General features: G+C 47.7%; 12 protein-coding genes across 12 annotated transcripts; 7 read left to right on the top strand and 5 right to left on the bottom strand.

Annotated features, from left to right (window-relative positions):
• Nucleotides 1–1229: 1229 nt before the first annotated feature.
• C8R40DRAFT_1164149 (fungal-specific transcription factor domain-containing protein) lies at nt 1230–4750 on the bottom strand (the record flags this gene model as incomplete). The annotated part of the gene is made up of 13 exons (XM_046230452.1): nt 1230–1317; nt 1375–2127; nt 2272–2408; nt 2484–2716; nt 2770–2887; nt 2940–3099; nt 3148–3216; nt 3277–3431; nt 3479–3832; nt 3893–4331; nt 4380–4399; nt 4449–4531; nt 4642–4750. The coding sequence occupies 13 exons, from the start codon at nt 4748–4750 to the stop codon at nt 1230–1232; spliced, it is 2718 nt and encodes a 905-aa protein (XP_046079075.1).
• A 681-nt stretch (nt 4751–5431) lies between these two features.
• C8R40DRAFT_1157072 (uncharacterized protein) lies at nt 5432–9837 on the bottom strand. Its single transcript, XM_046229619.1, has 4 exons — nt 9650–9837; nt 9448–9600; nt 8044–9390; nt 5432–7981 (listed from the first exon to the last, which is right to left on the bottom strand). The coding sequence occupies exons 1-4, from the start codon at nt 9741–9743 to the stop codon at nt 5877–5879; spliced, it is 3699 nt and encodes a 1232-aa protein (XP_046079074.1). The 5' UTR covers nt 9744–9837; the 3' UTR covers nt 5432–5876.
• Nucleotides 9838–12749: 2912 nt separating this feature from the next.
• Nucleotides 12750–14439, bottom strand: C8R40DRAFT_1178357 (uncharacterized protein; the record flags this gene model as incomplete). Its single annotated transcript, XM_046232859.1, has 5 exons — nt 12750–13364; nt 13424–13441; nt 13499–14179; nt 14246–14357; nt 14420–14439. The coding sequence occupies 5 exons, from the start codon at nt 14437–14439 to the stop codon at nt 12750–12752; spliced, it is 1446 nt and encodes a 481-aa protein (XP_046079073.1).
• A 686-nt stretch (nt 14440–15125) lies between these two features.
• Nucleotides 15126–16244, top strand: C8R40DRAFT_1275373 (thioredoxin-like protein). The gene is made up of 4 exons (XM_046234115.1): nt 15126–15437; nt 15490–15564; nt 15629–15965; nt 16019–16244. Exons 1-4 carry the CDS (start codon nt 15264–15266, stop codon nt 16144–16146), a joined length of 714 nt encoding a protein of 237 aa, XP_046079072.1. The 5' UTR covers nt 15126–15263; the 3' UTR covers nt 16147–16244.
• A 481-nt stretch (nt 16245–16725) lies between these two features.
• Nucleotides 16726–17489, bottom strand: C8R40DRAFT_995875 (uncharacterized protein; the record flags this gene model as incomplete). Its single annotated transcript, XM_046236777.1, has 2 exons — nt 16726–17138; nt 17192–17489. Coding segments are annotated over 2 exons (711 nt in total), but the record flags the coding sequence as incomplete, so codon positions are not given.
• Nucleotides 17490–19619: 2130 nt separating this feature from the next.
• Nucleotides 19620–22772, top strand: C8R40DRAFT_886231 (uncharacterized protein). The gene is made up of 2 exons (XM_046236569.1): nt 19620–19821; nt 19884–22772. Exons 1-2 carry the CDS (start codon nt 19718–19720, stop codon nt 22654–22656), a joined length of 2877 nt encoding a protein of 958 aa, XP_046079070.1. The 5' UTR covers nt 19620–19717; the 3' UTR covers nt 22657–22772.
• Nucleotides 22773–25938: 3166 nt separating this feature from the next.
• Nucleotides 25939–28188, top strand: C8R40DRAFT_1075169 (FAD/NAD-binding domain-containing protein; the record flags this gene model as incomplete). Its single annotated transcript, XM_046226819.1, has 10 exons — nt 25939–25962; nt 26027–26057; nt 26119–26203; nt 26266–26362; nt 26417–26459; nt 26517–26563; nt 26623–26962; nt 27012–27513; nt 27577–27704; nt 27758–28188. The coding sequence occupies 10 exons, from the start codon at nt 25939–25941 to the stop codon at nt 28186–28188; spliced, it is 1728 nt and encodes a 575-aa protein (XP_046079069.1).
• A 2461-nt stretch (nt 28189–30649) lies between these two features.
• C8R40DRAFT_1075168 (uncharacterized protein) lies at nt 30650–31475 on the top strand (the record flags this gene model as incomplete). The annotated part of the gene is made up of 2 exons (XM_046226818.1): nt 30650–31402; nt 31467–31475. 2 exons carry the CDS (start codon nt 30650–30652, stop codon nt 31473–31475), a joined length of 762 nt encoding a protein of 253 aa, XP_046079068.1.
• Nucleotides 31476–31610: 135 nt separating this feature from the next.
• On the top strand, nt 31611–32331 carry C8R40DRAFT_885807 (uncharacterized protein). The gene has a single exon (XM_046236568.1). It carries the CDS (start codon nt 31795–31797, stop codon nt 32161–32163), a length of 369 nt encoding a protein of 122 aa, XP_046079067.1. The 5' UTR covers nt 31611–31794; the 3' UTR covers nt 32164–32331.
• C8R40DRAFT_885799 (uncharacterized protein) lies at nt 32332–32944 on the top strand. Its single transcript, XM_046236567.1, has one exon. It carries the CDS (start codon nt 32500–32502, stop codon nt 32812–32814), a length of 315 nt encoding a protein of 104 aa, XP_046079066.1. The 5' UTR covers nt 32332–32499; the 3' UTR covers nt 32815–32944.
• Nucleotides 32916–34339, top strand: C8R40DRAFT_885782 (uncharacterized protein). The gene is made up of 6 exons (XM_046236566.1): nt 32916–32965; nt 33031–33244; nt 33354–33416; nt 33477–33899; nt 33958–34213; nt 34330–34339. Exons 2-5 carry the CDS (start codon nt 33140–33142, stop codon nt 34114–34116), a joined length of 750 nt encoding a protein of 249 aa, XP_046079065.1. The 5' UTR covers nt 32916–32965; nt 33031–33139; the 3' UTR covers nt 34117–34213; nt 34330–34339.
• Nucleotides 34340–36797: 2458 nt separating this feature from the next.
• Nucleotides 36798–38404, bottom strand: C8R40DRAFT_1075166 (uncharacterized protein; the record flags this gene model as incomplete). The annotated part of the gene is made up of 7 exons (XM_046226817.1): nt 36798–36958; nt 37014–37133; nt 37188–37301; nt 37351–37596; nt 37718–38156; nt 38206–38277; nt 38348–38404. 7 exons carry the CDS (start codon nt 38402–38404, stop codon nt 36798–36800), a joined length of 1209 nt encoding a protein of 402 aa, XP_046079064.1.
• Nucleotides 38405–56514: the final 18110 nt, after the last annotated feature.

The following is a 56514-nucleotide window of genomic DNA, read 5'->3' as shown; positions in this document are numbered from 1 at the left end:
CTCCAACTCTGTTATCTCAACACACACATTCAGTCAGTGAGTATTCATATTGTGCCCCACCATATCAAAATGCATGGAAAAGTCATCATCCCCTTATCGTGGAGTAGCAGTCGTCGTCTCCGATCGTGTGGATCATCAAGCTTGACTCAAGCCGCACAAGTTTGAGAATGATTGATGAGTGTTGAAGATGTCGGAGGGTGTAAAGGGTGTAACGTCCTTCTTTAATCCCCTTGAACCACAAGATAGTAAGTGTTTCAGTATTGTCCATCATGATTGTCTAGTATGAAGACTGGTAGTAATTGATACAAGCGTACAAGCTAGAATCGATCAAGATAATCCAGAGAGAATCAAATCGCCTCATAGAAGGACAGGTCGCAGTAAGTAACGAGGCTGTCCAGGCGAAGATGTCACAAGATTTTTTCTCGGTATTGACTCGTGCCAAGATTCCATAAACAGAACAAAGGGAGAGTCGAATGAGGAATTTGAGGGGCAGAACGGCGCCAAGTGGTGCTGTACTCAACGACACATGCATCAATAAGGTTCTGTAATATTTCAGAGCCGCTTTCTGGTCGAATTGCTCAAGATTTGTAGGTATTACCCATCAAATTTTTCGACCTGTCCTGCCGGCCAAAGCGGTATATATCAGGCTCGACGGGGAGGACAGACAGCTGCGTCTTATTCGTCCACCTGATGTCTCAATACAGCGCTGTGCATGATTATTTAACCTTTTGAATTTCTTGCTGTCTATTTATGTTTATGGTTTGTCCAATAGATTTTGCACCGAAAAAAGGATTTTGGCAAGAGCCCGCTCAGTCCGACCATCCCCAGCTGTCCCCAAAGAGAGCCTGGGCCCAAAAATGTATTGGTCAAACAAGACATACCCTGCGTATATTTGAATAACCCTCAAAGCGACGTACATAAGGACGAGTCTTTCCACAACAGTATCTTTTAGCTATGCATGCAAGCTTGTGGGTCCTTCTGTTGCTGCCGCAAGAATTATACCTGGTCGAAACGGCCAAACTTGGAGACTACCTGGAAATTTTCTTGCTGTTTGGTGGGGCACTACAAGCAACAATTGAAAGCGAGATATGAGATATTGAATACATCGAGGTGGCGCTACATCGTTTATTCTACTTAAATCTAAACTACCTATAACCGAGAACATACCCGCGAAAGGCTCGAAAGCCAGAATTAACGAGGGTAAAGGATTTTTTGTTCAATACACATTCTTAACCTTGTTGGAAGGAATCTTGACCACGATTCATGGTTTGTGTTAGTTCGCTCACGTTGGTCAAATATGTCCCCCAATCATCGAGTCTACAATGCAAAAGGTTACTTGCTGAAATCGGACAGCTGAAAATTGAGGGGACTCACTCGAACCCAGAAGGTGCGTTTGACCACATGGCGAACGTATCACTATCTAAGGACATAGGCATATTTACACCGTTCCTGCTTGAGAGCAAACCGTCCGAAGGATGTAGTGGTGAGTCTCCAGAATATGCAGCCACAGAGGAAAGACCAGGACCCGCGGTATCATTCAGCGGACCATTGTGGTATAACATTGAATCATGCACAGCGGAATTCGTCGGTGGAGCAACTCCGCTTTCGTTATGACCATAGTTATAGTATTCAGGCGGGATGTATTGTGAATGTGTGACGATTTCGGGCACATTTGAACTGGAAGATCCCGCACGATGAGGAGGACACCAGTCTAGAGGCTGCGAGTTGGGATGAGGTCTTGCCGAAAAGTTAACCTGTCCATATAGGGGTAATCGACCGAGCTCATTGCTGTAAACGGGAAGAGAGAAGAGTTGCATCCCAGGGGATGAGTCAGTTGAAAGTGCGCTTTCGCCTACAGCGGTATGATGAAGCGATGATGTCGCGGTTGCCGTGGGCTTAAGAAAGTCAAAATTGCCTGACGTAGCAGCAGAAACACGTCGAGAACCGGCTATGGAGCGCGAGTCCGGAGAAACAGGGGCGTCTGAAAGCGAAAGGCAAGGACTGCCCTCTGAAGTTTCTGCGGATGACATTGGGCTTTCGGCTCCTCGTTCCCGCTTGTTCGTTGCCGTTGGGCTAGCATTAGGTAGAGGAAGCTCGCCAACAGAAGCAAGTTCGTACAGAATATCCCTAATTAACATCATCATTCCGTCCGTTTGGATCTAACGAAGTGGTAGATAAATACCATAATCGACCACAAGAATGCCATCTAGTCACAGCCGATTGAATACGCGAAAGTCAGCTCGATTCCATTGAAAATTAGGAAATGCTCACTTGTCTTCGCAGCATTTAAGCGATTGCATGCATTTGTACACATCAGTCATCTCCTTATTTGGGTCAGTAGACAAACCAGAGCGTTTGCCACCCCAAATGTTCAATAGAAGGACGATGCCAGCCGTGAATGTAGTAATCTGAGAACATCGTACGAAGTTGATGAAAAGGCATATATCAAACGCCCTACAACGGGCGGAAAAAGGAGGACCTACCTGTGAGAACGGAAGCACAGAAGTTTGTCTTTTCCTTTGCACGTCAATGATGTGACTTGCCGATCTCGCTGCGTTCGTACAAATAGCTAAGGAAGGAAACGATAGCGGCGAGGGCTTCTTCGGGGAAGGAATGAACGGCCTATGGACAAGGATTTGGACGAGATAATAATGTGAATAAAGCATAACCGATTGACTGAAGAAAGTTTCATCTTCGCGATTAGGATCCCAACGGACTAGAGGGTGTCATTAGTATACGAGGAGTTTAGACGAGAACGGGTAGGCTTACGATGATCGGGAACTGAATCTACCCATCGGTTCAACGCAGAATCTAGTTCTGCGACGATATGTTGCTCCCATTGGACTTCTCCAAAGCCCATCAGGATCTTCGACTTGTTAATGGCATACTAGGAATTTGAGAATTAACACGAGGTTTTGCAAAGCGATTCTCGAACTTACAATGGTCCTCAGCGCTATCGATAGAAGTACATTAAGCCTGATGAAAGTATTAAACGCAGACACGGTAGAAGGTTTTCCGGGAGGTTGTCTGAAGGCCATAGCTGGATCTGGGTGCTCCCAATACTCGTCGTCACATTCGACAGGCATGTCCAAGTCATAACTACAGAAACGGTCCAGAAAGTCAAGTTAATTGAAAGGATCAACTCACTCTTCGTCCTGTATAGCACAAGGTCTACCCAACCCCGTACTGAACATACGATCCATACAAACCAAAACCCTTGTTCGTATAAATCGTCAAAACCAATTATGCATTCATAAATCGTCTGGGAAGTTTTACCAAAAGGCTCTTTTCCATAACTCATTTTCTACTGTCAGGGGTTTTGTTGGTTTACGCCGGTGGGCACCCACATCTTGCGCGAGCCGAATGCCTATGCCAACCATTGTCCAGCATGAATGAGGCGCAGATGAACCTTGTAAAAATTGTACCGAAAGCTGCGCAACATGTGAGGAATGAGAGAAGGAGTGGATTGAACACATACACAATAAAACTGAAGGTCATACAAGGTGGGTGGTGCCAACAATGACTTGCGTACTAGTTGAACTTGATTGAAATACCTCCATCCGCACGAATGCCAAGAGCGAACTCCGTCAAGTAAGACTCTTCGATCATCGATATACCTCGATCCAACCGCACAGACCAGCAGGACAATTGCAGCGAACATATCGTCGTGGTAGTGCAGCTTTTCTAACACGGACCGTTCGAATGTCGGACGATGGAGGAGAGGAAGGATAATGTTTACGTTGTCAAAGTAGGCGTTAATGAGACTTGCCAGAAGATCTGCTTCCGGAAAAGTATAATTAAGACTAGAATTATCAGATGCATTATCCTCCCACTTATGCAATGGATAAAGTAATCAGCATATGCTAGATCAGGAAGCAAGTGTAGGACGCACAGGCAGAGGTTGCCAAAATTCTGGTCTGCGTTCTCCCAGTACGACAGGTTTCATATCGGTTTTCCTTCCTGTGAATTCCTGCTTTAGGTCAATTGCTGTTTTGATGAGCATAGCACCGCTTGATTTCCCGAAGAATCGATACTCGCGGGAATCGACTTGCAGGCTCTTGATGTTATCAGCAAGTTCTATGTGTTCTCCGTCCTCCGCGTTTTGTTGTGAGGATGATTCTGGAGATATGTCCCACCGACGAATGGCACTAATGGCGGCTTCAGTAGTGCTATTTCTGCTCGGAGGAGAGTGTGCGTTTGGACGCTGCCAGGAGTTGTTCCTCTTGCCTGACAAATTTGATTCCAGCTCCTTCGCGAGGTCCAAGTCGGGCATTAAATTGTGGAAGAGGGTTGTTATCTTCTCAATTCGAGTTTCCAAGCTTTCAACGTATCTAGAGCATGAATTAGCGAGTTGGAATGTGATTCAAAGAAAGACTAACGCCTTTGGGGGTCCACGTTTCTAGTAAAGAGCTGAGGTAGCTTCATCAGGATAAATCGACGTGACGCACCTTGGCTGCTTCTACATAAGTGCAATCAAAATTGGAGGCGATACAGTTCGAGCATTGACTCCCACGCATCTGGATTCCGTCGCCTTTCGTTGTCCATGTTAATCTGAGTTGTTAAAGTTGAAATAAGACAGAGCATACATCGTACTAGGGAAGAGTCAGTTATATTCAGAGCAAAACAGGGGAGAAAAATCACTTTTGCGTTTACGACAAGAATCACAGGCTCTAGCAACTCGTCTTTTCTTGGATTGAGACGGCTCATGGGAGCTTTCGCGATCGTTGAGGTCGTCTTCGTTAGACGACATGAAAGTTCTCCAGATTTAGCCCAAAGATTTAGCCGAGAATATCTTAAAGAGCCTTCGGTTTGGTAATCATCATTAATAATTATGCAACAGTGCCTGACATCATGCCGATACACTTTTAAGTGTTATTGCACCGCAGGATTAAAACACCACGTCCTAGAGCTAAGCCTAAGCAAATAAAATGAGGCAAGACAACCTGCAGTAGCTAGTCCATTCTCATCCAAAATTTACGCCCTTTCTACTCCTGCTAATTCCGCAGCACGCTATTATAGCAAATTTATGGCAAAATCACCTCGCTATTTTTCTTCACGGCAAAGTGGATATATATCCTATCCTATTGCGCAAGAAGGATTACGTGCCCCACTGCCGCAGTACTACGCAAGCCAATGGGCATGCTTTGCCATCGTACCACAAATAATCTCAGCCTGATGATTAATTCTCTGAATGGTAAAGAATCGCCGACTGTGTCGGGTATCCCTTGCTCGGGGTGCCCCGTCCGGACGCCCCATTACACTAGTACTTCTGACTGAGAGGTCCAACTACTGTTCAGTGTTCGTTCAGTGTTCTATATGAGACTGCGCGGGGCCATGCCCCGTGCAAAGTGAGATTTTGAGAATACCTAAAGATCAATGAATAATATTTGTCTTCTTCTGACAATTCAAGAGGTCAGCGAAAGGTTTAAATAACCATCACGGAAATGCATTGTGTATTATTACACTGAAAGTACAGTTGAAATGAGGGATGATAGATGTGCACAAAAGCCCTATAACAAAGGAAAAGCGGTGAAGGTAACGAATCCAGAAATGTCAAGTGAGTAAGTACTAGAGTACAATTTTAAGAGTAAACGAGGAAAGCGATGCATAGGGGGTGTGGTGTGCAAGTAGTAAGGGATGTATAGCGTATGTATAACGACGATGAGTCGGTGATCAGTTAATGCAATTTGGAAAAGTAAAGGAGAATAAGAAACATTTACGAGCGAAGTAAGAAGAGACACAATACAAAATGCAACAACCCATGGAAGAAGACAAATAAGTGCAAGTCTTTGCACTCAGAAGACATCAAGTAACCCTTTGGTCCATTGTTCATTGTTGCGAGAAAAATCCGGTTGTATACAAAATAGCAAAGGTTATTATCGCCCGCCGCCCGCCCAGCTTCGATTTCGTTGCATCACCACTGGCCTTATTGGCTCCATAATATCCTCATCGGAACGAGCGTCCTCCACTTCTTGGGGGATCGATTCCCCAGGTTCAGGTCTCCTTTTCTTCGTCACATGCACCACAGTGGGAATGGCTGTTAACGGTTGTAGTGTCGGACTCAATGCACTACTGCTGTTTCTCCGCGGGCCATTTAATTCCTGATTACTGATCTTTCTGGACCAAAGGAGGTTCTGACGCAGACTTTCTGGCATTTCCTTTCGAAGCATCAATTGTCGGGTAGTATGAGGCGAGGAGGGGGGTGCTGCCGGAGGTAAGTTATATGGGAATCCGAGAGGCAGCGGAACCTGAACCGGAGGTGTAGAAATCCTTTCGTGAGTATTTGCGATATATTGCGATTTGGAACGATGTGGCTGGGGTGCTGGATAAGGATGAGGGTGTAGAGGGAGTGCCGCAGGGGGTCCCGCTTGAGCTGAACTGGACCCTTTCTTCGCAGTCCGTCTATCTGCGATGGCAGCTAGCTTCTGTTCGGCAACGCTCTTGGAAATATGATAGGCTTGGTCTCGATCATCTTCACTTTCTTCTTCCATTTCCATTTCCTCGTCCTGGGGGCGTCCTTTAGGTCGATACGCGCCTGCATTGCTATCAGGCTCTATCTGTCTCTGCTTTCCTTTCGGAAAACCGGCAATTGTCTGGAGATCCCCTTTGTAACTTGACGCCGTCACAGAATTAGCAATGGGGAGAGCTACAGCGCTTTTGGTAGGTCCCAAGGGCGCAACTTTAGAAACGGACGAAGCTGCAACACTGGTACTAGATTCGGCAGCAGATGTTGAACCTCTCTGGGTAGCAGAAGGCCCCGGCGCACCGGTCGTCAAGTTGCTTTTATGATTCCTTACTCCCGCATTAGCAGTAAGGTTGGTCATGGGTTGCATACCTAATCGAGCCAGCCCATTACCAGTACGACCTCCAACCGCAACGTCAGAATACCCTCTTCTATAAGGATGATCTCCGGGGAAAATGTTAGGGTCAGGATTCATAAGTTGACTCAAAAGACCTGATTGTGATCGCGTTGATAGATTCGAATAGCTCCGCTTCGGCACCTTAGCGAACATTTCACGCTGCCGCTGAGCTTCCAGTGCAGCATCCCTAAGCTTTGCATCGTTGAGAGCGTGTGCCTGGTCACGCTCGCTACGATGTGAAGTTCGAGATTGGACGACGGGATGTTGGGATCGCTGGTGAAGTCGAGGTTGATCAAGTCGTTGACCTTGCTCTAGATCTTTCTGCCTCGATACCATTGCCGTATTAGGTATATCAGGTTGTGACTGATGTCTCGAAACACCAGTGGGACGTTTTATATTATTTTGGGTTGGAGCTTGGGGAGGAGCAGGGTGGGGATTCTGTTTAGCAGGTAAATTTGCCTGACTAGATTCCGGTTCGTCCTCTTCGCTAACCCAATCACCATCATCATTATGATCACCGCCTCCTATAATTCCGGGCTCGACTAATGTCCCGCCTTTCTCGGCATCGATATCACTCTTCCTGTCATCCTCAAAATCACTGTCTAAATCCGTTTCTGTTTCATCCCAGTCGTCGTCGTCGTCGTCAGCAAGCACAACCCTTTTCGTACGCGGGGCTTGAATTACAGCTTCGGCAGCAGATAAGTTAGATGCCGCATGGGGAAGCCCGCGCGGCTGACGAGAACTGACGACGAAAGGTACATTGGGAGGAGGCGAACGCAATAATGGACCAGCACGAGCTTCAGTCACAGGCAAATGACCCTGTAAGCGCATCCTATCAGGAGATACTAACGGAGGACAGCTGATACTTGGGCCGGCGTTCGAAGGCGGAGGAGATCTCGTATGTGCTTGGGAAGATGTTGATAGATCCGTATTCGACGGAGAGCCACTGGGAGATTGCGAACCAATGTTGAACGTTGTCCGCCTTGCCGGAGTTGTTGAGTGCATTGGCGGTGGGACTTGAACGGGGTGACCGGGAGATGGCGTTACTAAATGGGTCCGCTGTACCTGAGTTGGTTTTTCTTCAGTTCGGTTGTGTTCATGCGCCGATGAAAAAGTTGTCCCTGAAGGCAGTAGCATTGGATTATTCCAAAAATTCGATTAAGATAATTTCAACCACACGTACCAAGTTGTAACGAGTCACCACTAGCGACTGGTCCCTGACCACGCGTATGACCATGCGTTTGAGGGGGGACTACATTTGCACCCGAACGAGGACCTCTGCGTCCCGTCGCGACGGATGCCTGTGCCTTTTTACGCATCATAAGGCCATCGTGAGCTTGTCCATGGCTGCGACTCCTGCTTCTGCCGTCACTGGAGCCGGATGCGCGCCCGCTTGAGCCCTTACTACTCTTAGCCAAAGGGGGACCGCGGCGACGCCTACCACTAACGTCACTCTCTCCCCAACTTCCGCTAGCGGACGTGGAGCTCTGGCCGACACTGGATTGAAAAGCAAGACCAGGTGGTTGGTTGGAATGACCTTCATCTCCATTACTGTTTTGCATCCCAGTCGAGTAACTTCCAAGCGCAAAAGCAGCTACCGGAGAACCGTGAGCTCGACTCGATGCTGCATCCACTTTACTGGTGGTGAACGTCGCAATATCAGGCCTGATAGGAGAGGGTTCGTCAGAACTACCTGAACTGTGTTCGTCGAGTTTAAGGAAGAATTTTCTCGCATCATGTGGCTTAAGCGTCGCATTAGGAGATCGGGTGTCATTCGAGTGAATGGAAGTCGATGAACTGGCAGTCAAATGGCTGGAGTTAGAGTTGGCAGAAGAGGTGCTGGTGATTGAACTAGATGTATTGGCAGACGGTGAAGGGGGCAATAGATTGTTAGAAACTGGTGAGCAAGATCCGAAGATCGAAGGTTGAGCAGATGATCGAGTTTGAAATGCGGGCATTAAATCAAGGGTTGTAGCTAACGTTAAGTTGAGCTGTCGTCTGTCTCGAGACAACGTAGGCGAGTCGGGGGACATTCGTGGTGGAAGTGGTACGTGCGTGTGTCTAACGGCATCAGAAGCCAGGACGACCGGAAGGACAGGTGTAGCCGGTGGCGTTGGATGAGGCGTCGGGTTGGGAGTGGGATTGACTACGACCACTAGTGGAAAAGGTGAGGCAAGTGCACCCGGAAGAGCATGCGATCCACTTGTGGGAGATATCGACTTGGAAGAACTGTTACCAGAAGCCGGGGAAGTTGAAGCAGACGCAACGATCGATGGAATATTTCTGGCAGCGGCTTCGTCGTTAGAATGAGTAGGGGGTATGATGGATATCGAAAGCAATTCGGCAGCAGGAGTAGGAAGAACAGACGCAAGTCTAACTTCGTGCTCAGCCTTTGTCAGCCTGGAGGGCAGACGAAGCTTGGGATACAAAGGTTGTATCGTTTGTTGCAAATTTGGTATGAAGTCACAAAGAATTTTCCCTATCGGCTGTCGTCGAGGAGAAAATGTGGAAAGCAACGGCGTGATAGTACCTATACCAAAGGTCAAATTTACGTAGACTGAAAGAAAAGGTCCGGAAAGAAGAGTACCTGAGCCATGAGTCAAGACACCTTCTGAGGGAGAATCCGGCGTCAAAGGTCGATACTTAAGGGACTTGCCAGCTATCTGTTGAGACCACAGGCGCCATGAAATATTTTCAAGGCGTCTTCCTTCGTTCAAAGAGAACTGGCACTTGGAGAACACTGGTTCTGAAATTAGTCCACAGCCCTAAAAACAATTCGAAGGACGCACGAAACCAAAGGCCGGCCAAAGCCTCAGAACCGTCGAGATCCTGGAGAGCATCAACGGAAACATTGAGAACAGGTCTCGGAGGATTGTTGAGCATTGGCAGTCGTTGGTAGCGCTCAACCCAACTATTGTGGCACAACGACGAGGGTAACGGAGGGAATATTTACTCGATGGTGATGGTCGAACTAAGCATTGCGAATTCCGCTCAAAATCATCGGGCCGAAAATCCTAAAGTCACGTGTGCATAAATTACATAACAATATTCGAATTTCGGACGTCGTGGTCTGTCAATGATCCCGCCTGACCAGGTCAGATGGACCCGGAAGGCGGCGACTGGCGGCGATCTATACAAGTATTCCTCTGCGTTTTAACCTGAAAACAAGAGTCCTTGTCGAGCTATGTTGTTCCGAACTTATCTTGATCCAGAGCATCGGGTAATTCTATCATTATCATTGCTATCTTTCAGCTTTTGTGCCATGATTTTGCGCACCTTTCTGTCCAACTCCGTCCCAACCTGGTCCCAACTCTTTCGGACGATCAACGGAACCTAACGGGACCATCGCGGATCTTTTCGTCGATGGTTGATAACACTTCTGCCTACAAGTCAACTGACCATCTAACATGCCAGTGTACAGACTCAACAAGTTTCCCTCAACACGTTTTGATGAGACGTTCACGGTAGGTTGCCTGGTTCATACAAATTTGACTACATCATGCAAACAAGGGAGAGTCCAAAGTCAAATGTACTTCTGTCAGCACCTTCTCAAAATGCTGCTACACCTTGGCTACACTATCCCTTAATTTCGGATATCTATAATCCCTTACTTCTCTCTTGAGTCATATTGCTCTGCACATCCGACGAATCAATATGCCAATGCGGCTCGGTGCCTTTCCTTGTCTTCCCCGCTGAATGGATCGATGGATGTATCTTTCCGAGCCATATAGAACTTCACAAAAAGCGAAATCCAAGCCTATCGCTGACCGCACGAACATTGTTCTTAAGAAAAATGTGACTTTTATAATATGATGATAGAGGAATGCACAATGGTAAATTTCAAATGACCCTCTCGACTCTAATCAGCGAAGTCCTGTCGTGTGGGACCAGTGTCACGGTGGGACTGAGATGCATGTTACACACAAGATCATTTATCTACCTTCAACAACCCTTATGGACTTGACAAGGTCAGCAATCAGCAGCTATTTCATATCTCAGTCAAAATGCGTACATAGATCTATTGGACTATACTTCGCTCAACCAAGTTCACAAACTGCACAAACTGCCTCTGTTCTTCTCAGTACGCTAGGACAACTCTTAGTGTGCTAAGGAACAAACATCAACTTCTGGTGAAACTTGAATTAGTAAACTGGCATCGTCATTTGCACTCATGCTGTCGAACATCCCCTCCAATCGAAACTGTATGGAACAGGGTCCATGATTCCAGTGCCTGCTGAAGAGCGATACAATTTCCACTTTGCACAGGAGGTAATGCCAGGGTAATGCACAGGAGTCTTTCAAATTCCAGGGTCAGGCGCGACAGTAAAACGTCTTTAGGCTTTCATCCTTTCGGCCTTTATTGGGTCCAGGATCATTCAAGTTGTATCCTGTAATTCGTTGCACGGCGATCATCGGTTACGGCCTTTTTTACTGCTATATCTCAGGTTTCTCCTCCCAGTGCTCACTTCACCTTCTAGTTGCTGCTGGTGCGCGGTTCTCGAAAATAGACCCAAGGCTGAAAGTTAAGTTAACTGACCACTATGTGTAATATTGTCACAATATGCTCCACATAAGCCACGGATGTTCTCAAATACCCGGAAAATACTATCTAATCATCGCTTGCCATATACCACACTTGTAATATGGGTGAAAGATCTACATTCGGCATTGCAATTCCAATGTGAGTCTTGATCCCCACGGAGTAACAAGTTTCTAATGTTGTAAGAAGCCACAGAACCGTGTCACACAGTGCATGCCAGGTGCATGCGCAGTCTATGTATAGGCTACGAACCTCTATATATCACCGTCATTCATCTCATTGCATAAAGCCCAGTACATACGCCAATTTGACTTCAAGCTTGCACGCTTGCAGAGACTCGTGCTCAACAAACTATACCAATCTAACTGGTAACAAGCTACAATAAGTCCGACCATCGACTGGCATCCTGAACTTTGTTCATGGTCATATTATGTGCACGCTATAACATCGCCGTAACAGTGAGCATGTGTGACGTGGCATGGTCAGGATACTGTGGCTTATCCGTCCAAAATTTTGATAAATGGATAGATAGATACACGGCTCTCCGTCAATGACGGGGTCCCACAAAGGAACAGTTTGCTCCAGCCGTCTCAGTAGCAAATGCTCATCTAAATCCCGAGATTGTAGCCTGCAATGAGCACAGATAGTAATCTATAGGACAGAGATTTGTATCCAAAAAACTTTGCCATCGAACCAATACGCCGCTAAGTTAATATATGCAGACATGCAAGCAAGGTACATCTGCGCAACAGAGTGGAAGCTCGGTGATCCTACTGCATAATGTCTTACTGAGCTCCAACGATCCAACTTCGCAGTTGTAGAAACGAAACGCGCGAAGGGCCTGCACAGTTTATAAACTGAGATTCTCGAAAAAATCCTAATCGGGCGGGGTCAAAGCGAGTTATATCGGCAGGGTGATTAATAAGCTTACAACTGTTGCAATTGGCTGCACGGTTTTCTTTTCTTTTCCAGACAGCTGGGTCCGTGACACCAGGAAAATAGCTAAAACAGCCGCGACAGTACAAACATATTACTAATTAGCCATTATGGTTCACGAAAAAATTCGATAAGAAGCGAACATTTTTTTACGGTAAAATAGGTTGAAGTAAACGCTATAACTTTGAAATTTTGGAGTACTTTTGTCACTAAATTCAAGACGGAGATTTCAGCGTAGTACAAGAGTTACAAGGTCATGAAGACAGCGAAAGTAAAAGCGAAACCGTGACGGATGACATTGCAACGGTGATTGGTCTTGATATAAAGGAATAATTCCGGAGGAAGGTGGAGGGAAACCGTAGAAGATATCGAGTAGCGAAATAACGAGGTACTGCGTGGTCAGAAAAACTCTTTCAATGCAAGTCATTCGCCGAATCTGAACGTTCGAAGTCGTCGTCATCTAGCGTCAGGCCTTCGTTCAATCGAAGTTCAGTTTTCATAGTGTTTCTGGGTCTCTCTGAAACGCCGGGGACTGCCTGCACTGCACTTCTGCAGCAAGAAGGTCGGTTCAGTGTCAAGGCCACCGCCGGCGCAAAGACAGTTACAGGAAGATTGGTGTCTAATGGTGGAGAACTAAGAATCATTGTGGCGGTCGACGCACGAAGCTCGATTGGGGAAGGAGGAGGCGATTCAGAGCTTTCAAGAATAGAAAGCGGGCTCAGACTGCGAGAACAGGAGCTGAAAGGAGATTCGTGCGAACGCAGCGACGAGGAACCGGGACTCGTATGTATCAGCTCAGCCGAGAGACTAGGAGAGGGACATGCTATGGTGATGATTCCTTGTAGCGTAATGGGAGAGGACGAGGAGAAGGCAGGTGGAGCGAGGTAATCCATAGGCGGTGTCAAGGATCGAGGAGAATACGGGGTCGGAGCGGGAAGACATGAATGATTATTGGCCAAGAACTCCTCAGAAATGAGACATGTGCCCTTGTCTTTGTGATATTTGAGGCCATTGGCGTTGCGATAGGTCTGAAGCGAAATTTTGTCAGATGCGAAACCACTCAAATTCGGTCCAAATTCGATCTTACCTTGATACAACCAGGAGTCTGTAACAGCGTGGAAGTGTTGAGTGACAAGCAAACCGAAAACATGCGAATGCTTACTGGACAATTATAGATCAAGTCTTTCTTCGATACCTTCGATACCTTTTTTTTATAACTAGACTTCGCCACAGGCTCTCGCGATACAGCATTCGTTCGTGGTTGTATGAGACTGCTCTTGCCGGACAGCACTCTGAGTGGCGAATCTGATGGCACGTCCGCGCGACGTTCACGATTACGCAGTCTGGATCTAATCGGGCCAACCGAGCTTTCACGACCGTGTTTCGGAGACTCAGGCTCTGACTCGCTATCTTGTACAGCCGTTGGACGAAGATCAGCTGCTGCGAGACCGGACGCCACATTTGGTGGAGGTGGGGTATGACATGATTGTTCATGGCGAGGAAACGGATGACGCAGCGGAGGGCACTGAGGAAAACTGTCTGGGTCGCAAGTCATACAATAATCGAGGTGCAAAGTGTCTTTGTACACCGCGCTGTCATTATTCAAATCTCGAGTAGAATATGCGATTGCGAGAATGGACTCGTCAGGAGTACAGTCCGAGTCTTGGTCTTTGAACGGGCTTGTCGCTCGAGGTGGGCTGGAGATTTCAGAAAGTTCGGAAAAGACCTTAGGAGGCCATGCTCTCATACCACTCCGTCCAATATGTGCTTCCTCGACGTGATCATATAAGTCATGAAGACTAGGAAGACGAACATAACAGCAGATGCAGACAAAGTTGGAGCACTAGAAAGGGAAAAGAAAAATAATGAATGTTTGTATAGCAACGACCAAGTTACGCTTGACACGAACGAAATTCCGTTGGAAGTTTGAAACTAGATCACAGTTTCCATTGGAATAAGCTCTGTCAGAAGCATTTTTTGAACATGTGAAGGCCGAAGTTGATTGAGAAAGACCGATTGGGCTGAAAATTGGAAACCAATCCGTGTGGGCGGTGAATTATGTAGGAAGGCAAGGGGAACTCACGTATCATTGAACCAAACCATAGGCAGTCACACTAGGAGAAAAACAAAGGGGGGGGGGTAAGGAAAGGGTCGCAATGGATCCACAAAACTTGTGATGATATAGAGACAGATAGAGACGTACTACTTTGATACAGCGTAATCAAGGATAGAAGAACTCCGATGTTTTAAAGGAATATGGAAGTCGAAGCACGGGGGATTCTCCAGCAGACCTCATTCTACCTCATTCAGGAAATTCCTGCTCCCGGCCCCGCCGAAAAACAGCTTTGAACGTAAGCAGAAGCCACCTCAAGGCACAAAATCCAACAGCAAATCGACATTGATGGTCGAAAAGCGGGAATTGTGGAGAGGTTGTATCGTTTTTGAATGCAAGTTTTCAGAGCGAGTCTTTTGACAACAGTATAGTATAGTAACCAGGCAACTTGCAAGTCTCTGAGATGCATATGCAAAAAGCATAACAAATTGTGGGTCCTTCGCTATGGTGACCTTTCAAGCTTCCGAGTCAGCGAAAAGATCATCGACATCGAAGACGTTGCGAGCCTGTTAGACCGAAAAGAAGAATACAAGTCTGGAGGTTTTAATTAGAAACCAGTCTATGCGTCTTACTATTTTACGCGTGAAGGATTGTAGAAGTGCCAGTGATCAGCGGCTGCACATGAAGACTATGAAGACCTTAGCTTGACCCTCGGCGTTTTATTCGGTATGATTACTTCGCTCTTCGGGATTTGGAATAAATCACTACACACCCAGGGTTCCCTTTCTGTTCATTGTAGTTCAGGATCTGGCCGCACGGCAAAAGATGAGATGACAATCACGACATTTGACAAACATTCAACAAATACCTCGCAATGTCCAACTACCATGAAGTTACTTCCCCCTCGCATTTCCAACAGCTTTTATCCTCTGATCTCAATCGGGTTTCCGTGCTCAATTTTTGGGCAGAATGGGCGGAGCCCTGCAAACAGATGAACGCTGTAACTGTCGAGCTGGCGAACAAATATCCTTCGGTTTTATTCTTGCAGGTATTTCGCAAGCTCGAACGTTTGTTCCACTTTTCTCAAAAAGTACTTACAGATAGAAGCTGAAGCACAAAGTGATATTTCGGAGTCTTTTGATATCGAATCGGTTCCATCCCTGATACTGCTTCGGGTAAGCATCGGGCTTACTTGTGTTATATCCGGATGTTGCTCAGTCGTTTCACTACACAATACAGGGTCATACACTCTTGCAACGCATCTCAGGTGCAGATGCGCCTGCTCTGACTACTGCTGTTGCTAAATTTGCTTCCTCTCCTTCGATCAACCCACTGTCCAGAACAGACCTCCCTCCGGCTAAAGCGTCAAATACAGTCATCGAAGTGGCTGACCCTTCGGAAGATTTAGAATCACGCATGACCAGACTCATGAACCAGAGCAAAGTTGTGCTGTTCATGAAGGGATCTCCAGACGCGCCAAGATGTGGATTTTCGCGGCGCATGACCGGACTACTCCGGGACCAAAAGGTGGACTTTACGCATTTTGATATCCTCTCAGACGAAGGCGTCAGACAAGGTGAATGTCATATATCTGTCGGAATATCGTACATTCATTAACCTGCTTTGCAGGTCTCAAAAAACGAAACGATTGGCCTACCTTCCCACAACTTATCGTTAACGGAGAATTTGTGGGTGGTCTGGACATAGTGCAGGAAATGGTCGAAAACGGCGAATTTGTTGAGACCCTAGCAGTCTAATCTCGAATGAGACTACAACAATGTATGCGAAGATGTTTTGTATCATTATCTCAACAAGCTATGTATCCTATTGACGTACAACAATCAAGGAGCCGTGGAAAACCACCTTTGAAAGACCTCCTCTTCATCTCGCGTATCATCAACTACCTCAGGTATCTCGACTTCTAAATGATGATCAAGCTCTGAACCTTCCGTTGAGAAGTCAGATGAATTATCACCAGAGCTACCTGCCACGAGTCTCTGATCAAGCATTCCAATCATCTTGTTCCATCTATTTTTCTCCTTAGAGAGCCATAGATCCTTGGGCCTAAGTTTGCTCCAAGATGAAGTAGAAGAGGTTTGTGAAGCAATGGTGGAATAAATCGAAGAGACAGGCCTGCTCGTCATACTTGGGTAATCTCGGAACGACAGATCTGTACTGTACAGGTCGGATGATGATGCATCGACAAAGCCCATTTCCCGAGCCAGACTTGCCTGATCAAGAGAGGAGCTAATCCGACTCAACGAAGACATTGCCGTCATAAACGACGTGCTGCAATCCGTACCCGAACACGATCCAACATCGACCGAGCTCGCTTGAGCTTCTCCAACGACACTTTTGATCTCTTCATGAGCCGTGGTGTAGCGCATGCGATGAGCCCACACGCAAGATATATCCTTCCCTGGCACTTTCTCAAACACGAATTCGCCTCCGAGAAGTGCCTTATCGCCCATATACCGCCAGATGGGCATGCGGGCTTTGACGGCGTTACGCAGAACGAGGGAAACACCAGAGAGAAGGGATTTGTGCCGAACATACGTCTCGGGACGAATCTCAGTCGAGTCGGGCAGGGAAGAGGAGGAGGAGGTAGGGGAAATGGAAATGGTCGAAGAGGAAGAAGACGCTGATGATATTTTCGGACCCGCATCGAGCGTACGCAACGTCATCCCAAGCGCAGTATATAACGTTGCAGTAGGGTCAGTATAGACTGCGTACGGGAGTTTGAAAATACCTGTGAAAAAAGTTAGATTGCAGAAATCTGAACAACATTGAGGGAAAACTGACGGCGATAGCTCTTGATCATTTGCCAACCTCCGTTGCCCACAATCACCAACCGAAGTCCTGCCCGCTCAAGTGCCACTGGGTCTATGTTTCGTCCGATCGAATACATGTAATCCTGACACATCGGGCATAGAAAGTGTCGTATGAAACACACGATGGTTTTGACCTTGTCACCAACATCACCGGAATCACCACCAGAAAGTATTTTTCCGAACGAGATGGAAGTACCATCCTCATTGAGCACGCGAATGTACGTGGCTTGAGCGGTCTCAGCCGCGCTGGGAATACCGTCAACTGAAAATGGTGGAACATCAATGGGCTCGGGAGTATGTTCTGAGGCGCATTCTTCTTGAAGCGGTTCCAAACGTTTCTTGGAACGGAAAAATCTGTCTCTGCGCCTGTACTTGGTTTCAGGTTCTGGGTCATTTCGCCCAAACTTCTGTTCCCAGAAATGTTCCAACGACCTCATCGAGGAAGAACTTCGCTTGAGAGTCGGCAGGAAGGTGACTTTGGAGGGGAAAGAAGAGCGGTGCCATGGCACCACTACGTGCGTATCTTTGGAACGAAACTGAACGTTGACTGTGGCTTCTGACTGTCTCGGTTCTTCCACCGTTTCCTCAGATTTTTCAGATATACGAGAAAGAAATGGATTATCAAGAGGGGGCCGCGGCCTGTCTGCCAGGTGCAAATATTCAACCCGCTTGGATGTCGTCGTTGAAGGGGACGGCAAAGGGGATGCATACGCCTCCAGTGCGTGCTGGGGAACAGTTTGCGATCTCGTACGACGTATGGTGGGTGTCGCCCCTATCTCCTGTGTACGAAATGAAATCGTATTAGGTGGCTTGAGCGGGGTACGAGGGAGAGGTTTGTTTGTATCGACAAAGCCGTTGATGCTTGTTGTACTTCCACCATCACTTCCTTGAACGCTTCGGTCATCTTCATCATCCCAATCTAACTCCTCTTCTTCGTCCGATATACTCATCTCAAGCCAAGACGATGGATAAGGATGCCTCCAAGCGCTTGAAATCAAATCGTCATGTTGTATGTTTGTGTGTGGACCATTTCCGCGTTCCACAAAAATGTCAGACGATCTAGTTTCATCTCGGTCAAAGGTTAGGATATTGGCATTCTTCATGTGCCTATTTAGCGCAACCTGCCATGGCTTCAGTGGTTCAAGTTCTGGGTCCGGAAAGAAGGAACAGCGCTTGAGGTTTGGAGCGACCGGGAACTCCGACGAGTATTTGGCAGAAGTGGTAGTGGATGGATTCGATTTGTCTGTAAAAGAGACGGGATGCGAAATCGTCGCTGATAGTCGAGGGGATGAACGGGATGAATAAGAGTCATCTGTAAGATCAGAAACTGAGGCCGGCACACCCCTAAGCATGACCATGTTCGGAAGATCTACAAGAGGAGTGAAGATAAGACTCTAATCGCGCTGCAAGAAGTTGTGATATACTTACCGTTGCAGATCATGCTAGCGGACATACAAAGACTTAGTAGATGTATTTCTTCCTTGAGTATGCTGGATATATACCGTTCCCACTGATCCTGAGACCTACATCTCACTCGGAAACAATACAGGATCTTGGTCTTAGACTCTCCTCCTTGCCCCGTATCATTATGAACAGAGGTGTGATATTACTGACTGCTCAACTAGCACTTTGAAGCGAGCACCCTATGTGAGCTGGAGTTGGATTGGGGGCCTTTGGGCCTCCTCCTCCCTCCTCCGAGCTGGACGAAGGAGGCTCACATGTGAATACAGTTTGATTTGAAGTTCGTTCTGGAGAAGTGAAACAACAGGATCCGATAATGAATTAGGGTGCAAAATAGATCTCGTTTTTCGAGAGTTTTCGAGCTCCTGAGTGAGCGCCTGAGCGCTTATGTAACACTCTGTGAGATGCCCTAGCACGTGCAACATAGATAGCATAAGCGCTGACCGACATTCATTTTTTGAATTTCTACGCTTGCTCTTCCTTTCTCAATGACATCTCATAAAATCACAACTTCACGCGTCACAACTGAAATCACAACAACACCCAAGGCTCAAGCTCAAGTTCAATCACAATCATGATTTGCGCTGTGCGAATATCTCAGCCCTGTGGAGTCGGGTTCGGAAACTTGAAAGCGATCTGTCATTTCAGAAGAAACGGAGAGAAGCTAGATAGTCTTTTTCAAAGAAGATGGCGACGGGGCCGTAAATATTAACAAGACTGTATAGATTTTCGCTGAATACTCTATCTACATAGTTGCAGATTTTCGGATGACAAAATCCGCTGCTGTACGTGCGGATGAAGTCTGATGGTCGCAGCGATCCTTGTATATGATTTAACATTTAACCATGTCTTCGACAGGCTGACTTCAGTGCCCAAGCTCAAGCTCAAAGTTCTCAAAATTCGGATACTGGTCTAATTTCGGACCGGGCCGAATACTCATAGCACGAGTTGATTTCCGACCGTGTGTGTTCAGCGTGTACTAAACGAGGATTTGGTCGCTTTTCGTTAAGAACCACCAGCATCTCCATTGTCGCATATGATTGCGCTTTGGTATTTGCTGCTTTTCTGTCCTTATTTTTTTTCTTGGGCGAATCCATTGGTGGCGCCACGCTTGAACTTCTTGGCTAGCTCTGAATTCAAGTAAGTTTGCTCATGCTCATGCTTCTTTTTTTCCTTTTACTCAGGTCCAATATTTGACATAGATCGTATTCCATTCCTCCGCCTCCTTCTTTCCTATTCCCTAGTCCCCGAGCCTCAGTAATCGTCGACACGTCAGCCCCCATGTTTTCATTCGCCATCTTGCCTTTGCTCGCCTATTCGACTCTACTGGCCATTTTTGGTTTCATCAGTGTTCGCATAACACGATGGCGCCGCGGACATAGACCGGCTGCGCTGACACTCGACGATGACGACGTTGAACTTCTTCCGACCAATACGTCCACGCTTAGTCCAGAGTTCAAGGCTTTCCCCGTTCCGCCGCCTCTTCCTAGTCTTGTCCCCTCTCACGCACGCTCTCGCTCATTTTCGAACCTGCAACATGCGGTTGTGGTGCATGACATGCCTGAACGTGAACGGCCAAAGTCTCCACTTCATTTCGGTCTATCAACGCCAGGTTCGCGTCTGAAATCAAAGCAACGCAGTCACAGTGCCGGATCAATCTCTTCACCCCTCAGTCCCAAACGACGTTTGCATAACAACAATCGACGTCCGTTCATCTCTGATCCAGAGTCCGATGCAGATACGGTTGTTCCCCCACGCCATGCGATCGCGTCTACCCCGAATACTCCGTTTGCGCCACAGACCCAATTCGGTACACTAGTCGACTTGTCGGTACCTCCAGTACCTGCGCCATCACCATTGAACCCCATTTTTCCTAATATGGCGGGCTCTGCGCATCTATGGGCATTACATTCGTACACACGATCTTCCACTGTTCCCGCTGAAGAGCTCAACCTCATTGACCTACATACCCCGGATCCAGAACAGCGTGCGTCCAGGAATTTTGAACCAGTCTCTGTTCCTCTACTTCAGGAAAGTAAGGGTTCAAATGCCAAGGAACAGGGTAACACCTCCTCCGACTTGGACGGATACGAGCCGGACGTAGAAGGTGAAGCTGGTGAACAAATTACGGGATTGGGTAAGGACAAGGAGATTGACATCGGTCTGGAATGGGACTTCGAGAGCGTTTCTGGCTCGAGTATGAGGGTGTCTTCGATCCCTCAAGCTCATCAGGTCTCAGAAGAACGCGATTTGGTGGATGGAAACTCGATGCCGTCGTCGCCCGTGGAATTTCTGGCCACACAGCTTCATTCGATTCCGATCACTGCCTCCTCGTCGTTGTCCGAAGGATATCTTCGACTGGACACCGAGGAAGTCCTTGCTGGCAAGAGTGAAGATTCCCTCCCTCTATCTTCATCATCTTCCTCTGCAATCCTTTCCTCTTCATCTTCACTTCCGAGCGCACCTCGTCATTTGGTTGAGCTAGATGCTGGACATCGCCCCATTGACGTTGTCATCGTTGAGAACACTGGTGTAGAGGATGAGGATGAGCTAGACCTAAACCTGGATAATGAGACACTTCCTTCGATATCTCGAGACGACACTTCTCTCGATTTGGATTTGATCCACAGGGTTTATAACGATGATGATGAAAATGCTGCTGGGCAGCTTGAGCTAGGACCGGGGATGTTCGTTGCTCGTGACCGGGAAGATGATGAACTTTATGACCTTTATGAAAATAATGACCGCGTTGAGGGTGATGAATACGCAGAGGGTGCTAAGGCTGAAGAGGTCATGGATCAAGGAATGCCGAGTGGAGTGAATATCATGAGCCTAACTCAGGATGAAAATATTGACGTCTTAACTTACACTGACAACTCTTCGACTAACCCCGAATCGCAAGAGGCAATACAGGATTCATTAACTCCTCCCCCATCTCACGAGAAATTTTCTACATTGGTTTCCCGTGCGCATCCTGACAATGATGTTGGACTGGAACTTAGGATGTTCGAGGACGGTTTCAGCGATGAACCCCAAGCTAACGAAGGTGATGTGAATGTCATAGAGGACGACGACGAGCATATTGAGGAAACGGAGGGAGAATTCCCAGATCCAGACTTGCTTCCACTTCCCGAGCTAGATATTCCCCTCCTCCTAGCTAACATTACGTCACCGGATCCCTCTCTCATTGCCAAAGAAGAAGAACCCAGCTCCTCCGCTGCTACCACTGCTTCCGTGTCCCCCACATCCCAAATTCCTACTCCTCCCGCTTCGCCACCTCAACAACGTCGTCCTCTCCCTCGGCCTCTTCCAGCGTGGTCAATTCGTGCAGCTGACGCCCCGCCTCTCGGACTTGCATCTCGGAGTCCTGTGCTACGACATAAATCTTCCTTCTCGCTTTCTGTGATTGAGGGCAGTGATGCCAGAGTTGTGAAGGAGGCCGAAAGTCAGCTGAAGACCGAAATTGAGATTCGAGAGAAAAACGAGGAAGGAATTTCGTCACTCAGTGATGAAATAATTGAAAGCGAGGACGTACGTCCAAGCACAAAGACACCTGTGCCGAGTGCAGCCATTCTCCCTGGGGCCTTCCCTGTGGATGTCCACCCACTTTCTGACTTGATGGTACCGGATGATGAAGAAGAAGATGAGGAAGAAGCGGAGACAACGACCAAGGAAACTGAATCTTCAAGTACCCAGGACGAATCTGTTCCAGGATCCAGCGCGGAAGCTCCTTCTACGTCCACTTCTACTTCCATTTCTGTTACCAAACCAGTGAAACGCCACCCTGCGCGATCCCCGATCGACATTGCACTGGCAATGCAGCTACGTCCCGGACTAGGTCTCGGAGCTGACCCAGCGTGGATGGTGAGGTTTTTGATGGCGATGTTTGGCTGGTTTGTTGTCCTTATCAGCGGAAGTGCTGGAGATGGATATGGTAGGACTCCGTATGTGGGGATTCGAAGGTCGGAAGAGTGAAAAACTGCGGCGGTTTCTTCAAGTCTCATTTGTCCGTTCAAATTTTGAGCCACTTTCGCTCTTGACTCTCGACTTCAATAATGGGTCTCACTTTGATACATAGACTGTTTTCATTCATTTATTGTTGCACGAACTGACTCTTGACTCATCGTCCATCATCTGCACTCACTATATTTCACATCGCATTCGTCCGTTTGCACATCATCGTCATTGTCTCTGCATATACATACTATGTCACTCACCTTCCATTCTCACTCATTGCCACACCGGGATTTATTATTCTACGCATTGCATAATTTGCCTTGCCGACTATGTTGGGGATTTACTGTAAATAATATTAACTATCATGGATTCAACTTTCGGTGTGCCGAGGTCGGTGCTATCCTACGCTATTTTCAAGTTGCCTCATCTCGACGTTCACTGATCAATCACATTCCCGCAAAGAGGTCTGATACTTTCCCGCTTACGTGCGTTATCTCGATTTTGTCCGTCCTTCGGTTTGAGAGGAATCCGTTACTGTCTGAATCAAGGTTTGCATTCGGGGCTATACGAATTCCGGAAGAGGTACCCAAGGCATTGTAGGCATGGTATAGCCTGAATTAGCACGGGCAAAAAAAGGTAACGGCAACGTTAGTGATGTCGGGTAGACATCGTAAGTCGAAGGAGAAGACAGTCGTAAATCGAAGGAATTCTTACGGTCAAAGGATTCTTGCATGCGGGTACGTGTGGTGTGGGAGCTCGTGGGAGGTACATTTTTCTACGAGGAACTGTGGGAATGACGGGACTTTGTGATGACGAAGGAAGGAAGCTGAGGGAATACAAGGAAAAATGGCTAGTAATGACAGTGCAGTCGTGACATGGTGTTCAAGTTCTACGGGGAACTGTGGGAATGACAGGACTTTGTGATGACGAAGGAAGGAAGCTGAGGGAATACAAGGAAAAATGGCTAGTAATGACAGTGCAGTCGTGACATGGTGTTCAAGTTCTACGGGGAACTGTGGGAATGACAGGACTTTGTGATGACGAAGGAAGGAAGCTGAGGGAATACAAGGAAAAATGGCTAGTAATGACAGTGCGGCCGTGACATGGTGTTCAAGTTCTTATTTTAGGGACTCGGAGACAAGAGTTTGATCTCCAAATAAAACCTAAAAGAGACCCAAAAGAAGAAAGAAACAAAGGGGTATGATTTTTTCTCATTCGTTTGATTATCTGCACGCTGTGCGTGCTGGCTAACACTTGCAACTCATTATTCGAATGTCGGCGATCGTCCTGTTGCCCCGGGCTCTCAATGCTTCTTCCTCTTCCCCTTTAGTTTCTTCTTGTAAATCCCTGCTGATATCTTTGCCTGTATGAGGTGAGCGTGTATCAAGGTCTTCGACTCGGATAAAGACTACTCTCGTGTTAGCATTAGGGCTGACTTTTATATATTCAATTATAGTATCGTTGCGGAGATAATGACCTGACCGTCTTGTGAATCTACTGTGAAAACAGTTATGTAGTGCAATTATTGTACGAGGGCTCGGCTTATTCAAGTTCAGTGCTATAATTGATTAGATTCGTTAAGTTGCTTCTCCCTAGTGGCTGAACAGTAAAATTTTGCTGTCTCTCGATGCTCCCGCCATTAGTTAAAAACATCCCGCATATTCATAATATATATGAAATATGTGAACTCAATTTTGTGCCATTTCTTTACTAATATCCTGTCGTGATATCATTTGAGCCCCCCCATTCATAGATGCTCTCAGGCTGATGTTACACATTGAAGTGACAGAAAGTTCGTCGGACAATGTAGAAGACAAGAATTCCGGCCGAGACTTACTCAGGGCAAACAGATCTTGTATGAGGATACTGTATGTACTTGGATCGGGAGCGCATCATCGGGATACACCCTACAAAAATCTTGTGCAATGAAATGAAATGACCAACTTGACAAAGGCGCTGCGCGACAGCACAGGTTCAAAGTGTCTCCCGCTAGCCTATGGGATTCGACCGAAGTATTCATGCAAATTCTTAATGAAGAATTCTTACCAAGAATTCTTCAATAGTAAGAGATTAAGCACTGTATATTAATCTGGGGTAAGGGAGCACCGTGATTCATATTCATGCTCATGCAGTCGTGAATAAGCTTGTATACAACAAGGTCATGGGTGGAATCGATTGAAATCTACTGAAAAATTCATTCCATAAACTGCGGAAAGCGACTGACGAATTTGATTTAATGCCCACTCCAGCCCGAACGACTGCCTCGGATCCCCGTGTGAGTTAAAGAGATAAAATTCACAAGTCACAAATCACGAGTGGGTAGAAGATAACAAGGCGTCTGGAAGTGGCAACAAATCTGAAATCAATGAGTTGAGCAACAGCCGAACTATCGGTCCAATCGCAACAATTTTAAGAACGGCCTACAGGACCTCAGGTCTGGTTCATCGGGGCTACTTGCAGCTTTATAGATCTGATATTATGAATAGTAATAGTATGTGGTGGAAACCTGCAAACACGTTACACAGCAACCTCACAGGTAAGCTAGACACGTTACCGACAAGTCAGATGGTAGCTTTGACCTCTGCAATACACGCGCTTGATATTAGCATGTATATTTCAACCACCTCATTTCGCCTTCCTTGAACATTACATTGAGCAACCGATGATAACGGGCTACTCTAGTAAATAGGAACCGGGAAGGAATAGGGACTGATATTCAAGTTCAAGAAAGCAATTTATGCAACAGTCACAGTCATGGGACATAGGAAGTTTCATCAGTACGGTCTTCCCACTGGGTATGAAAAGGTAAAAAGACCATTTCTAGTGGATTTCGGATCACGCGCGATCCGGTGATAAACCTGAAGGAACATTGACCTACATAGAGGTGCTCGCTTTTGTGTCGCCCTGTTCGAGTTTATCAACATCTGGAGATCTTCAAGGCGCGCTCGTTCGACACAGATGGATACCCGCAATGAGGAGTATTTGATTAAGCCCAAGACTTTCTGAAACTCCAAAGGGCGGCAGAATCTGTATCGATACAATGAATGGATTCAATTCAGATTTCAAAAGTTCAACTGGGGAAAGCTAGGAGTTTAGAAGTGGCGCTGACGGCACTAATTGGGTAAGTCAACATTTACATCTGGACTAGGGGTCTACCCATCTTCACTGCTCAGAGAGTAAGGCTTTCAAGTTCTACCTCGGGTCAGCTATCATTTGCATATTAACCCATCCACAAATGCTAGAGATGGCACAACGCACCAGTTTCGTTGTACTACTCTTCACAAACAACACTTGAACGCGATGTCTACCACCACTACTGCAGTGGTAAGATCAGCCTTCACCGTACCCTTGTCACGAAGAACTCAAGTCTCTCCCTGCATTTTTCTAGCCCGAGAAAACCACGATCCTTGTTATTGGTGGTGAGCTACAGTTTCGCCGCCATGAAATCATCCCGGATTGTAATCTTTGCTCACGAAACAGGTGGTCCTGGAGGGAGTTACACCGCCGCTGCCCTCGCGCGCGAAGGTCACGACGTTGTGATCCTTGAATCCGCAAAGCACCCTCGGTGAATACCAATACACTGTTACTTCGAACAAGTTGTATTGACTCTAAGGTTCTGCTGTCAAGGTATCACATTGGCGAGTCTTTGACAGCCGCTATGAGAACCTATCTGCGTTTTATTGGACTTGAAGAAGAATTTGTAAAGCACGGATTTAACTTGAAGGTACATTCCGATTTATTGAAAAGGAGTAAGAGCGTTTGACTAACTGACCCTTAGCAAGGTGCTTTGTTCCAACTTGTTCAAGGAATGGAAGCCAACTGTGAGTTTCACATATAATATATGTCTTCTGTGAACTGATTTCAATGCCGCTAAATAGGGACGGACTTCCAAGCACGTATCCCCGACTACGAAACATGGAACGTGGTGAGTTATTTCAGGTCTTTGCGGATCCTCTTCTGTGAATTATATCGTTTCTATATTAGGTTCGTTCCGAAATGGACAACCTCATGTTCAAACATGCAGCAAAAGAAGGAGCTGTGGCTTTTGATGAGACTAAAATCGAAAGCATCGAATTTGAGGGTAACGGTGACCCTAAGACCGCCCGACCCGTAGCCGCACAGTGGACCAACAAGCAGGGTCAGTCTGGTCGAATTGCTTTCGACTGGCTTGTAGATGCTTCAGGACGTGCTGGTGTCATGTCCACCCAGTATTTGAAGAATCGCGTCATGCGTGAAAGTTTCCGAAACGTTGCAGTGTGGTCCTACTGGAAAGGAATTAGGGCAACTGGGAGACCCTATTCCTTCTACGCCGAGGTGCTCACAGGTAAGGAACTCTCAGATAAATACAGTACACAATCTGAAGACATACCTAGATAAGAAGGGCTGGGCATGGTTCATTCCCCTCAATGATGGGACCACCTCTGTCGGGTTCGTCACCCACCAAAACACTTCCACAGAGCGTAGATCAAAAGTCGGGCCCGACGGAAAGAAGCCTACTGTTACTGAGCACTATCTGGACATGTTCCAGTATGCGCCTCACGTCAAAGATTTCTTGAAAGAAGGAGAAATGATTCCTGGAACCACCCATAGCGCGTCTGACTACAGTTATTGGGCGGGAGGATATGCTGGCGACCACTATCGTCTCGTTGGTGATGCTGCAAGTGAGGATGAATTTTTCCGCTTCATTATTGACCTCGAAGTGACCCCAAATACTTTGTCAGATTTCGTCGATCCGTTCTTCTCCACCGGAATTCATATCTCCATGTCAGGAGGGCTTTCTGCCGCTGCTTCAATATGTTCATCGATAAGAGGGGATGTAGATGAGATGACGGCGCGAAAATGGCACGACTTGAAGGTCGGGATGCTACATGTGCGGTCAGTTATAGTTCATACTCCAGCAGTAGATACATTTGTTCATCCGCTCGGTTTTCTTTGTAGATTCTTGCTTGCAGTAATGGGTGCATACCGCCAGATGGACCTCGAGCAGCAGAACTTCGATTACGCATCAGAGTTGCTTTGCCAAGGAAAAGAATATTTCAACCATGCCTTCATCGGTTTCCGCGAACGTAAGCTTCACGTTCTCTATCTTTGCCCTCTGCTAATTGATGTCTTTGAAAAGCGATACAAGAGTTGAGGACAAGCGGGGACAAGACTGAAGAGTGGACGGTAGAAGATGTCAATAACCTCATGGAGGGTTTCGGCCATTTCTTCGACTCATCGGTAGATGAACCGGACGTTGCAGAGGTCATGAAGGTGCACGGCATGCAGTCCATATCCATCATGGCCCCAGTCCTTGGAAACAAGAAGATTGAGGTAATGGCAGAAGATGAGATGACCCGAAACGTGTTGAAGAAGTTCGACGCGAGGAAACTATTTGGTCCAGAGGTCGAGGTGAACTCTCTGAAACGACAGGCTCTGTTCGGATACATCGTCAATCTCGAAAGAGGACAGCTTGGCTTGGTGAAGCCGAGCGAAAAAGACATGGTCGTGGAGCTTAAATCTGCCCCTTGTGAACATTGTGGATCGGATATTTGCCACTGTGGACATTGAGGAGACAATATCAGCAATCGTAATCCAATCAAGAATGTAGACGTCACTCACTGTATATATTGTAGAACAGAATCGCGCTCGCCAATGAATCAAATTTTGGTACAGATGGCTTCTCCTGCAAGCTTGTAGGTTCATGAGAACGAGAGAGAACCGGAGAAAATTAGGAAGCAAATTCTCGCTTAAGTCATGGAGCAGCTAGCGCTAGCGCTCAAACTCTTACATCGAAATTGTCATTCGATCTTTTCAATCGCTCGAGTTACATCTTTAGTCAGATAGATGTCGATACTGTCAGCCTAGGCTACGAGATAGTACGAGGACATACGAGCACGCCGCGTTGCGGGATACAATAGTAGCAGTGTAGCACGTGTGCGTGAAGATTAGTGATAAATACAATCCTATACGCATAAATCATCCCAAACACTCCTCCTTCAAGTACCTTACTATTCCTATTCGAAAATATATCTAACGTAATTTGAGTGGGGTACAGTCTTCGAAAGATGCATAGTAGATATATGCGCAGCTTTCGTTTGATTTTGGTGAGAATTCTACCTCAGTTACTACTACTCTCTTATCTTATTTTTTTTTTCGATTCTGGTGATTTTCGCCATAATGGACTGCAATGACCTTCACTCACTACTGATGACGTTGATTGTGATCCACTCGTATAGTGCTCCACGTATTTGAAGTTACCAAGGTCCTCCAACGCTCTCCAACTACATGGGGCCGTCAACTCTGCCTTCCCGAAACCTTTTTCAATTCAACCTCTCGCGTCACGTATTGCGTATCAGATTGCGAATGGATAGTTGGATCAATACGTCCTCTAAATATCCTTCAGACCGGCAAGTCACAGGGACGAAATGTAAAGGAGGACGGCTAAGATCTCAACTTTTCACGTCGTCGTAAAGTCGACGCCGCTCTGGAGACTGTCATACTCCAGCTGGCTGCTCCGATTTGTCCTCCCCGGAAATGATAGATCATCATACGTCCAGAAACATACGTTTCGCCCAAAAGGGGATCACGATTCAACGACAACAAGAGTCTCTCAGAGCGCTCCATACTCATCGCTTCGATTGAAGAAGATTGAATTATACGACGTGATTCATACCTTTGGCGACGTGTAACATTTGGCGCAAGCTTTCGGGACCAGCGTGTAGAGAGATTGGCGGAACGAGGGAATAGGCGAATGAGGTCGGAGGCGAGCTGCTGGCCGGAAAGAACAAGAACAGGCTATTTGGGGACGTACTGAGCCCGGACATGAGGTAAGGATTACCGTTGTTACCTACTAAGGCTTCATTTTCAAAAAAGATCCCAACCGGTACCTAGCTCCAAGCCGTGGATGTCGATGAGAACCCGCTGACACCTACAGTGTATCACGGACCATGAAACTCGGTATCCTTTCATTCGGAGGAAATTCAATTTGCATGACGCTGCGTGTATATGCAAGTAAGTACCTTCCTCGTACTCAAATAACGAACTTACGAGATGGATTAATCAAGCCTTTTGAGGCTCATTCCATGATGATACTGGATTTGTATGACGAGCTGTAGGCGAAGAAGAGAGTTTGAAGGATGCGTATGTGGCTGATGACTATCATTTACACTTTTTTTTTTGCAGCTTTGCCAATTGTACGAAGCTTCGGACTATCCGGACTTGCTCATTAGTATTTTATCCGACTCGTGGTATCGGATGCGCTGTATGGTCGGGCGTAGATGCAAATCGGACATTGCTCTGCTTGGAAATTCATCAGCTAAAGCCTAGATGTCAGGGTGCGTCTTGTGGCGGGAAACCGACTGCTCCAGAACGCGCAGTCAGGATCGGGTCGGGGTTTGGTTCCGATTGATTCCGTTTTGGTTCCTCGGATGAAAAATATTGTTGAATCCTGCGGCGAGAACATATTGCTACGCTGGAATATGTGAAGCAGTCTCTTGACTTCTCTTGACCGGCTCTTGACCATTGTTCTCTACATTTGGGAAATTGTGAAGCCGTGGCCAAAGCAGGACTAGTGGCTGTGTCAAAATTGATGGGGTCGCTTATACCGGTCGGCGCACTTCCGATGGGTTTATAAAGAACACGGATGGTCTTTCGATTATCCTTCTTTGCCACTCAATCCAGTTTTCAAGATCAGGCTCCTGAGCTGTGGGTTTAATCTTCCAGCAGACCCGAAATTCTGTCTATTCTCGGTGAGTTTCTGACGCCACTGGCACTGCAATTCTTTGTTTGCACTGGATTTACCAACTGACGTTGTCAAGGTTCAGTGACGCACTGTTACCTTTAGATAGGCGATACATAATTACGGTCTGTGTAGAGTGACAGTATATAATCCCCATTTCCGTTTCTTCAATCCCCCTCAATAATCCCAATATCCTCTCCCCCTTTAGTGGGCTAGATATTCTTCCGGCTGTGCCTTTATTCCTCTCTAATTCCTCACTACACTTTTGACGAAACTTGCAATTTACGAATTATGACGGAATACGACTACTCCCCTGCCGCCTACCAACGTTTCATGGAAACACAAAACCGCATTGCGAAGTGGGTCGACAATACTGAAGCTCACCACGAGGCTTTTCGCGCACCTTTTGGTCCTCGTTCTGACGTTGATGACGATGATCTCGATGGAATGAGTGACGCAGACGAGGCGATCCCTTCAGGCGCTAGCGCTGGTGGATGGTATGAAGAAAAACGTAGAACCGGTGGTAGGAAGAACGTTGTTGCTCCTCCCCCACCCATTTTCTACCACTCACAACCTGCTGCTCCCGCGCCTATGTACCCCGGCGCCATCGCGTCTGCCCCGGTAAATTCCAACTACCCTCCTCAAGGAGGCTACATGAGTCCACCGGGGACTCCTCAAATCATCATTCAGACGGTCCCGAAGCACCGTTCGCACCGTCATCACGACTCCAAGCGTTCCGCCAAATCCAAGACGAGAACTTACGTTCTGCCCTCCCCTGGGTCAGCAGCTCCCCCAATTCCGATGCAGATGCAGTCACCTTACGGGTATCCTGGTGCTCACCCGCCTCCCGGGTCCTTTAGCTATGCTCCTCAGTCAGCAGGACCGTATAGTGCGAACCCGGCTTACGCTCCTCCTCCACCTCCTTTCTCGCCTCCAGTCTCCTCTCATTCAATGATGAGTCCATCTCCGTCTCCTTCCCCATACTATCCTCAACCTGGAGGCTACGTGATCATCCCTCCCAAGGGTCAGCATGTTAGAGTAATGGTATGTAATCATACCTTCCCGTAATTGGCACTCACATACTGATCATTCTTTACGTTTTCACCAGTACGCCTAGTATTTCGTGTTCCGAAGGGTACATGAATTCATATCTGAGCCTCGATTACTCCCACAGTCCAATGGATTTGTCAATATCATAACTTCTTTCATACACCCTGTACAGTATCGGGTCACAACCGGATCTCATGGTCGTCCTTTCTGGCTTTGTCATCTTTGTTCAATACCCATCCTCTTTGCCATTAATTTCCTGTTACACGATCGACCTTGCTTCCATTGCTTTTGTCATTTCACAATCGGGCTTTGAGCCTTTGAAGTTGGGACCCGTGCAACCCAGGTGCAACCCGTTCACGTCGTTCATCTTTTCGGAATGACGATAAATGCAATACAATATCCGGTTGATTTCCTTCCTATGCTGCCTCGAGGGTATCACGTTGTCAGAACTCCAAGAATCGTCTGGCTTTACGCGGAACGCCGTCTCCCTGCACAATGTATCCTCTCCCGACGGGTACTTAATCGACTCCAAAAGTCATTCTTTCAGGCTCGCAATTCAAGAGTCCTTTGGGTCTTCTTTGTCTCCTTTTGCGCTTTTTAGCGAGTTGACCGAGTTGATCTACATGCATTCTGCTTACTGTCCAAGCGTGAGCGGCGCAGACCGGGAGACGCAGTGCAACTGGTCCATATTGATCGTAACACTTCCACTGCGGGCTTCAAACTTTAGGCCTTCAGCTTCAGGGGTCGACCCTTAGCGGACAGCACAGGATTTCCCTTGATATCCCTTGATTTCGATGGCATTGGCTGTTCACGTTCAACCCGTGCATGTGCTGCCAGCTGATAATATTTCCTCTATGTTTCATTCAAGCCCTCAAACATTGTGGACATTCCGTAGTCCGGACGACAACCTTCATAGATTATCCTACATATTAGATTCCTTCTACCGCTGTTCAACTTCTTACTTTCCTTGTTTTTCTTCCTCTCTTCTTTCTTTTGTCTCCTAAATTGACGTATGTACATACTCATACCGTGTTGTTGTATTACTATCCGCCTTTTATTCTCTCTGACCTTTCACATCACATCCACGCGTCATGTTCTTTGTTGTCTCCACATGTACAAATTCTCCTAATCGCGCATTCAGCATCATCATCATACCACTGCTCTCTCCTTTTCATCCATTTCTGGCTTTGGACTTGTTTCTGTTCACATCGATCATGCCTGCATATCTCACATTAGAACATTTGTCGGGCACCGTGTACAGTGTACACTCAATGTATGTATGTATTATCATTCTTATAGTAGACTTGAACCAGTCACTCCTGTTTTCAAAGTATCACATCCGACTAGATCTATCCTCTTTTGCAACACACTGCGGTGCTCGGCTTACCTCTGCATGGTCGAGTTGATTGTTCCGGAATAGGACGGTCGGATGCGTGGAAATGCTGGGCATAGCTTCGCGCTCGCCCGTCGGTGTTCCGCCAAAACATTGCATCTTGACCGGTCGTCGGAGCGCTTATAGAGCTTGGCTTTAAAATCTTCGTCCCTTTTCAGTCCCCTGTCAGTCCCTAATCCATCCGCTGGTCGGTACGGTACTTACTTTGCTCTGTGCTCTTTAATTTTAGTCCCTCATCCATCGCTGGTCGATACTTGCTCTTTGCTGGTGAAAAAAAATATCTTCGCTGCCTCTCGCCCTCTACCTTTTCACTACACCGAAACTTAATATTTGTCGACATGTACTTTCTTGTGAGGACCCTCCAAATCAAACTCCCATTGATACCTCTCCTCGGTATATTTCTCTTTGTCGCATCAGCAGTGGCCATACCTCTTTCTTCCCCCGTGAGTCGTTGCAACATCTTTGGTTTGTTGACTTCATATACTGATTTTTCGCTTGACGACCGACAATGTGGACTTGATGGTTACTTCTCCAAATTCTGCGCCCTCTCAGAATTCCGGAATGTTTGCACCTTGCGATGTTAGTGGACTAGCCGCATCCGACCCCTCATCTTCAGTGAGTATTTCTAACGCCTCATAACATTGATCCCATACTGTCTTTTCATCGGGTATGTAGGTAACGACTGACTGTGAGCGCTACAAAGCCACTGTGCATCCCACTGCTCGCCTTCTTTCTCGAAAAGCCGAGTTCTTGGTGACTCGTGCTTCTAGTAAGAAAGTCAAGGTGTCGTTCTCGTCAAAAGCGTTTCAGGCGTCACCATGGAGAAGCAGCTATCGATCGTATGTCAGTCAACGTATCCAAGACATGATGGAGAAGGAATATGGCAAAGACGTCGCAATAGAGATCGATAAAAGTAATCATCCTGGATACCCTACGTGCAGATTCGATATTACAGTCACAGACGGCTTATTCCGGAAGACGAAGTTGACGGGAAAATTGACCGTGGACGTACAAAATAGTGATACAAAGCATGCAAAGGTGAAGGGTGGGTTGAAAAAAGATGATAAACCATTCGGCAAGAAATATGAGTATACACTAGTTTGTATTCAATTATCATTTTGTCGCTACCTTAACACATTACTGATTCGCACTGCAGGATCCATCGTGGAATCCACCCCAACCTGAAGTACAAACCGAAGTACAACCCGTAGCCCTAAAGCCCAAATCTCGCATCTCAAGAAAACAAAAAAAAAACCAAAAACTTGTCAAACCTAAAGGACCCATGGAAGCCATAAACGAGGAGGATGAAGGATGATATGGTAGATACGTATATCAGATCAGTATGAACTTTACCTTCAAATTTGATGCATCGTCACCGGAAAGGGACGACTACGATTACAAGTAGCGCCTATGTAAGAGAATCTTGATTTTGTGAACCAAATTTCTCAAAGGCCGAACTGACATCCCATTCAAATGGTCACCGGTCAACTCCTCAATCTCCAATCGGCTCGCTCTGTCATTCGAGAAGACACCTAACTCTCATTCAAATTATGCACATCCTTCGTTGACCCAGTGGCTGTCTAAAACATCATGGGCATCAAGGCCAAGCTACCAGAGGCTACCAGCTCTACCCAGCTACCTAACTTAGTTGCAGTGGTGAATCAAGCGATGGGGAAATGCCTGGAAATTATTTACACAGCAAAATTTGCATTGAAGGCATCTCGGATTCGACGTCCGCAGGGACCGATGATAACAGTGGGTACCATCTTGCTTGATGAGGTACTTGATTGCCCACTAATTCCAATGTGCAGGCACCAGCATTTTTCTTGTGATATATTCTGTTGGCACATATCCCTCCCACATAGCCTCCCATAATCGATCTTACGCTTTTGCCACTCTCTCTTTCCCTATACCAGCAGTTATTTGTTCCATCAGTGCACTGTTGTACGTCTTTTTCTGTGCTATTTTTTTAGGGAATCTCTTTGTCTGTACAGCAAGATATAGGCAACAATAAATAACGGACCGACATGCAAGGTGGATGTCCCTGCAGGGACATGATAGCTCAAGAGGCATTAATTTCACCCAAGTGAGTACAGTTACTACAGTACCGATTCAACACCTGAAGCTCGAGCCGAACAGAATTCATTCAAATACACCTTCGGATACCTTGCTTCAAGTTGGGTGTACACTACTTGTATACTGTGCTCTTAATGGTTACAAATAGGCAGAAAAGGGAGGTTTTCGGATAAGAGAACGCCGCTGCAGGCCGCTGCCGGGGTTTGTGGACTTTGGTGAGCGGCGAGTGGTTTGTGCTGGTTTGTGTGTAATAATGACCTATAACGACCCAGGTAGATCTCAGGGAAGGCCCTTGTTGCACGCTACAAGACACTGCCCTACAGTGATTCGCGAAGAAAATGAACACGATACACATGGCAAAGCCAGAGGAATATATAAGTAGTCCGTCATTGAAACGAACTCCCATTCGCTGGTTGGTACCTACTGCTCTTTGCTGGTCAAAGATCCTTTGAGAACTTGTCCTCTGCCCGAAAAATTTCCAGCATCCCTTTGCCGAGTTCTTCATCCCATATATCGTTTCTAGATCAACAACGATTTTGATACTGTTCATTGATATGTCCACGATCCTCCGAATCAAGTTCCCCTTGATAATCGGTCTCCTTTTCTACGTTGTCACAATCGTAGCTTTGCCTCTTTCTCCACCTGTAAGTTCCAGCGATCAAACTCATTTACCGCGTTACCATGGGTGAATTTGTGCTGATACCCATAACTGCAGCTCCAAAATTCCAGGTCTTCTCAAAATGCTGAACTTATTACGGTTGGCGAAATTCCTCGCAGGGCTAATCATCCCTCCAGTGTACGTAGTCATCCCATATCTGAATCCGCTCTATCCCTTCTCAGGTTCAAGTTGGTTCATTTTCTGAATTGTATAACAGGATAGGATAGGATAGGATAGTTAAATTATACTGGCGAGGTCCGATTCCCGAACGACCAGTTTACCATACTGTACAATCTCTACTTAGATTACAGTATTGGAACACACATTTCTAATACGGGGGGGCGATAATGCCACTCTCACACTTGATGAGGAAAAAGCAGGAAAAAAACCTCGTGAGACGTGCACGGTCTTCCCCGTCTCGACAATGCATGCAAGCAACCTTTGCATCAAGATGGGACAAAGATTTCAACCTCATATACAACTTCTAAAACATCATATGCCAACTTTGCAAATAATTCCGTGATTCTTGTATCAGCCAATAAGGTGCGGAATAGCATCCATGCATCTGGATAGAATTTTGCATATTGTGGAAGTCCCAGGATTACTTTCTGCATGAAAGTCTCCCTTAATTTGATCAATTCAAGACTGCCCTTACATTCAAATAAAACATGGGCAGGATCCTCGACTGAGCCTTTACAAAGACGGCACAACCGGTGCTCTCTGATTATTCGAGGTCTGTTTCTCTCATCCTATGCTAGTCCAAGTGGCGAAAAAATCCGCGGGAATTTTTCCCCGGTAGCCCGACTTTTTCACATGAGCTCGACTTGTTCGTGGTGCGCCCGACTTTTTCTTGTCAGCGCAAATTCTTTTTGTTCAGCACAAAAGAACAGTTTGCCACAGAAAATATAATTCAGACTCCAAGAAGTAGCGGAAAACTTATTCGCATACCCAAAAAAGATAGTCCCCCGTTAAAAACATTGGTAGCAACTAAACCTCTCCGTGATATATGACTTACGACTGTAAGCTGAATATTTCAAGCCCAAGTAACATTTTCTGTACATTGAATACTATTAAGCTCATTGTAATGAGTCAGGAGTGTACTGTATATAAGTCGGTAGGTTGATAATGCTAGAAGAGAAAGTGCAATAAAGAGTGACTTGGAAATAGAATCCTTTGTCCGGACTTGCTAGTGTTAACAAGGGTATAAGGGATTGTGAGGGAGTAAGTAGTAAAGCAAGCAATCAGATGAGAACATTCAAAGCCTAAGTCCAGTTGTCCCAACTATCCTCTTCCTCGTCATCCTCATCCTCATCCTCGTCATCATCATCCTCATCAACTCTGTCCTTACCAGCATCTTGCTCTGAGGATGCAGTCGAGGAGCCAGAACTAGAACTGGAACGTCTAGACTCATCTTTGAGGCTCACTACGTAACTTATAAGTTCCCTTGTCTCACTCTTTCCAAAATCAAATAATTTTACCTTCAACTTTCTTAAAGCCTGGGCTGTCCTCACCCTCGTCGCCTTCATCGCCTTCATCGCCTTCATCACCTTCATCACCCTCGTCACCTCTGTCTTCAATTCCAGGGTCTTTCAGGTCACCTGAACAGAAATATATTTAGAGATAGTAAATACCAAAACTGAACTGAACTGTACCATGATCATTTACTCCTTCTGAAGATGCTTCTTGATCCTCAGAGTCTGTGAATCTAACCTTGGCACTATTTTCATCCAGGTCAGAAATCTCTATGTACTCCTTAGCTAGAGAAGCTAAACAGGTAAGAAAAGTTCGTACAATATTCCTAATGATACAACTCACTTTTGGGCCTTTTACTATTTCTTTCCTCCAAAGCCTCATCACCAGCTGAACTACGCTTTCTCTTGAGCTTTTGAGTTGATGAAAGAGCTGCAGGTGATTCAGGCTCCAACTCATTTGAAGATTCTGACGATCCAGAGTCAGAAGCTAGGAAAAATAAAGCCTTTCCCTTCCCTTTCCTATCTTTCTTAGCGGTCTCATCTTGAGCTTTCAATCTCTCGAGAGCTACTACCGGATCTATGGCTTGCTCTCAGGAAAAGATTGTAGCAGTGCGCCACAACCTTTGAGTGGAGGTTGGAATAGTCTCCAGCATTGCTACAACAGAAATTGAGACTGGGTGGATACTCTATCCAGGAAAATAGGTACCTACCCAAGAAGAGGATCCTGTCGTGAAGGCCGGTCTTTTTACTTTTAAAGCAAAGCTCAAATAGATCACGTCCATTTGGGAACAGAAGCTGGTTCCCAACATGCTCCAGACGCCTCCCCTCCTTGACAAAAAATAGAAGATTCGGCAGAAACTTGTGTTCATTGTTTCTATAGATAGTGGGATGGAAAGGATTGGCTGTCACAGAATTGTCATCGTCCAAGTGCTCCATGAGTAACGGAAGAGCCTGCCAAAGGTGGGTTATAATATCGTCAAACGACATAGACTTCTTGAATGTAAGGCTTGGGTCGTTAAACCTTTGAGATTGGGCACCTAGGCCTGATTGAACCAGCTCGTTATAGAAACGGGAACTCATTTTCAAGCCAGAAGAACCTCCTTTGAGCGAAAAACATTGATCGTCAAGAGCTAGCTTATTCCGATTTCTCTGTACAACAAATGACTAAATAAACAGTTTAAGAGTAATTGGGACTTACGGTTAACTGAACGCCCACGGGAATAACATACAAAGCCCCCACTTGAAATGTATTTTCATTCTCGGCGTCTTCCTATGAGGGTAAAGGTAAGAATAGCAACTAAAGTAAAAAGGAGGGTAAATATTACTTCTTTAGCTTTAACCTGTGTGTTTCTTCTATTCTTTAAACCGTCAGAAGCCTCTTGAGCGCTTTCCAGCATTGATTTGATTACAACGCTGTTAGGCCGGACAGATCGTTGTATGTCTGTAGCAGCGTTCAAGATTCTTTCAGTTTTTGAGCTGTTGCGCTCAGCCTTGGCGGGCTGAGAGATCCAGGAAGGAGGAGGTGGCTGCAAATGAGAGGGAAGGGGCTCTGAGTGTTGAGAAGATTTAGAAGAACGGGATAAATTAGAAGCATGAGAGGAACAAGAAGAACGAGCGTAAATAGACTTTTGAAGTTTCTGTTTCGCAGTAACCTTTTTTGTCCGGTCTGCTAAGGTGCTCATAGTGGATAGAAATTGAGCCTACTTTCCAACTTCTAGTGATTTGTTGATTTGTGCGTGACACAAGTGGGCGGCAACTTAAGCGCCAACCTCCTTCCTCCAAAAGGAAACCTTTCGCGACTGCGTAAGTAGGATTAAGTAGCAGAAAACAGTAAGTAATTCATAATATGTAAATACTGTCCCCACTGTATAGCCCTAGGCATCCAGATAGAATGAGGAAGATCAATACGAAGCTCTTTTCTACCGCGCTTGCCAGTTTTGATAAATTCAAAAGCAGGATACTCACCATTTTCCCATTCTTCTGCCCTCAGATGATAATTGGCAGGTATTACATTACTGCGATCAAACTCTTCAATAGCTTCACAAAATAGCTGCAACTTTTCTGGTTGGTGCGTAAAAGGTGATTGGTGTTTTGGGGTGGGAACTGGACAGTGTCGGTAATGAGTGGCCTGCTCTTGACAAATCTGTTCAATTACAGATATTTCCGCTTCTTTACCTGTGTCACGAAGCGGCAGAGGCGGAGTGACTAACGGAGCGGGAAAGCGGAGCGACTAAGCAGAACGGTGAGGCGGAGCAACTGGACAAGGCAACAAGGCGGAGCGACTAAGCAGAACGGCGGCAAGCTGGTCCCAGATAATGACAGAGATATATTGAGTATCGTAGTCATAGGTAATAATAAGTAAGCACATACCTGGTCCCAGATAATGACAGAGAGGTCAAGATAAGGGACCAGGCTGTGGAGGGTTAGCTATATATACATAATCCGGTCTGCGAGAAACAACGATGTAATACTGTACAGTTTAGGAACAAGGAAGGTGGCGGAAGCCAGTAGAAGGAGAAGATGGGTCAGGTGGATCAGTAATCGATGGATCAGTAATCGATGGATCAGTAATCGATGGGGGTTTGACAGTGATGGGATGATGTATCGTACAAGTAAAGGCGTCGAGACGGTGAGAAAAGGAAAATGATAGGGGCTGCGTACTTTATGACATTACCCCCCTCCTTATGACCATTGCCCTCGATGGTCAAGGCTTTGCCGCTGTTGGGTGTTTTTTATGAAAGGCCCGAACAATTTTTGGTGCTCGACTGAGGTTGGCTGCGGGTTCCCAAGAGTTGTGCCCTGCATCGTAACCTTTCCATTTAACCAAGTATTCCAACTTCTTCCATCGAACCCGGCTGTCTAAGATCTCCTCTACTTCGTATTCCGGTTCGTCTTCATCCTCTAAGTATACCGGCTCTGGTGGTGTTGGTATTTCGCCATTAATGGAGTTACCTTTCCAGGGGTATAGTTTATCAACATGGAAGACGGGATGGAGGCGATCTAGGGATAGGGGAAGGTCAAGGCGGTAGTCTAAAGGGCCAATTTTCTCCAGAATGCGATAAGGGCCAAGCTGTCGATCTCCTAACTTTTCACTGGAAAGCTGAAGGTTAATGTCCTCTGCACTGAGCCAGACTAGGTCTCCAACTTTAAATTGATGAGCTTTCCGCTTCCCGCGTTCGTATCCCTCCTTCTGTTGTTTCTTTCCTAGGTGTAAGGCAGCTCCGGCATCTTGTCGCGCTTCTCGGAGAATCCGTATACGGTCATCCACAGCTGGAATACCGCTGCGTTGGCCCACTGGGATATTGAACAGGGGAAGATAGCCGTAGGTTAGCTCGAACGGGGACATGCCTAGCGCAGAATGAGTCCGTGAGTTAATCACAAACTCCGCCATGGGAAGGTGCTCTGCCCAGTCGTCTTGTCGTCGTCCTACATAGAGGCGGATGTATTTCTCTACTTCCTGATTTGCTCGTTCGGTTTGGCCATTAGACTGAGGACGGTATCCGGAGGTTAGATCTGATTTAATTCCTAGCCTAGCGAGAAGGGATCGCATGAGTTTAGCTGCAAACTGGGGTCCGCGGTCGGATTTAAAGTGAAGAGGAAGACCATGGAGACGGAAGATCTCTCGGTAGTAAATATCGGCAACGCCTTCAGCTGTGATGGAGCTGGTGCAAGGAATAGCGTGAATTTGTTTTCCATACAGGTCTGTGCAAACCAAGACAGCATCGTAGCCTTGGGAGTTAGGTAGCTGTGTTATCAGGTCAACCCCTACCTCTTCCCATAGACCGGATGGTACATCTAATGGTTGAGTTACGGCCCGTGGGTGTCGCTGGATCTTCTTACAGGCACAAACCTCGCATCCCTCAACGTACTTTTCCACAAAAGAGCGCAACGTAGGCCACCAGAAATGGGTACTGACCAAGTCGAGTGTCCCGTGTAGTCCGGGGTGTCCTGCAGTTGGATGGTCATGGCATTGACGGAGTACCTCAGTGCGTAGGTCGTCGTTTGCTGGTACGTATACTCGACCTCGGTAGTAGACCAACCCATTGTCTTCTTCCCATTCGGCTATCCCATTGGCCAAGCGCTGTAGTCCGTGCTCTTTGACTGTTTTGAGACCCTCCAATACCTGTGCCTCCCGTTCTGAGGCTTTCCGGATACGATCCTCTAAGGGGTTCTGTAGGATCGAAGCTGCAATTTTTACAAAGTGGCCAGGTTTAAGGACTGTCTGTTGTCGGTTATCATCGCTGTCCGATACATGATGAACTGCCATGCGGGAGAGAGCATCAGCTTGGGTGTTTACTCTGCCAGGGCGGTGGATCATATGAAAGTCAAACCGTGACAGATAGAGGGCCCATCGGGCTTGTCGGCGGGTGAGGTCTTGTGCAGTGCGCCAGAATTCGAGGTTCGAATGGTCCGTAATGATGTCGAATGGTTGAGGGAGTCCTTCTAGAAAGTTCCTGTCATAAAGTACGCAGCCCCTATCATTTTCCTTTTCTCACCGTCTCGACGCCTTTACTTGTACGATACATCATCCCATCACTGTCAAACCCCCATCGATTACTGATCCATCGATTACTGATCCACCTGACCCATCTTCTCCTTCTATTGGCTTTGTCAAGTCCATGCCGCGGGCCTCCATTCCGCCGCTCGGTACTCCGAAGATCTGCTCTTATTGTTATCTCACTCTTATTGTTCTTTCTCGCTACACATACCCTTTCGTTCTAGTCTCTCATTATTGTCTTTTACTCTTTCGTTCTAGTCTCTCCTTATTGTCTTTTACTCTACCCTGCAGGTACTACTCGTATAGCTCCTAGTAGTTAGTCTGGCGCTCCGCACCGATGCGCCGTTCCGTAGATATAAATACTGCCTGTACGCTACTGTAGTTCCTCAGTTTAATTATCAACTTAGACCAACTTAGATCGACTTGGATTCCCTCCTTTACTCTGTGCTCCTCTAAGTCTTCAGGCTCACTGCCTTGAAGTACTCTCTACCCTACCTTAGGACTTATACATCCTCTGGTTCGCTCCTCGTCACCGGCGATACCGCCGCTCCGGCCTGGCTGCTACTTAGCTCCTCTCTCTCTACTCTCGCTCTCCGGGGACTAACGGCGTAACGGCGGTGTTGTTAATAACTTCACTACTGTCCCATTCGTCTTCCGCACTTAGGCACCTTGTAGCTTTGGCACGGTTACACGGTGTACATGATCTTAACAGTATAATTAAACTCAATCCGTTAACGTCGTACTGACATATCATTTTTTATGCCTCCGAAAACTCGAGCTCAATCTAGAGCTAACTCCGAAGAAAATACTTTCTTCACTACAGCCCAATCATTTGCCCCATTCTCCGACTCTATCTCTGCCATCGGTCAACCACGTCGCCGTAATCGCGGTTTCGGTCCAGCTACAGTCCCAACTACGTCGACTCTTCCTGAAGCTATGGAAGAGGAACAACAATTCGAATACAGCACCTTGTACACTGGTGACGGACAACCTGTCCAAGTCTTGACCCCTCGCCGTGGACAACCCCCCGTGGTCGCCCCGGCTCGGGGCCGGTCTACTACTCGAATTGATTCCCCAATCCTTCAAGCTATAGCCCGCCGTACGGGTAAACAACCCCAACGTCGAGCTGCTTCTGAATCTCCTCGTGACCCACCTCCTCACTTCAATTTGGACACCGGTGATCACGAAGATCAAGACCCTCCTGTCGACCCCGACGATCCGGGCGCCGATAATAACAATGACGATCTGGATGATGATTCCGGCGGTTTACCGCGTGGTGAGCCTGGTGACCCCAGTGGACCTGGTGGTCCTGGTGGTCCCGGCGGTCCTGGTGGACCTGGTGGACCTCGTTCTCCCATATCTCCTGACATCCCCAACGAGCAACGAGCTATGTTGGAACTCCTCTCGGGGTTCAAGGGTTCCATTGAGACCCTTGGTACCGTTCTCGCCGCTCTCGGCCGTCCCTCTGACAGCTCTGAATCCAAGAGCAAGGTCAAGGAACCAGAGGTATTCGACGGTTCGGATCCCCGAAAACTCAAGACGTTCTTCGTCAATCTCGCCCTGGTCTTTAATGACCGTCCAAAGTACTTCACCGACCAAAGGAAGGTGAACTACACCCTTTCCTATCTCAGTGGGTCAGCCAAAGAATGGTTTGTCCCTGATATCCTCGACCCGGATCTCGACTCGCTGCCGGCCTGGACGTCCTCCTTCAAAGCCCTTGTAAAGGAGCTTCAGGACAATTTCGGCGTTTACGACGCCCAAGGCGAGGCCGAAGATTCTCTCGGTAATCTGAAGATGAAGGAAACCGAGAACATCCGGAAATACAACATCCGGTTCAACACCCTGGCTGCTAGTACCAACTGGGATTCTGCTGCCCTGAAATGGGCTTATGGACGAGGCTTAGCTGAGCGCATCAAGGACGAAATGGCGCGTTTGCCCGAGCCGGCGACGCTCGCCGATTACCGTCAAGAAGTTCTTCGTATTGACAATCGTTATTGGAAACGCGAGGAAACTAGAAAGCGTGAGGCTGGTAAGCCTTTTGTTGCTCGGAACCCGAAGAAGGGTTCCTCGGACTTTAAGACTGGTTCTACTAACCAGCAAAACAACTCTCAGCCATCTGGCTCTTCGGCGCCGTTCACGCCGAAGCCTAAACCCTTCTCTGGTGGTAAGCCTAACAACAATGGTAAGCCCCAGAACTCTTCGAATTCCGGCCAATCCGGCGGTCAGCGCCCCGCGTTCAACCATTTAGGAGCAGATGGTAAAGTACTTCCCTCCGAACGGGAAAGAAGGATGAAGAACAACCTTTGTCTCTTCTGCGGTGGTAAGCATCAGATTGCTGACTGCAATAAGCGAAAGGCCCGGGAATCGAAGGGCCGCGCTGCCGAGGTTGAAGAAACCCCCGAAGCAACCATTGAGGTTGTTGAAGAGGAATCGGAAAACTAATCCGCAGCTCTTGTTCCCCGGTACGAAACGGGAGCTGCGTTGATCAGGTTCGTACCTCACCTGGGGAGTTATATCTCAACGCGTCCGCTCTTTCTTCTATTGAACGATCTCTTGTAATATCTTTGACTACTGAATTTCCTTTATCCGATTCGGCCGCGCCGGCCGAACCTATCTCTGCTCTTCTTAAATTTCCTACTCTTGTTGATTCTGGTTCTACTGACTCTTTCATCGATACTCGTTATGTTTCTCAAAATTCCATTCCTACGACCAAAATCTCTCCTGTTAATCTTCGTCTCTTTGATGGTTCATTATCTTCTAAACCCATTACCGATATGGCGAATATCGCCGTTCGGTTCCCTTCCGGCGAGCTGCTTCTATTACCATTTTATGTTACTCATTTAGATTCATCTTGTAAAGCAGTACTAGGTTACAGTTTCTTATCCCGCTACAATCCGTTGATTGACTGGGCATCTCGAAACATTACGTTCCGTAACACTTCACATCCTGATTCTCCACAGACGTCTGTGCCTTCTGCCATCAACCACGTTGTTGCAAAGGTCGCTGTTCCGCTACCGGAACCTTCGCCGTCGGTTTCACCGACAATTCAGGAGACCCCCCCTGGGGACTCACCTCGCTCTCGCTCTCGCTCCCGCTCTCGGACTCCACGGGCCAAGCCCCTTTCGTCCAAATTCCCCTTTGAACCCATCTACTCTTACCCTACGGTCTCTCAATTCGCTGCTCAACTGGAAACTCCTGAGGTCGACATTGCACTCGTCAGTGCTGCAGTCTTTAACAGGGCTTGCAAGGACGCTGGTATGGAACCCATCTTACTTCGTGCTATCCACTCAGAGGTCGCGGCCCGCGCCGCCGACCGCTCCTCCACCACTCCTACTGTCCCTCCACTCCATCCTTCTATCCCAGAAGAGTACGCAGAGTTTGCAGACGTCTTCGACGAGATTGCTGCAGATTCACTTCCTGAACACAGACCTTACGACCTGAAGATTGACTTGGAAGAAGGCGCTTCGCCGCCTCTCGGCCGCATTTACCCTTTGTCTGAAAAGGAGCTAGTCGCCCTTAAAGACTTTATTGACAAACAGCTGGCTACTGGTGCCATTACCCCATCATCCTCTCCTCACGGCGCTCCGGTCCTTTTTGTCCCGAAGAAAGACGGCAAACTTCGCCTTTGCGTCGATTTCCGTGGACTCAATCGTATCACCAAAAAGGATCGTTACCCACTTCCACTCATCTCAGATCTTCTCGACGCTCCGAAAAGAGCTAAAATATACACCAAATTGGATCTCGCTCACGCTTATCATCTAGTCAGAATCGCTGAAGGTGACGAATGGAAAACCACCTTTCGGACCCGCTACGGCTCTTACGAATGGAAGGTCATGCCGTTCGGCCTTACGAACGCCCCTGCGGCTTTCCAGCGGTTTGTTAATGACATCTTCTCTGACATGCTCGATGTCTGTGTCATCGTCTATCTTGACGATATTCTGATCTACTCTGATACACCAGAAGAACACCGAGAACACGTTAAGGAAGTTCTTCGGCGGTTACGGAAACATCGGCTTTACGCCAACCCCGAGAAGTGCGAATTCAATATGGATACTGTTGAGTATTTGGGTTATATTCTTTCTCCCGACGGATTGACTATGTCCAAGGAGAAAGTTCAGACCGTTCTAGAGTGGCCGGTTCCGAGGAAGGTTAAGGACATTCAGTCCTTCCTGGGTTTTGCAAACTTCTATCGTCGTTTTATTTATAATTACAGTGATATCGTTGTGCCGATGACTCGGCTTACCCGAAAAGGCGCTTCCTGGATCTGGGACAGCAGCTGTCAAGAGGCCTTCGAAAATCTCAAAATCGCTTTCACTTCTGCGCCAATACTGGCCCATTGGGAGCCGAATCGCCCACTTATCGTGGAGACCGACGCTTCCGATTACGCCATTGCGGCTATTCTTTCCATCCAATATGCTGACGGTGAAATTCATCCTCTAGCCTTCCTTTCCAGAACGCTTCATGCGGCGGAACTCAACTACGATACCCACGACAAAGAGCTACTGGCCATCTTCGAGGCCTTTAAAGCTTGGCGTCATTATCTGGAAGGCTCGGGTGATCCGGTGGACGTCGTCACCGATCACAAGAATCTTGAGTATTTCTCTACTACCAAGGTTCTTACTCGCCGACAGGTCCGATGGTCAGAATTCTTACATCAATTTAATATGGTCATTCGCTTCCGACCGGGGAAACTCGGCGAGAAACCTGATTCGATAACTAGACGCTGGGACGTCTACCCTAAAGAGGGGGATATCGGCTACGCCCAAGTGAACCCTCATAACTTTCGCCCTATCTTTACTAACGAACAACTCACTGCGTCCCTTCGAGCTACCTTCCTGGAAGGCCCGGTTTTACGAGCCTCGATTATCATGGATATCGAAGCCCTACACCAAGCTATCATTCTCGCCCTTCCCGCCGATCCGAGCTCCGTTGTTGGTTTGGAACTTGCAAAAGATCCTTCCAATGAACGTTGGAGCTTAGGTAGCGACAAGCTACTACGCCTTGACGACCGTATTTATGTCCCTAATCACGGCGATCTTCGCCTTCAAGTCCTTCGCTATTTCCATGATCATCCACTCTCCGGCCATTTCGGCCAGAACCGCACTCTCGAAGCTGTACGTCGTCAATACACCTGGCCCAAGGTCAGAGACTTTGTTCGTGACTACGTTACCTCTTGCACTATCTGTGGTCGCAATAAGCCCCGCCGTCATCGGCCTTACGGCTTGTTGAAACCTCTACCGGTTCCGGTCCGACCATGGGATTCCATCTCCATGGACTTCATTGAGCAACTGCCAATGTCGAATGGTTATACAGCTATCCTCGTCGTCGTGGATCGATCTTCCAAACAAGCTATATTTATTCCAACTCACGACACCATTACTTCCGAACAACTAGCTGAGCTTTTTGTTATTCACGTCTTCTCTAAGCATGGTGTCCCTAATCATGTTACTTCCGATCGTGGTTCCGAATTTGTTTCGGCGTTTTTCCGGGCTCTCGGTAAAGCGCTCTCCATGGAACTTCACTATACCTCTGGATATCATCCGGAAGCCGACGGGCAAACTGAGCGTGTCAATCAGACTCTCGAACAGTACATTAGGATCTATTGTTCCTACCAACAAGATGACTGGTCGCCTCTACTTCCGATCGCCGAGTTCGCCTATAACAACGCTCCCAACGCTTCCACAGGTATTACTCCATTCTTCGCTAACAAAGGATACCACCCAAATATCACCGTTCGGCCCGAGGTCGACATGAAGTCTGACCTAGCCAGAGACTTCGTCGTCAACCTCGATGAACTCCACGTCTTCCTTCGAGAGGAAATCCTTTTAGCTCAGTCTCGTTACAAGGAACAAGCTGACAGGAAAAGAATCTCGCACCCGGAGTTTCCGATCGGCTCCGAAGTATTCGTTCTTGCTAAGCACATTCGTTCTACTCGTCCTACTGAAAAATTCTCAGAAAAATATCTTGGTCCTTTCAAGGTCATCAGTCGACCTGGTACTCTGTCTTACGAGCTCAAACTCCCAGACTATCTTCGCCGCATTCACCCGGTTTTCCACGTCTCACAGCTGGAGCCGGTTACGCCGAATCCTTTCCCGAATCGTACTCAATCTCCTCCACCTCCAATCGAAGTTGATGGTGAAGAGGAGTACAACGTTGCCGAAATCCTCGACTCCAAGCTGGACAGAAGGTACAAACGTTGTCCTCTACGTTATTACATTCGGTGGGCCGGTTATGAAGGTACCGACGATGAGTTCTCCTGGGTTGCCGCTGATGAATTACATGCGGACGAACTGGTACCCGCATTCCACGCTCGATACCCTTTGAAACCTGGACCTTGATCACAAAAAAATCATTTTATTCCTTTCCCCGTTTCCGCCGCGCTCCGCCGAAGTTTACTTCGTGTGTTTAGAGGGTAAACACAATGATAGTAAATTGAGTGTTTATCTCTCTCTCTTATTTGCTTATTATGGTTTCTTTAATCACAGTTTTCACTTAGTTTCCATTTACACTTACACTACTTATACTAAACTAATTTATTTCTTACGCCGCCTCGCGGCCCATTCGCCTTCCGACTTCAAAATTGCGTTGAACAGTTATTTATATACAAAAGTCCAAAAAACAAAACAAGATTATACAGGAGGCAGAGGACTACAAGAAGTTACAAGAAGGGCCGCAGGGCCGATGTCCGATGTCCGTGACTCTACTACTCTACTAACTCCTTCTCTTTTCCTTTGTCAGAGGTCACCGTCTTCGCCGTCGTCGGCGCCGGTGCCTCCCCCTCTCCTCCTTCCTCTACCTCCATCTCTCCTCTTTCCTCCTCTACTTCTCCTTCTCCATCTTCTTCCATACCTTGCTGCACTTCTTTTTCCTCCTCCTCTTCTTCGTCACTCTCCCTCACAACCCTCCGCCGCTTCAGCGGACGCCGCCGCTCGGTAGTTCCCCTCGACGGTCCAGCCGTCGCCGATCCTCCTCCCATTCCCATCATTGCCATTCTCGTCTCCATGGCTATCAGGCGGGCATGGTCGTCTTCTTGCCTCCTCAACAGTTGGCGGAGGTATTGGTGGGTTTTCGAGTCCGCCTCTCGTAGCGCCCGGCTGTCCGCCAGACTCTGAGCCATTTGGCTCTCCAAGACGGCAATTCGTTCGCCGGAACCGCCTTCCCGTTGTTTCGAGGTTGTGGGGCGCCCCGAGTAGGAACACCTCACCTTGGCATCGTGACAGGGCTTACAAATAATCGAACTCCTCTTGCCTGCCTGCATTTGGCAAGGGAGTTTTTTGGTCTTGCACCGTTCGCAAGGTGCGCGGTCTTCGTCGTCGTCGTCGTCGTCCCCGTCATCGCCGTCGTCGGGATCTCCGCCCACCGGCTAGAAACAAAAGCGTTAGTAAGAGGAGTGGAACCACAAAACCTTGACTCACCTGGGCATTTGCCTTCCCTTTTCCTTTCGCCGCTCGCCGAAGTTCCACCGTAGGCCTCCTTGGGGAAGCAGACACTTCACTTGGAGAAGTCTCCCTCTGACTTCTGGCGGTCGCCGCCTCGGCCAACAGCCTCCTCCGTTCCAAAACCTCTTCTTCTTGCTGACGAGCCCGAATGGCCCGCTCTCGCGCCTCCTGCGCCGCTCGCTCTCGGACTGCTGCCGCCCTTGCAGCCTTTTCCTCCGCGGCCTTCTTCGCCGCTGCCGCCGCCTTCCTCGCCCTTACTCTTTCTACCCTTTCCTGCGCCTTGCGGATTATGTCGTCCTCGTCCTCTTCCTCCAAACCTTCCTCGTCATGGGCGGTAAGGTCGATGGGTGGCGGTGGGGCGGGTCGTGACCTCGAAGGGCCGGCGGTAGTAGAGACGGTAGTAGTGGTAGTGCGACTAGTCATTGTCCGAACTTAGAAGTTTTGGGAACTTGGGTCTTATCGGCGAAACTATGGGCCTTTTTATACGGCAAAACTGCGCACGGACCAGCGAAAATTTTCCTTCGAATTGTACTTGGTGTACGGTGAACCGAAAATTTTCACTGATGACTAACGCCAATTCCCGGTACCAACGGCTTTCGGAAATTTTCCTGCTGACTGATGGACCAAATCCCCGACGCTGACGGCCTTTAAAATTTTTCTTTGGTGACTAACCAACTCCCGGTATTAATGGCTTTCGAGGGCTCAAGCCTAAGAGGGGGATACTGTCAAGTCCATGCCGCGGGCCTCCATTCCGCCGCTCGGTACTCCGAAGATCTGCTCTTATTGTTATCTCACTCTTATTGTTCTTTCTCGCTACACATACCCTTTCGTTCTAGTCTCTCATTATTGTCTTTTACTCTTTCGTTCTAGTCTCTCCTTATTGTCTTTTACTCTACCCTGCAGGTACTACTCGTATAGCTCCTAGTAGTTAGTCTGGCGCTCCGCACCGATGCGCCGTTCCGTAGATATAAATACTGCCTGTACGCTACTGTAGTTCCTCAGTTTAATTATCAACTTAGACCAACTTAGATCGACTTGGATTCCCTCCTTTACTCTGTGCTCCTCTAAGTCTTCAGGCTCACTGCCTTGAAGTACTCTCTACCCTACCTTAGGACTTATACATCCTCTGGTTCGCTCCTCGTCACCGGCGATACCGCCGCTCCGGCCTGGCTGCTACTTAGCTCCTCTCTCTCTACTCTCGCTCTCCGGGGACTAACGGCGTAACGGCGGTGTTGTTAATAACTTCACTACTGTCCCATTCGTCTTCCGCACTTAGGCACCTTGTAGCTTTGGCACGGTTACACGGTGTACATGATCTTAACAGGCTTCCGCCACCTTCCTTGTTCCTAAACTGTACAGTATTACATCGTTGTTTCTCGCAGACCGGATTATGTATATATAGCCAACCCTCCACAGCCTGGTCCCTTATCTTGACCTCTCTGTCATTATCTGGGACCAGGTATGTGCTTACTTATTATTACCTATGACTACGATACTCAATATATCTCTGTCATTATCTGGGACCAGCCTGCCGCCGTTCTGCTTAGTCGCTCCGCCTTGTCGCCTTGTCCAGTTGCTCCGCCTCACTGTTCTGCTTAGTCGCTCCGCTTTCCCGCTCCGTTAGTCACTCCGCCTCTGCCGCTTCGTGACATTAGGTCAAGATCCATTACTGCACTGACAGCCTACCGATAAGGTTGTCCTTGCAGGGTCTATAGACACCACGTCTTCCCCAGTTCCGTCCGACTCTGAAACACCTGTTGCCAGTATAGACTGCTCCGCACTCCCGCACGCACTTGACCCCAGAGACCAAGCTCACGCCCATAACAATGACGATACTTGGCGCGATTGCCAGTCTCAACCTTGCCCCAACGCCCTTTCGAACTCAATCCGAGAGCCACTCACTGTGAGCAATATAACCTTCCTGCCGATTCCCCAGCCCCAATTGCCTACTCCCATCATGTCGACTCCTATCCCGCCTGCCCCAAACACCTCTGCGGAGGATCTCATGGCTCAGCTCATCAGACAAGTAGCTAACCTTGCTACAGCTATGGAGGAACGCTCATCCTCTAAGTCGAGCATGAACAAACCTGAGGTTTTCAAGGGTAAAGATGGCGCTGAAGCCCGTCGCTTCATGGCTCAGTTCCAGAATTGGGCGTCAGAACAACCGGATCTCGCCAAAAGCCAAGTAAAACTCATCAAGTCTGCCTTGGGCTTCTTCACAGAAAGTGCCGGAGATTGGGCAACTCCCCATCTGCTACATTTCAATGCGGAAAATCCCCCTTTCGGAGGAAATTGGGAGGCGTTTCTGAAGGAATTTAGCCAACGGTTTGAACCAATGGACCCAGGTATGGAAGCCCGTAGCGAGATCAAGAATCTCAGGCAAAATAAAGGACAGACAGTTGCGGAATTCACTCAGAAGTTCAAGGATATCGGAGATCGGACTGAAATGTCTGATATTGACTTGCGGGAACGTTTCTTCACTGCATTACTCCCAGAGATCCGACAACACCTCATCACCGTAAACATTGCCCAAGGAATTGCTCCGACTCTGAAGGAGGCAATCAAACGGGCCATATCGGTGGATGTATACCTGCACGATCCCACCATGACTGGCCGGAACTCTGGATACCCTCCCACGCATACCGCTCATACTACCCCTGCTGACCCCCACGCTATGGACATTGATGCAACCCACACTAGTAATGGGAATACTAGGGAAGCATTCCTAGCTCGCATGCGAGGACGATGCTTCGGCTGCGGTGCCCAAGGTCATGTCAAGCAAAACTGCCCACACCGAGAAACCACCTGCCGCTACTGTGGACGTCGAGGACATCTGGAAGCAGTCTGCCAAGACAAATTCATGGGACTCGGAAGAGACCGAGGCCGACGCCAGCAACCTCGACGCCAACAGATATCCGCTACGGGACCCGCGCCATTCTCCCTATTCCCAAACGAATCCGTCCAAATCGCGTCCTCGACCCCAACATCTGCTCCTGCACCCGTAGCTGCTACTCCGAGCCCCCCTAACCAGGACTTTTCCAATCAGATTGGGCAAATAAGGGAATTACTTGATCGTGCTAACGCTATGTCCTCCTCGTCCTCTGGCTTTCAACAGGGTTTTTAAAGAGGGTACCCACTTCGGCTGCACCGAGAGTACCCCGTAATCAGTTTGTTATGTTCGCTACTTCCTCGTATGACTCGCACCCATCATGTACAATATCGTCGATCCGGGAATTAAACTCTACTTCCCCACATTTCCGAATTCATGCGAGACTAAGAGGAAGGAATCACAGTATAACAACTGCAGCCATGGTAGACTGTGGAGCTACCGCCCTGTTTTTAAACCAAGACTTTGTCACCCGGAACCATGTAAGATGTGCACCCCTCCATAAACCAATCGACGTTTTTAATATCGATGGAACACCTAACCGAGCTGGACGGATAACCCATTTTGCACGTCTAGCACTCACAGTGGATAATCAAGAGCGATGGATGGACTTTCTGATCACCAACCTAGGAGGTGAAGACATCATCCTTGGACTCCCCTGGCTACGGAAGGTAAATCCGGAGATTGATTGGGAGAAAGGACGACTTTCAGTAAAGCCTCCTCGAGTAACGATAGAAGAAGTCCCAGACGAGGAGATCCTGTACTCTCATCTAGCCGCCACTCACACAGAAACCCCGATCCTCGAACTCCCGGAACTGGAACCTCCCGCAGAAAACCCCCACATTGAGGTGCCACTAGAAGCGACCCTTGAACCAAGTGAATCAGCAGCGGTGGAAGAACCACCAATACACCGAATTCGAGCCAATCATAAAACTCGCCGGGCATGGGTAAAAGCAGGAATTCTAGAGGAACAGACGGAGGAAGTCTGGTGCGCCGCAGGATTCACTTACTCCCAGCAGTTAGCAGAGGAAGCCAACCGAGACAAACCCGTTAAAACCTTCGAAGAAATGGTCCCTGAGCAGTATCGTGATTTCAAGAAGGTTTTCTCAGAATCCGCCTCCGAACGATTACCTGCCCACCAACCTTGGGACCATGCGATTGATCTCGTACCTGGAGCACCGGCAACCATGCGTACCAAGATTTATCCCATGTCCCTAAACGAGCAGGAGGAGTTGGATCGTTTCCTAGAAGAAAACCTACGGAAAGGCTATATCGTCCCCTCAAAATCACCAATCTCATCACCGGTCTTCTTCGTAAAGAAGAAGGATGGGAAACTCCGTTTTGTACAAGACTACCGGAAACTGAACGAGTACACTGTGAAGAACCGATACCCTCTCCCATTAGTTGCTGACATCATTAGCCGACTTCAGGGAGCCAGATACTTCACGAAGTTTGATGTCCGCTGGGGTTACAATAACATACGGATTAAGAAGGGGCATGAATGGAAAGGCGCGTTCGCAACAACCCGAGGCTTGTTCGAGCCTAAGGTCATGTTCTTTGGTCTCACAAATTCCCCTGCCACGTTCCAAGCACTTATGAATGCTATATTTGCTGATCTCATTGCAGCCGGCAAGGTGGCAGTCTACCTAGATGACATCCTTATCTTCAGTAACGATCTCGAGGAACACCGACGAATGGTACGGGAAGTATTAACCCGGTTAGAAAAGCACGACCTCTACCTACGACCCAAAAAATGCGAATTTGAACAACAACAGATTGAATACCTCGGACTCATCATCTCAGAAGGGGAGGTGAGAATGGATCCGGTAAAAGTAGCGGCTGTTCGTGACTGGCCAGTCCCTACTAATCTTCGGGAACTACGAGGGTTCTTGGGATTTGCAAACTTCTACCGACGCTTTATCCGGAATTTTGCCAAAATAGCACGACCTCTGAATGACCTGACGAAGAAAGACACCAGCTTTACCTGGACTGACACTCGACAGAAAGCATTTGATACCCTTCGAGAAGCCTTCATCTCCGCACCAATCCTTGCTCTATGGACACCAGACAGGCCTACTCGAATCGAGGTAGATGCATCAGGCTTTGCCACGGGAGGCGCCCTTATGCAGAAGCAAGACGATGGCCAATGGCATCCGGTAGCCTTCAGATCGGCATCCATGCAGCCAGCGGAACGGAACTACGAAATCTACGATCGAGAAATGCCTGCTATCATTGAAGCACTGAAGGATTGGAGGAACTTTCTAGAAGGACTCCCTCAACCATTCGACATCATTACGGACCATTCGAACCTCGAATTCTGGCGCACTGCACAAGACCTCACCCGCCGACAAGCCCGATGGGCCCTCTATCTGTCACGGTTTGACTTTCATATGATCCACCGCCCTGGCAGAGTAAACACCCAAGCTGATGCTCTCTCCCGCATGGCAGTTCATCATGTATCGGACAGCGATGATAACCGACAACAGACAGTCCTTAAACCTGGCCACTTTGTAAAAATTGCAGCTTCGATCCTACAGAACCCCTTAGAGGATCGTATCCGGAAAGCCTCAGAACGGGAGGCACAGGTATTGGAGGGTCTCAAAACAGTCAAAGAGCACGGACTACAGCGCTTGGCCAATGGGATAGCCGAATGGGAAGAAGACAATGGGTTGGTCTACTACCGAGGTCGAGTATACGTACCAGCAAACGACGACCTACGCACTGAGGTACTCCGTCAATGCCACGACAATCCAACTGCAGGACACCCCGGACTACACGGGACACTCGACTTGGTCAGTACCCATTTCTGGTGGCCTACGTTGCGCTCTTTTGTGGAAAAGTACGTTGAGGGATGCGAGGTTTGTGCCTGTAAGAAGATCCAGCGACACCCACGGGCCGTAACTCAACCATTAGATGTACCATCCGGTCTATGGGAAGAGGTAGGGGTTGACCTGATAACACAGCTACCTAACTCCCAAGGCTACGATGCCGTCTTGGTTTGCACAGACCTGTATGGAAAACAAATTCACGCCATTCCTTGCACCAGCTCCATCACAGCCGAAGGCGTTGCCGATATTTACTACTGAGAGATCTTCCGTCTCCATGGTCTTCCTCTTCACTTTAAATCCGACCGCGGACCCCAGTTTGCAGCTAAACTCATGCGATCCCTTCTCGCTAGGCTAGGAATTAAATCAGATCTAACCTCCGGATACCGTCCTCAGTCTAATGGCCAAACCGAACGAGCAAATCAGGAAGTAGAGAAATACATCCGCCTCTATGTAGGACGACGACAAGATGACTGGGCAGAGCACCTTCCCATGGCGGAGTTTGTGATTAACTCACGGACTCATTCTGCGCTAGGCATGTCCCCGTTCGAGCTAACCTACGGCTATCTTCCCCTGTTTAATATCCCAGTGGGCCAACGCAGCGGTATTCCAGCTGTGGATGACCGTATACGGATTCTCCGAGAAGCGCGACAAGATGCCGGAGCTGCCTTACACCTAGGAAAGAAACAACAGAAGGAGGGATACGAACGCGGGAAGCGGAAAGCTCATCAATTTAAAGTTGGAGACCTAGTCTGGCTCAGTGCGGAGGACATTAACCTTCAACTTTCCAGTGAAAAGTTAGGAGATCGACAGCTTGGCCCTTATCGCATCCTGGAGAAAATTGGCCCTTTAGACTACCGCCTTGACCTTCCCCTATCCCTAGATCGCCTCCATCCCGTCTTCCATGTTGATAAACTATACCCCTGGAAAGGTAACTCCATTAATGGCGAAATACCAACACCACCAGAGCCGGTATACTTAGAGGATGAAGACGAACCGGAATACGAAGTAGAGGAGATCTTAGACAGCCGGGTTCGATGGAAGAAGTTGGAATATTTGGTCAAGTGGAAAGGTTACGACGCAGGGCACAACTCTTGGGAACCCGCAGCCAACCTCAGTCGAGCACCAAAAATTGTTCGGGCCTTTCACAAAAAACACCCAACAGCGGCAAAGCCTTGACCATCGAGGGCAATGGTCATAAGGAGGGGGGTAATGTCATAAAGTACGCAGCCCCTATCATTTTCCTTTTCTCACCGTCTCGACGCCTTTACTTGTACGATACATCATCCCATCACTGTCAAACCCCCATCGATTACTGATCCATCGATTACTGATCCACCTGACCCATCTTCTCCTTCTATTGGCTTCCGCCACCTTCCTTGTTCCTAAACTGTACAGTATTACATCGTTGTTTCTCGCAGACCGGATTATGTATATATAGCCAACCCTCCACAGCCTGGTCCCTTATCTTGACCTCTCTGTCATTATCTGGGACCAGGTATGTGCTTACTTATTATTACCTATGACTACGATACTCAATATATCTCTGTCATTATCTGGGACCAGCCTGCCGCCGTTCTGCTTAGTCGCTCCGCCTTGTCGCCTTGTCCAGTTGCTCCGCCTCACTGTTCTGCTTAGTCGCTCCGCTTTCCCGCTCCGTTAGTCACTCCGCCTCTGCCGCTTCGTGACAGTTCCTCCAATCCTTCAGTGCTTCAATGATAGCAAGCATTTCTCGATCGTAGATTTCATAGTTCCGTTCCACTGGCTGCATGGATGCCGATCTGAAGGCTACCGGATGCCATTGGCCATCGTCTTGCTTCTGCATAAGGGCGCCTCCCGTGGCAAAGCCTGATGCGTC

The sequence above is a fragment of the Lentinula edodes genome (assembly GCF_021015755.1).
Source record: "Lentinula edodes strain Le(Bin) 0899 ss11 chromosome Unknown C8R40scaffold_80, whole genome shotgun sequence".
In the NCBI taxonomy this organism is placed as follows: domain Eukaryota; kingdom Fungi; phylum Basidiomycota; class Agaricomycetes; order Agaricales; family Omphalotaceae; genus Lentinula; species Lentinula edodes.
The sequence above is the reverse complement of the archived record's forward strand: the minus strand, read 5'-3'. Positions and strand labels throughout refer to the sequence as shown.

Bases quoted from the DNA above. Each gene is read 5' to 3' on its own strand.
- C8R40DRAFT_886231 (XM_046236569.1), top strand. From the start codon at position 19,718: ATGATTGCGCTTTGGTATTTGCTGCTTTTCTGTCCTTATTTTTTTTCT. The intron at 19,822-19,883 runs GTAAGTTTGCTC...TATTTGACATAG, and splicing joins TTGGCTAGCTCTGAATTCAA to ATCGTATTCCATTCCTCCGC.
- C8R40DRAFT_885782 (XM_046236566.1), top strand. From the start codon at position 33,140: ATGTACTTTCTTGTGAGGACCCTCCAAATCAAACTCCCATTGATACCT. The intron at 33,245-33,353 runs GTGAGTCGTTGC...GCGCCCTCTCAG, and splicing joins CCATACCTCTTTCTTCCCCC to AATTCCGGAATGTTTGCACC. The intron at 33,417-33,476 runs GTGAGTATTTCT...TCGGGTATGTAG, and splicing joins CATCCGACCCCTCATCTTCA to GTAACGACTGACTGTGAGCG.
- C8R40DRAFT_885807 (XM_046236568.1), top strand. From the start codon at position 31,795: ATGCAATACAATATCCGGTTGATTTCCTTCCTATGCTGCCTCGAGGGT.
- C8R40DRAFT_1157072 (XM_046229619.1), bottom strand. From the start codon at position 9,743: ATGCTCAACAATCCTCCGAGACCTGTTCTCAATGTTTCCGTTGATGCT. The intron at 9,601-9,649 runs GTGCGTCCTTCG...TTTCAGAACCAG, and splicing joins TTTGGCCGGCCTTTGGTTTC to TGTTCTCCAAGTGCCAGTTC. The intron at 9,391-9,447 runs GTACTCTTCTTT...CCTTTGGTATAG, and splicing joins TGTCTTGACTCATGGCTCAG to GTACTATCACGCCGTTGCTT.
- C8R40DRAFT_885799 (XM_046236567.1), top strand. From the start codon at position 32,500: ATGTTCTTTGTTGTCTCCACATGTACAAATTCTCCTAATCGCGCATTC.
- C8R40DRAFT_1275373 (XM_046234115.1), top strand. From the start codon at position 15,264: ATGTCCAACTACCATGAAGTTACTTCCCCCTCGCATTTCCAACAGCTT. The intron at 15,438-15,489 runs GTATTTCGCAAG...AAGTACTTACAG, and splicing joins CTTCGGTTTTATTCTTGCAG to ATAGAAGCTGAAGCACAAAG. The intron at 15,565-15,628 runs GTAAGCATCGGG...TACACAATACAG, and splicing joins CATCCCTGATACTGCTTCGG to GGTCATACACTCTTGCAACG.